The sequence below is a fragment of the Mustela nigripes genome, chromosome 5, assembly GCF_022355385.1.
Source record: "Mustela nigripes isolate SB6536 chromosome 5, MUSNIG.SB6536, whole genome shotgun sequence".
Lineage (NCBI taxonomy): Eukaryota > Metazoa > Chordata > Mammalia > Carnivora > Mustelidae > Mustela > Mustela nigripes.
Genome location: NC_081561.1, coordinates 60,211,664 through 60,283,752, shown reverse-complemented (window position 1 = coordinate 60,283,752; position 72,089 = coordinate 60,211,664). Strand labels below are relative to the sequence as shown.

Below are 72,089 nucleotides of genomic sequence, written 5' to 3'. Positions count from 1 at the left end.
GGGGGTGAGAGCCCCTCAGATCCTTGGGGATAGCTACCCACCCAGTTCCATGTGAGGCATGACCTTGGGCATCCCCGGACTGGTAGAGGCATGTGCACCTGCACACACAAACACACACCCTTCTGACTACCCAGCTGGAGGTCAGAAGGGGTGGACACCCTGGGAGTGAGGTGGGTGACAAGGGGGAAAGAAGAAAGAGGTCAGAGACAGCTGGGCAATGGGGCAGGGGCATCAGGACCCCTGGCAAGAACCCAGATCCATAGCATGGAGAAGGGAGACAGGCCAGGTTGATGGTCAGGGGGCCCCAAAAGGCCAAGGGGGGTGGCCAGAGCACTGGTATAGGACAGGGTCTTGGATCTAGGGTTGGGGGTCTGGCTTCATCACCATCCTGGGCTACTGGAAGTAGAAGAGATACCCCCCAAGTCCAGATGGGGTTACAGCACAAAAAGCCTCAGCTTACTCTTCTGCCAATTGGGCTGTAGAGATGGGATGTCCCTAGGGTCGCACAGGCTTGTAGAAAAGTCTGTTGGCCTTGGATCCTCATCCCTGACCCACGGTGTTGGGAAAATGCTTTTTTTTTTTTTTTAAAATATTTTATTTATTTATTTGACAGACAGAGATCACAAGTAGGCAGAGAGGCAATCAGAGAGAGAGAGGGGAAAGCAGGCTCCCCACTGAGCAGAGAGCCCAATGCAGGGATCGATCCCAGGACCCTGGGACCATGACCTGAGCCGAAGGCAGAGGCTTTAACCTACTGAGCCACCCAGGTGCCGCGGGAAAATGCTTTCTATTCCCTTGAGGTCCTTCTGAGCAGAGGATAGCCTGGGGGGTTGGGGGGCTGAGGACATGGGTTTGCAGAGCACTGGATCACTGGTCTGGGGACCAAGGTCAGTACCCTCCTTGTTGCAGCCTCAGGGTCCCTATTTGGAAGAGGTTCCAGAGTCAGTGCTCTGGTCAGGGTGGGGATGCCTTCCGAAGGAACCAAGCACCAGAACAAGAGAGGGAAATGGGAAGAAGATAGGCTTCTGAGTTTTCTCACATCACTCCCAGAGCCCCCAGGTCCTGCTCCTGGGAAAGACACAGAGACACACAGAGAAGACAGAGACAGAGAATGAACACAGAGAGAGAACCAGGAGAAATCACAGACTTTCTTCCATCAGGTTGGAAACAACACCCTGTCATTTTGCTCCATTCCATTCCTTAGAGTGTAGTCACACGGGCCATCCACACTGGAGGGGAGAGAATTCCACAGGGATGTGTGACCAGGATTCAGGAATGCCAGGAACCACTGGGGGGACTGCCCAGCACATGGGCGCAGATGAGGCCCTAGGATCTGGGCCTAAACCTAATGGGAGACCCTGGAAGTCTGTGTCACGAGAGGACAAGGTCGGAATCAGTTCACTGCGACCTTCCCACAGGGGCTGGGAGACAGGCAGGAGGAAGGTGGCTTTGCCTGGACCCCAGAGCAGACCCAGGTCTCTCTGTGCTGTGTTTTATGCCCTGCTCAGCCCCCAACTCATCCTCGCATTGCCATGTGCATGTCCCAGCCTCTTGTGATAGCAGGAACGTATGTAGAGGTCCTACCCCTGATGGTGTCCCTAGAAGTAGAAGCCAGAAGACTCCACAGTGCAGATGGGAAGCCTGGGAGGTCCTGAGATGCACAGGGTCTGTCCAGATTCACAGCCCTGCACATGAGCAAGAACCCGGTCTGAACCCAGCTCTGTGTCCTCAAAGCAGAAACACTGGCTGCACCCAGGCTTCACGGGTGTCGTGACTGGGCTAGTGTGGCTGTCACTGTATGGATGGGGCATGGAGTAGAGGGTGAGCATTGAACACCTGGGAGAGGGAGGCTCTCAGGATCATTCCAGGATCTCCAACAAATTGAACTGGGCAGGGGGCTGTTTCTGGAATGTGGGTGCCTTGGTTACCTGGGTCCAGCTCTGAAGAGCCAGAGCGGGCCCCAACTTCACCCACAGCTCCAGAGGGGGAGATGGTGCCTGGAAAGACTTCAGCAGGAGACCAGGAGCCAGCAGGTGACCAGGCACCTGCCCACAGAGAAGCTGATGCTGTCCCAGAAGAGCTGGTGCCTGCCCCAGCCCCTGCTCCCACCCCTGCTGTGTCCCTGCCAGAGCCACTCCCCCTTCCCCTGCCCCAGTCTGTGCTCCTGCTCTAGCATCTGTCCTGGCTCTTGTCCCTGCCCCTGTCTCAACCCTTGCCCCTACAACTGCTCCTGCGGGGCTCCCAGAGCCCATCCAGAGCCCAAAGCCCTGCTCCTTGTACAATTATCCCTTGTTCTATCCCCTGACCCTGACAACCCGCAGCAATGTTTCACCCCCAACCTCTCTGGTACATATTAACTGCTATTTTATCTTTCCATGGTCTGCATGCTGTTTATTATTTGTTTTATATGAAATTACTTGTTTTCACTTGAACACGTCACGAGCGTTAAGCACGTTGCCAACACTGTGCCACAACACCATAGAACACCACTGCAAGGTATCTCCTTCCCCCAAAGGAGACCCTGAACCCAAAACCCTCCCTGTGCATTTCTCCTCCAGCCCAGCCCCTATGCTGCTTTCTCCCTCTGTTCCTTTACCTGATCTGGATGTTTCTATATGTGGAATCATCAATAGGTGCCTTACTGTCTGCCACCTATCTTCAAAGGGGACTCACTGCAAATGGATTAGAGATGCAATCAATCTCCGTTGATTCAACGGAGATGCCAGGTGACCCCAGAGGGAGCACACAGGACTTGCACAAAACATGGGGCTCATGGAGCCCAGTGTGGGATGTGGGCACCCACCGAAGGGGCATGGGGAATCCTGGCCAGGGTGGCCCTGCGGGGGGCTAGGGGAGACCACAGAAGGTTTGCAGAAAAGGCAGAGGACCAGGAAGATGACAGACAGAGCTTCCCAAGGAGAGTCATGGAAAATTCAGAGGATCACAGAGACCCTTGGGAAAACCAGGGGCCCTGGAGATGTTAGCTGAAATGCTGTCATTTAGTCAGAAGAGTTGTGTCACAAATCCCATCAATACTTGCTGATTTACTCTTTGTCGCTTCTAGGAATCAGGGTGTATGGGCCATTAGCACTCACATTGCATGAAGTCTAGGCTATACTTACTTTTCATCACTTTTCAGGACTAGATTTTTCTAGAAGTGCTAAGCATGGGTCTCTCCATTCTTTTCTTTGTGCAACCAGCCTCTGTTTTCAGGAGCAAATTCCTGGTGCTCATCACCACTGCTAGCCCTGAGGACTGCCCCCTGTCACCTCCCACGGTGGACATGACCACATGGGTTGGGGGGTGCTCACTGATGAAGCCCCAGCGCTCAGTACAGATCAGGGACCCCAGATCTTCTGCTGAATGACGGAGGGCATGAGGGAGGGAGGGAGGAGAGGGAGGGTAAGGAGGGAAAAGATGGTAGGAAGGAAAGGAGGAAGGGAGGGGAAGGAGGGGGGAGGGAGGGGGGAGGCAGGGAGGGAGTGAGGGAGAAAAGGAGGGGAGAGAAGGAGGATGGCAGGGTAGGAGTGAGGGAGGACGAGCAGAGGGAGGGGGGATGGGAGGGAAGGCTGCAGGAGGGGATGGGGGAGAAGGGGGGAGGGAGGATGAGTAGAATGGAGGGAGGGGAGGGGAGGGAGGAGGGAGAGTGACGGAGTGGGGGAGGGAGGGGAGGGGTGGAGGGGAAGGAGCGAGGGAGTAATGAATGAGAGAATAAATGAGGTAAGGAAGGAGGGAGTGAAGGAAGAGAAGTCTGGTCCATATATCAGGAGTCATTATTTGGGGTGAGGTCTGAGGGCATCACAGTCTGGGCCCTGGATGGTGGCTCAGGGCACATCCTTCTGTCCTCCCCGTGCTGACCTTCCTCCTCCTTGGCCCTGCTGCCACCCTGGATCTCCTCCTCCACCTCAAACAATTTTGTATGTTCCCAGGAGCAGGGCGGCAGGAGGGGGGGGTCTCAGGAGGGGTTTCCTGGATCCTGTGCCCTGGACGACCCTGGGACAGTCCCCTGAGACAGTCGCTACAGGACATTCTATCATGAGGACTGGGAGGGCAGATCCCATTCATCTCCTTGAGCATTACCATTCTTCCATCCATTGCTGTGCTGACTATTCCTGACAATACATCTGTGAAAAATCATGCCGGAGTTTCTGGGGCTGAGGCCGAGGCCGAGGCCGAGCCCTGCTAGGTGAGGGGTGCGCCTGCAGCCGGGGATGGGCGCTGCTCACTGTTCTCCCAGATAGGGGTGCCCGTCACCCTTCTCTCCAGGGGACCTGCATTGGACCTCCATGTCCTCACGTTTCTCCCCCGCCCCAGGGCTGCTGGTTCCCAGACCAGACACCTGCCAGTCTGAGGGTGACCAGTGCTGTCCCCATAGGGTTTCCTTTGCCAGAGTCCTTCCCTGGGAGCTCCCACATCTCTGACATATATTCCCCGCATGCCTATCCTTCCCCCTGGACTTGTGTGTGTTTGGTCTGTCCCTGTGAGACTGCGTGACTTGGAGCCTGGTTTAGAGCAGAGTCAGGTGAAACTTTTCTCTGGCCTTGGGTTGTGAGTGATTTGCTTACCCTCCTGTGGTGTGTCTGCCAGCTTTCTGCATTTCCTGGTTTCTGTGTGGGCCACAGGAGGAACCAGTCACATCCTGTCTGGGATCAGACTCTGGTGTCCCAGCAGGAACAGGGGCTCAGCCCTGAGATTGTGCCCATAATTCGTTAAGGGGTCTCTATGATTACACCTCATCTCTAATCCACTGGGCATTTCAATATTCTTCACCACTGCCAAAGGCTCCCAAAGTCCGCTTTGCCCTGGAACCATGCCTATCCTGGGCAGCAAGCTTCAGGGTGCAAGGCCAGGTGGGTTGGACATCTGGGGATGCAAAGGTCACTGGATAAGCGCGACCCCCCCCCCCCCCCCCCCCCCCGCGCCTGCTGGCCTGGAATGCAGACTCCCTTTCAGAGTCCAGCTAAGTGCAGGGCTGAGCCAGAGGACCTGGAGGCAGCAGTGGAGGCTGACTCAGGGCAGGGAGGAGCAGTGCACCCCTTCCCCTTCTCTCTTCCTTCTGCTTTGTCTTCCTGGTAGGACCCTGGGACAGAGGTCCAGCTTGTCCCTGGCTATAGCCCTAGCCAGAGTCAGAGGTGTGGGAAGGAGGAGAGAGAGGAGGGGCCCACCACCAGGATGTCCGAGTGTGAGGGCGTTGTTACTGTAATGAGGGACCCCATGGGCATTCAGGGATTTCAGCCCTTTTTAGACATGAGCTGTGACCCCAGGACTCGTCCCCTGCCCCATCCTTCACCTTCCATGAGGCCCCGCATCTCCCCCAGCCCAGTCCTTGTCTGCAGCCGGTCCTCCCTCCAGCCCCAGGGAATCCAGCTGCTCTGGGGGCTGCAAACTCATTACAAGCTGGAACCGAGTCAGCCCTATGGGGCCTGGTTCCAGGCCCTGGAGCCCCACAGTGAGGGGAGGTTATACAGGGCAGTAGAGGGGAGAGGGCAGAGTGGACTCCCCCTGGGTGCCATGGCTCCCTGGTCAGCACAGGCCCTGTTGTGTGCTGGCCCCTCGGGCACCCAGACTCCAGCTCCCAGGCAGGCTCTGGGAGGGAGACCAGAGTGTGTCTCCTGCTAACTCAGACCTGTCACTCTGACCTGTAGCTACAGCCTGTCCCACCAGCAGCACTCCCTTTCCTAGTCATCTAGGAACACCCTCAGGGCCAAGAAGAACAGTCCATCATCAAGCTCAGGGGCCAGGGTGTGGCTGGGCAGAGAGGGAAGGGCTCACTCTGGGCTCAGGGTGTCCCTGGCTGGGCTCACAGGGGCTCGGGAGGGCTGGCCTTCCAGCCCCTCTGCTGACCAGCCCTGTGACTGGAGCCATTTGCCTCCCCTCTCTGGGCCTTGTTTTTTTGCCTCTGTGCAATGTGGTGATGCTGAATGATCGCTCCCATGGCAGGAGCATGTGGGGTTCTGGTGATTGATCTAAGCTGGGCACAGAGCCTGGACTGCAGAGTGCATTGGGGGATGGTGAATGGTGTCACCAGTGAGCAGCCCTTTCCCCAAGAGCAATCTAGTCCTTTCTTGCAGCTGCCAGGCTCCTGGGAGGCCACGCTCCTGACACCAGTTCCCTGTGTGTGGCTCTTCCTCAACAGTGGGACAGGATGGGGACCCCAGGACATGGGGCCAGCTCCTACCTCTGAGGGCACAAGAGCAAGGAAGACTTTCCCTGAGATCACCCAACACCACATAAGAGGGGAGGTGGCTGCCCCCAAACAGGACATTAAAATTCTGCTTCTGTTAAAACCTGAGCATAGGGGTTTGGTTCTTTCACTTCCTGGGCCAATGAGACACACACACTCTCCATGATTCGTCCTTGAATGAAGAGCTCTTGCAGGATTTGCCCTTCACTGGCTGCTGAAAAAGTCCTGTCCTCTCAAAGACAAATAATTTCAGGTCATGATCCTAGGCCAGGATGGGAGACAGGCCCTCACGACTTCTGACTCTGGGGCTGAGAAGGGTCTTTCTCAGGCACAGCAATGCCCAATGTACATGGGAACTTCAGATAGGACACATGCCTGGCCCAGGTCCTGCCCCAGGATGGTGGCTGCTTTCCCCAGGTCCACAGGAAGAGGGACATCCTCTGCTTCTCTGGATGGGAGTCCTCTGACCCACTAGCAGGCCCTGGAAGGGTCCTAGTCTGCCTCTGCAAATGCGCCAGCACTGAGTGGGCCAATCACTGTCCACACACGAACACAGACAATGTGCTAAAGTAGTGCTGGAGGTGATCCTGTGCAAATGGCCTGTGGCCAGCGGGGCTGGTGGCTTTAGTGCCCTCCAGCGGGCCCCCTTTCCCTGAAAGGGAATCCTTCTGGAGTCTCTGTCCTCAGAGCTCCCTTCCTGCTGGTTTCAGGACTAAGGGAGGGACTGTGGTGTGGCTTAGAAGGCTCCACTCCAGTCTCCCTCCTTCTGCACACATCACTGCTCCCCAAGAAATGGGCTGCTGCTCCCACATGCCCCATGCAAGGCTGGTTTAAGGCACTCATTCCCTCCATGGCCCAACTGCTCTAGCTCTGTCACATACATGGTGGCCATGGCTGCCCGGCTGGGCCAGGAGTCCCAGGAGAGCTCTCCTTTCCCAGGATCAGGGTTCATATTCCTGGCCAGAGAAATAAGTCCCATCTGTCCTCTGCTAGAGAAGGTAAATTCCTGGCCGGGTGGCCCTCAGGTGCCTGAGGATTGAAGAGAAGGGTGACGGGCTACCTCTGTTTGAGAGAGCAGTGAGCAGCACCCACCCCGGGCTGCAGGTGCACCCATCACCTAGCAGTGCTCATACTCAGACTCACTCCAGGAAACTGGCATGATTTTTCATAGATGTATTTTCAGAGGTGTTCAGAACTGCAGTGGTGAGGGGGCAGGGAATGCACCAATACTAATGCCCAAGGAGATGGATGGTGGCTCAGTTGATTAAGCTGCTGACTCTTGATTTTGGCTCAGGATGTGATCTCATGGTGTGGGATCGAGCCCCATGTAGGGTTTATGTTCAGTGCAGTGTGGGCTCACGATTCTCTGTTCCCCCTCCTGCCTTTCCCACCACTCTCGTGCCACTCTCTCTCTCTAAAATAAATTAATAAGTTCTTTATAAAAACGGAATCACACAGAATGTACTTTTAAAAAATTGTAAAAAAATCTTGGAGACATCTGGATGGTTCAGTCAGTTAAGCCACTGCCTTTGTCTCAGGTCATGATCCCGTGGTCCTGGGATGAAGTCCTGCATCGGGCTTCCTGTTCAGCAGGAGGTCTGCTTCTCTCTTTGCCTCTGCCTGTGTTTGCGCTCTCTCTCTCTCTCTCTCTGACAAATAAATAAATAAATAAAATCTTTTTTAAAAATTGTAAAAAAATCGTAACATTGATTTTGCCATGTTAAACACTTTCAGTATAATCTGGTAGTGTTAAGTATATTTACACTGCTATGAAACATATCTTGAGAATATTTCATCATGCACATTTGAAATTCTGTACCCATTTTTATGTGTTATTCATGTAGAAAGCATATTTATTTATTTATTTATTTGCATGTTTTATTATGTACAGTCAGTCATCATACAGTACATTAGCTTTTGATGTAGTGTTCAGTGATTCATTAGTTGTAACACCCAGTGCTCATCACAATATGTGGTCTCCTTAATAACCCGTCAGCCTGTTACCTCATTCCCCTCCCTTCTATAGCCCTCAGTTTGGTTCCCAGAGCCCAGAGTCTCTCATAGTTTGTCTCCCTTTCTGATTTCTTCCCATTTAGTATTCCCTCCCTTCCCTTATGGTCCTCCACACTATTCCTTGTGTTCCACATATGAGTGAAACTATATGACAATTGTCTTTCTCTGCCTGACTTACTCCATTCAGCATAATCCCCTCCAGTTCCATCCATATTGAGGCAAATGGTAGGTTGTCATCCTTTCTGAGGGCTAAGGAATATTTCATTGTATATATGAAATATTCTTCTTTATCCACTCATGTTTTGAAGGTCATCTCAGCTCCTTCCACAGTTTGGCTATTGTGGACATTGCTGCTATGAACATTGGGATGCAGGTACACCTTCTTTTCACTATGTCTGTATCTTTGGGGTAAATGCCCAGTAGTGAAATTGCTGGGTGGTAGGGTAGTTCTATTTTTAACATCTTGAGGAACCTCCATACTGTTTTTCAGAGTGGCTGCACCATCTTGCTTTCCCAATAGTGTAGGAGGGTTCCCCTTTCTCCACATCCTCGTCAACATCTGTCATTTCCTGACTAGTTAACTTTGGCCATTCCAACTGGTGTAAGGTGGTATCTCATTGTGGTTTTGATTTGTATTTCCTGAAGGTTAGTGATGTTGAACATTTTATCATGAGTCTGTTAGCCATTTGCATGTATTTGGAGAAATGTCTGTTCATGTATTCTGCCCATTTTTTGATTGGGTTATTTGTTTTTTGGGTGTTGAGTTAGGGAAGTTCTTTATAGATCTTGGATACCAGCCCTTTATATGACATGTCATTTCCAAACATTTCCCATTCCATGGATTGCCTCTTTGTTTTGTTGACTGTTTCTCTTGATGTGCAGAAGTGTTTTATCTTGTTGAAGTCCCAATAGTTCATTTTTGCTTTTGTTTCCCTTGCCCTTGGTGATGTGTCTAGGAAGAAGTTGCTGTGGCTGATGTCAAAGAGGTGACTGCCTATATTCTCCTTGAGGATTTTGATGGATTCCTGTCTCACATTGAGGTCTTTCATCCATTTTGAGTTTATCTTTGTGTGTGATATAAGAGAATGGTTGACTTTCATTCTTCTGCATGTGGCTGTCCAATTTTCCCAGCAACATTAATTGGAGAAACTGTCTTTTTTCCATTGGATATTCTTTCCTGCTTTGTCAAAGATGAGCTGACCATGGAATTGAAGGTCCATTTTTGGGTTCTGTATTCTGTTTCATTGATCTATGTGTCTGTTTTTGTGCAAATACCATGCTGTCACAGTTTCATAATCTAGCTTGAAATCAGGCATTGCAATGCCCTCAACTTTGGTTTTCTTTTTCAACATTTCCCTGGCTGTGTGGGGTCTTTTATGGTTCTATACAAGTTTTAGGATTGTTTGTTCCAGCTAAATAAAAAATGCCAATGGTATTTTAAGAGGGATGGGGTTGAAAGTGTAGATTGCTCTGGGAAGCATAGACATTTTATCCATGTTTATTTTTCCAATCTGTAAGGATGGACTTGTTTTTAATCTTTTTGTGTCTTTCTCTATTTCTTTCATAAATTTTCTGTAGTTTCTAGAGTATAGATCCTTTGCCTCTTTGGTTAGGATTATTCGAAAGTATCTTACAGTTTTTGGTGCTATTGTAAATGGGATTGATTCCCTAATTTCTCTTTCTACAGTTACATTGTTAGTGAATAGAAAAACAACAGATTTCTGTGCATTGATTTTGTATCCTGTCACAATACTGAATTGCTGTATGAGTTCTAGTAATTGGGAGTGGAGTCTTTTGGGTTTTCCACATAAAGTCTCATGTCATCTGTGAAGAGAGAGTTGGACTTGTTTGCCAATTTGAATGCCTTTTATTTCTTTTTGTAGTCTGATTGCTGAGGCTAGGACTCCTAGTATTAAGTTGAACAATAGTGATGAGAGAGGGCATCCCTGTTGTGTTCCTGATCTTAAGGGAAAAGCTCTCAGCTTTTCCCCATTGAGAATGGTATTTGCTGTAGGTTTTTTGTAGATGGTTTTTATTAAACTGAGGAATATCCCCTGTATTCCTATACTCCAAAGAGTTTTAATCAGGATTTTATCTGTATTTTGCTGTATTTGTCAAATGCTTTTCCTGCATCAGTTGAGAGGATATTATGGTTTTTGTCTTTTCTTTTATTAATGTTCTCTATTGTGTTGGTTGATTTGTGAATTTTGAACCACCCTTGCATCCCAGGAATAAATTCCAGCTGGTCATGATGGATAATCCTTTTAATGTACTGTTGGATCCTATTGGCTAGAATCTTGTTGAGTATTTTGGCACCCATTTTCATCAGGAATATTCGTCTGTCATTCTCCTTTTTGATGGGGTCTTTGCCTGTTTTTGGATTAAGGTAATATTGGTCTCATAGATTGACTTTGGAAGTTTTCCTTCTGTTTCTATCTTTTGAAACAGCTCAGAAGAACAGGTATTATTTCTTCTTTGAATGACAGCCATGTTGGATAGGGTATCCTTGGCTGCATGTTCTTCTCATTTAGTATCCTGAATATGTCTTGCCAGCCCTTTGTGGCTTACCAGGTCTCTGTGGCCAGGTCTGACATTATTCTGGTGTTCCTGCCTCTGTACATAAGAAATCTCTTCCCCCTGGCTGCTTTCTGGATTGCATTCTTGGTTCTAAGATTTGCAAGTTTTCCATTTTGAATTCTAATGTATATCTATAGACTATTTTATATTTTCTATGTACACCCTCATATTATCTGTGCATAGTCACACTTATCCCCCCAATTCTTATTCTTTTTGTTTCTCTTGCCTTATAACACTTGGTAGATTCTCCAAGGCAATGCTGACTAGAGTAGCATTGTTTGAATATTTTAATATACCTTTCTCAATATCTGATAGAAAAATCAGAGGAAACATTGGTAACAAATGTGACCTAACTGACATATATGGAGCATTACACATTAAGTACAGAATACATTATTATCAAGTGGTCCGAGGATATTTATCCAAGTAGATGAAATGCTGGGCCATGAAGCAAGTCTACACATTTTAAAGCCTGAAATTAACTAGATTATATTCTAGTTAATAGAATATCTAGTTAATATTCTGTGGTCCCTTAGACCACATGGGAATTGAGCCATAGTCATAGTGAAAAGAAGACCAGAAAGTCCCTCAATGTTTAAAAATTAAATGTAGGGACGCCTGGGTGGCTCAGTTGGTTGGACGACTGCCTTTGGCTCAGGTCATGATCCCAGAGTCGCAAGATCGAGTCCCGCATCAGGCTCCCAGCTCCACAGGGAGTCTGCTTCTCTCTCTGACCTTCTCCTCACTCATGCTCTCTCTCTCAAATAAATAAATAAAATCTTTAAAAAAATTAAATATAACTTTGCTACATATTCCAAGGGTCAGAGAGGGAATCACAAGGGAAATTCTCAACCTTTCCTACATCAGAGCTTGCAGGCAATGGCATTCTATCTGTAAAGAGTTCTATCTGTAAAGAGCAGTGTCATTATCTAGACAGGAGTTGAACCTTAAGTCAGAGTTCTGCCTGTCCCAGTCTCAACCGGTAGCCTTGACCTGTGGTTCGCCACCCCTCCCCCAGCTTCCCTTTTTGGTAGCCCTGAGCTAAGAGGGACAATATGGTCATGTGGACATGGGAAGCTCCACATCCTCAGTGATGACAGTGCTATTGTATCATCCTCACCAGTCCAACAGCATGTTTTCTGAGTGAAAGATGACAGAATAACAGGTTCTTGACCTTCCTTAAGGCTTGAAAATCATCTTGGGAGTCATCTATTAGAAATATGGATTCAACATGTGTTCTTTCTTCTGGAAAAGAAATAGACCCCAAAAGTAATCATGACTTCCTGAGCCCCTGCTCTTAAGAGCCATCACACTGGCTCTTTGTGGAATTCTCTCTCTTAAACACTGAAACTACAATGTAGATATTATTAGTCACATTTTCTAGATGGTTAGACAGGGCCTCAGAGATTATTTGAGTCACAGAGGATTTGAGTGTCAGAAGCCTAAGTGGGATCCCCAAACTGACTCCAGATCCCTTGTTATTCCATACATGGTACTATTTCCCTTATCTCTGATCTTCTCAATCTGGAAATATCTCAAGTCTCGGGAATTTCTTGTATGGTCAACTGGAATGAATTCAGCTGACCTTTTTACCTCTGCCCATCATGATCACTAAGAGTGGAGGACCTCTGGGATATGCAAAGATCCCTAGGAATAGACACATCATAATATTTTTCTGGTATTAAAGTTACTGAAAGAACTATCTTTTAAAAATAGATTCAGGCTCTGGTATGTTCAGAGTGTGCTGTAAGACAGGTATGAAAGTAAAAATATTCATCTCAGCCTCTTCTACAAAGTGAGACAATGCTTATAAATATTGCTAAACTATTCCCTTGCCCGCGATTACTTACTTCCCAAACATTGTAGTGTTTATATGGTATGACTATGACTTACATTAGTCAAAATCCACAAGGAAAGAACTAAGACAGTGTATCCAAGCTTTAGGGGTACTTCATGTTTACATTACTTTTGTGACAATGAGCTACTCTGTTTTATTCTGTAGTCCAAGGGAATGGTGGCAGACATCTCTAAGATATCAGAAGGTTCTAAAATTCTGACTTTAAATTATCTGTGTGCTTCTGAGATTTGGGCAGGAGAAAGGGAGGAGCCCAGCTTCTGTGAACACCTCTGTTGCCTGTGTTGAGCATGGAACAGGTAACCTTCTGTAGGCATCATTTTGATTTCTTGGTAGTATTGTTAAAGGTGTTTTTGTCTCAAGTTCTTCCCTTTAGTAGCCTTCTTCCCTTTTAAAAAAATTTTTTTAAAGATTTTATTTATTTACTTGACAGACAGAGATCATAAGTAGTCAGAGAGGCAGGCAGAGAGAGAGAAAGAGAGAGAGAGAAGCAGGCTCCCTGCTGTGCAGAGGTCCTGATGCAGGGCTGGATCCCAGGATCCTGGGATCATGACCTGAGCCGAAAGCAGAGGCTTTAACCCATTGAGCCACCCAGGTGCCCCAATAATTGAAATTTTTTACATTTTACCATCCATGGACTTGTATCCTGGGCTCCCAGGGAAGCTATCCTTTAATATTTTACCAAGCTCAAAATGACTGGGCAAAACATCAGCTCATGTGCCCTATTACTGTCCCAAGCACATGCTGTACATCTGCTTCAAGAAGAAAAGGATAACCAGAGGTGCCTGAGTGGCTCAGTGGGTTAAAGCCTCTGCCTTCAGCTCAGGTCATGGTCTCAGGGTCCTGGGATCAAGTCCCTCATCGGGTTCTCTGCTCAGCAGAGAGCCTGCTTCCTCCTCTCTTTCTCTGCCTGCCTCTCTGTCTACTTGTGATCTCTGTCAAATAAACAAATAAAATCTTAAAAAAAAGAAAAGGATAACCAAAAAATGCCATTTCAAACATAAAGATAAGAAAAACAAAAAAACCTCTCCTGCTCCCATAAGATTAAAGTCATACTGACTTGTACATACTGAAAAACATAAGAAAAAGTCTGCAACTTTCTGGAATATTTTTCCTCATGATAATGTGTAACTCTATGTAAAACAAAACAGAACAAATATACCTGCCCCAAATGTTCCTCCCCAGAGCACTCCCTTTCTTGTGAAGATTGTGTCACCCAGGCAGCTGTCTTGACTTGGGTTTGAAGAAAACTCTTCCTTTCTCTCTAAAATGTTAAAAATGGTTTGTTCCTTTAGTGTCAACAATAATAATGTGTTTTCTTTTTAAGTGAAAAATCAATGTTCCTGGTTCACAACTCCGACAGCACAGAAGGGCTGTTGTTCTGGTTCATCTTGGAGCTTCCCTGCAGAACCAAGCATATGTGTATATATTCCAGCACAGATGGGCTTATCCTAGAAGGATGCTTGGAAGGTCTGAGAAGCACTATCCGCTCCGTGGGTGAGACCAGAAGGTGATGCTCCTCCTGCTTAGAGCATTACTTTTGGGGTCTTAAATTGCCCTGGAAATGTGGGAAACCATTGCATTTCCCAAAGACTAAGCCTGGGAAGCTCTGAGAGCAGCTGAATTTGCTGGGAGCTAGGAACAGCTCTGCAGGGAGGGCTGGTGCAGGAAGGGAAGGGGAAGGGTTCTGAGGGTTGTCTGCAGCCATAGGGGTCCCCTGGAAGGAGCCAGATGTCTGGGGAGGTTGGGCTCTGCCCACAAGCCCTCCATGCCTGCCCCCAAGCCAGGTATTAGGGCAAGGAACTACCTGCAAAAGCAGGGAGGTGTGAGTGTAAGGGCAGGTCGCCTGGTACAGGCAGGCAGGGCATCCAATGGGCTCAGGGCACCACCCTCCCCGACCATGTTGGGGTGGAGCTACATCCTCCGTGGGCAGACTTAGAGCTGCCCCCTGATGCAGAGGTGGGGCCGGTGAAGGGGCACTCCGAGAGACCCTGGGTGGAGGTCCTTGGTAGGTGACTGTGCTCTGCACACCGAGGTGGGGGTCTCAGGTGTAGGGTGCGGGCCCAGGTGGGAGGCTGGGGTCCTGGAAGGGCACATGGAATGCACTAATCCTGGGAGTTCAGAAGAGTTCTCTTTTCCTCTTGAACAAGTCTCTGCCCGATGTTTGTCAACTAACCAAATCCCCCAGACCCTTGAGCTCTGGGGCACCCGCTCACCTGAGCTTTTCTGGAATGGGTTGCAGACATTTCAGGGTTTCCCATATTCCTTGGGAAGAGTGAATGTAAGGACAGCACACAATCCCTAATTCAATGGGGATACCCCCTTGTCCCCTGGCACAGATAGTGCAGGTAATGGATATTGAGCAGCACCCCAAGTTCAGCAGGGTGTCCCCTGTTCCCCCAGGCACAGGTGTGGTGCTAACAAGCCTCAGAGCAGTCTGTCAACTTTATTTAGCATTGTGCCAGGGATGGTGCTTCTGGGCAGTGAGGATCGTGTGGGATGGTACTCCAGCTTCCTGCTCCCCTGAGCACAGATGTGGCAGAAAGAAGCTCCAGTGCTGTCCCCCAGCTTCAGCATTGTGCCCTGTGTTACCCAGCTCCTCGGGATGGTGGTAATGGGTTGTCAGGATCCTGCAGGAGGGTCCTCCAGGTGGGGCCTGGAAGCTGGTGTAAACAAGACCCCACTTAAGTCGCATGAGGAACATATGAGTTAAGGTATTCATTTGGGAGAGTAATTTTGGGGCACCTGGGAAGCTCAGTCAGTTAAGTGTCTGCCCTCCATTCAGGTCACGATCCCAGAGTCCTGGGATGAAGCCCTGCATCGGGCTCCCTGCTTGGTGGGAAGCTTCTTCCTCTCCCACTCCCCCTGCTTGTGTTCCCTCCCTCCATCTCTCTCTCTCTCTGTTAAATAAATAAATAAAGGAAGGAAGAGTAACTTTGGTTTTCCAAAAAGGACAATGGCAACCGTCAACTTTAGTATGAAGCTAATTGCTACTTAAGAAACAAGCATGCGTCTCCCCTTCTCCCAGGAGCTGGAGCAGGTGTGCTGGCCTTAGGTGGGAGGTGCCTTCTTATCCCCAGCTGACAATACTTCTCCACTCTGGCTCCACGAGACCCGAAGTTTTGAAATCAGCATCTGAGTCAGTCATGCAGCTTGTCACAGAATGTCAGTGTTTGGAGAAAGCAGCAGGTACATTGGGTGCAATGTCACATCCATGTCAGGATGAGAGATAAAACTTCTCTTTAACCCCAAACCTCCTGGGCTTTTCTTTTGTCTCTAGTGGAGCCACAAAGTCAAAATGAAGCAGCTGTCAGCAATCTAGAGTGGGTATGTTTCCCTGGAGGTAGAACACGGCAGAGGATCCCATTTTCTGTTCCTTTCTGGCTTATGAAGGTATTTGGAACATCTCTTTCTTAGGCAATCACTTTGATTAAAAAGAGAAGGTGAGATTTACTCAGTGTATGTTTTTAACATAGAATGTGTTCCTTATTTCTAACAGTGTTTATTCCACTGGGTCTAGGCTGTGGTGGAATGGCTAGCATCTACAGTTAGGTGCCTTTTTGATCAAATAGAGACTTGGATGATGTTTTGTCCCTTGTCAAAGGTGATGTCTCATAATTGATTAGTATTTTCATGCAAAGAGTTAAAATGAGGGCAGATGGAAAATTCAAAATGATTCCAAGGAGCCTTTGATGATTTTTTAAAAAAGATTTTATTTATTTATTTGACAGACAGAGATCATAAGTGGAAAGAGAGGCAGGCAGAGAGAGAAGGAAGCAGGCTCCCTGCCGAGCAGAGAGCCTGATGTGGGACTCGATCCCATGACTCTGGGATCATGATCTGAGCCAAAGACAGAGGCTTTAACCCACTGAGTCACCCAGGCACCCCGCTTTGATGATTTAAAAGTGAAGCTTGACCTTCTAGTTTCACTAAATGGATCATCTAGATAGTTGGACATTGCCACATTTTCTCTGTGGTTACATTGGTGGTGGAGTCAGAAGGAGAGTCTTTGGAAATTCTCCTGGATAGAGGCACGCTGGTGGCTTCAAGGGGCTTGGTGTTTGGAACCCTGGGGTGAATTTCTGGAACTGCTTGCCTGACTCTGGGTGAGTCAGGTTATCCCACAGGTTTTCCATTTCTTTCTTAGAAAATTGCTGGTAGGTAATGTTGTGCTTAAAGCGGAACCCTCCTGCACTGTTGGCAGACATGCAGGCTGCTGCAGCCACTCTGGAACAGAGTGTAGCAGTTCCTCCAAAAGCCAAGAATTGAACAACCCTAGGATCCAGCAATTGCACTCCTAGGTGTTTACCCAAAGGACACAAAAGTGCACATTGAATGGGGCACAAACACCGTGATGTTTATAGCAGCATTATTAACCATAGCAAAACTATGGAGGGAGTCCCAGTGTCCATTCACTGAAGAATGGAGAAAGAAGATGTGGGAGATAGATACACAGTGGGATAGGACACAGCTTCACAAAGAATGAAATCTTACCATCTACAAGGATGTGGATGGATCTAGAGTGGATTAAGCTCAGCAAAATCTGTAAGGAAAGACAAATATCCACTGACTTCACTCCTGTGGAACTTCAGAAAGAACGCAGAGGAACATAGTGAGGGGAGAAAGATAGGCCAATGAGGAAACAGACTCAACCTTAGAGCACAAACTGAGGGTTGCTGGAGGGCAGGGGTGTGGGGGAAGAGTTCAATAGGTGATGGCTATTGGGGAGGGCACTTGCTGTGATGAGCTCCAGTTGCTCTACGCAAGTGAGGAATCACTAAATCCTACCCCTGAAGCAAAGGAATTACCACCGCATGGAAGTGAATTGGAATTGAAGTCAATAAAAAAAAAAGAATACCATGTTCTGCTTCATGAAGAGTGAGGTAAAAATGGAATGATTTGGGATGCCTGGGTGCCTCAGTGGGTTAAAGCCTCTGCCTTCAGCTCAGTTCATGATCCCAGGGTCCTGGAATTGAGCCCCACATAGGGCTCTCTGCTCCACAGGGAGCCTGCTTCCTCCTCTCTCTCTGCCTTCCTCTCTGTCTACTTGTGATCTCTGTCTGCCAAATAAATAAAATCTTTAAAAAAAGAATGGAGTGATCTTCGCTTTCCTATTCTGTAGGTGATCATTTTCAATCACGCTGTGGTAGGATATGCTAGTTTCTTACTGCATAAGGAGTCTTCAGAAAGCTGCAATGAAAGATTCAGATCTCAGAGCATGTACATGTTCCATTGATATGTTCCTTACAGTTTTCCCAGGTACAAAGGCAAGTGCTGAGAAATATGACAAGAGGAAAGGAGGTGTTAACCATTCAGGAGTAGCCTTCCCCTTTCTCATGAAAGCCTTGGGCCAGGGTAATTTTGGAGGAGGGGGGATCCTGGAGCTTTGCCGCAGACAGGGGAGTTCCAGGTCTGGAGAGAGCTGACATGGGTCCTGGAGGAGAGCAGAGTGCATTCTGCAGGAAGGTGTGGGCAGGGCTGGCTCCAGGGGTGGGTGTGTATCCCCCGTGTGACAGTTGTGACAGATCAGGACTGTGAGCAGGTTCCTGGCTGAGGACAGGGGAGGCCCAGGTGGAGAGTTGGCAGGGCACCTTCTTGTGTGCCACCAGCCTCAGTCAACACACACAAGCTCTTTGTCTGTCCCTGTCCCTCCAGTTGAGACCTCTCCGTGTTGCCAGATGTTGGTTTGGGCTTCTTTCTCTGAGTGTGTGAAGTTTCAAAACCTGGATGATGAAATGACAGGTCATCAGAATATCTGTTCTCTTCTATTTCCTGCTCTTCTTTCAATCACTGAAGTGGATCAGACCTGCTAGTGGAAGGGGCAATCTGTAGTTTTCTTTCCCATTAAACAATGGGAAAACAGTCTTCTGAAATTGTCAAAGAATTCTTTTCCTTGTCAAAGAATCCAAGTTTTTCTGTTCTGTGAACCACCTTCTGATATTCAAAATTATTTTTGAGGGGCACCTGGGTGGCTCAGTTGTTCGGCATCTGTCTTTGGCTCAGGTCATGATCTCCACCTTCTGGGATGGAGCTATGTATTGGGCTTGCTGCTCTGCAGGGGGCCTGCTTCTCCCTCTCCCACTCCCCCTGCTTGTGTTTCCTCTCTTGCTGTCTCTCCATCTGTCAAACAAATAAATAAATAAATGAATCTTAAAAAAAATATTTTCTAAAGTAAAGCACAGCTTCAGAGCTGTAACAGGGTGCAGTGCCCTCTGAGAGAGGGACAAATGGAGGAGGATTGTAGGTTGTTTAGGAGCCTGGGGAATGGCTCATTGTGCTCCCAATGGAACACAAGCCCCTTTTAGGCTTCCTTGGCAGTGGTGATGGGGTGGCCCATCCTGGGCTCTGAAACCTGACCTAGTGAGTCTCTTGCAACTTGAACTGGGGAATTTATAAAGAAAATGGAATGAACCCTGGCAGGTTCTGGCATCCTTTGCACTTGGACAACTCCATGGAGCAAAGGAGCTCATCACCCGTGAGGAAGTCAGGATCCCTGAGGGTGTGGGCTTTGCTTCCTGGGAAGAGGTCGTGTCTTCCTCCTTATCTGAACCTGAGCCAAGTTGTCTGGTTATGGAGACTCAGACCTTTATGTGACCACATCATTATTCTCGTTATTTAAAGGAAGCAATCTCATTTCTTTACACCAACAACAAAGACAGAAGAAAGAGAAATTAAGGAGTCAGCCCTATTTACAATTGCACCCAAAACCATAAGATATCTAGGAATAAACCCAATCAAAGAGGCAAAGAATCTATACTCAGAAAACTATAAATAACTCATGAAAGAAATTGAGGAAGACACAAAGAAATGGAAAAATGTTCAAGCTCATGGATTGGAAGAATAAATATTGTGAAAATGTCTATGCTACCTAAAGCAATCTACACATTTAATGCAATCCCCTTCAAAATCCCATATATTTCTTTTAAAAAAAAGTAGAACAAATAATCCCAAAATTTATAGGGAACCAGAAAAGACCTCGAATGGTCAGAGGAATAATGAAAAAGAAAGCCAAAGTTGGTGGCATCACAATTCCAGACTTCAAACTATTACAAAGCTGTCATCCTCAAGACAGTATGGTACTGGCACAAAAATAGACACATAGATCAATGGGACAGAATAGAGGGCCCAGAAATAGACCCTCAACTCTATGGTCAACTAATCTTTGACAAAGCAGGAAAAAATGTCCAGTGGAAAAATGACAGACTCTTCAACAAATGGTGTTGGGAAAATTGGACAGCCACATGCAGAAAAATGAAACTGGACCATTTCCTTACACCACACATGAAAATAGACTCAAAATGGATGAATGATCTCAATGTGAGAAAGGAATCTTTCAAAATCCCTGAGGAGAACACAGGCAGAAACCTCTTTGACCTCAGCCGCAGCAACTTCTTCCTAGAAACATCACCAAAAGCAAGGGAAGCAAGGGCAAAAATGAACTATTGGGACTTTGTCAAGATCCAAAGCTTTTGTACAGCAAAGGAAACAGTCAACAAAACCAAAAGTTGACTGACAGAGTGGGAGAAGATATTTGCAAATGACATATCAGATAAAGGGCTAGTATCCAAAATGTATAAAGAGTTTATCAAACTCAACACCCAAAGAACAAATAACCCAATCAAGAAATGGGCAGAGGACATGAACAGACATTTCTGCAAAGAAGACATCCAGATGGCCAACAGACACATGAAAAAGTGCTCCACATCACTCAGCATCAGGGAAATACAAATCAAAACCACAATGAGATACCATCTCACACCAGTCAGAATGGCTAAAATTAACAAGTCAGGAAATGACAGATGGTGACGAGGATGCAGAGAAAGGGGAACCCTCCTACACTGTTGGTGGGAATGCAAGCTGGTGCAACCACTCTGGAAAACAGCATGGAGGTTCATCAAAAAGTTAAAAATAGAGTTACCCTATGACCCAACAATTGCACTACTGGGTATTTACCCTAAAGATACAAACGTAGTGATCCAAAGGAGCACGTGCATCTGAATGTTTATAGCAGCAGTGTCTACAATAGCCAAACTATGGAAAGAACCTAGATGTTCATCAACAGATAAATGGATAAAGAAGAAGTGGTATATATATACAATGGAATACTATGCAGCCATCAAAAGAAATGAAATCCTGCCATTTGCGATGACGTGGATGGAACTAGAAGGTATTATGCTTAGTGAAATAAGTCAATCAGAGAAAGACAACTATCATATGATCTCCCTGATATGAGAAAGTGGAGAGGCAACATGGGGGTTTTGGGGGGTAAGAAAAGAATAAGTGAAACAGATGGGATAATGAGGGAGACAAACCATAAGAGACTCAATCTCACAAAATAAACTGAGGGTTGCAGGGGAAGGTGGGTAGGGAGAAGGTGGTGGGGTTATGGACATTGGGGGGGGGGGGATGTGCTATGGTGAGTGCTGTGAAGTGTGTAAACCTGGTGATTCACAGACCTGTACCTCTGGGGCTAATAATATATGTTTATAAATTTTTTTTAAATTATTAAAAAATAAATAAAGGACATAATCTAGACATTGACTTCAAGATCCGTTTATCAAAAGGAATAACACAAGGTCCAATATATATATGAGCATGGAACTTGTGGTGCCACTCATTAGTATGGGCAGTGTCGGGCTGCTGGCATGAGAAAGAACACGGAATTCTATTTGGATGGAAGTGTGCTGTGCACAGGCAGTGTTTTATTCTATCCTTTTTCTTACTTCTCTGGAGGGAAAATAGAGTGGTGACAGGAGCTTAGTTTCTGATTTGAAGGAATGGGAGACAAGATATTTGAAAGAGCAGTGTTCATGCTGACGTGGTGCTTCATGCCCAGGGAGTGAGGGTTTGAAGCTTGGACTTGGAAGCATTGGTGTTCAGGGAGGGTGTTGTCCGAGTTTCCTATACACAGAGCCACTTGGGTGGTCTGCCTAAATGGACCCATTCCTGGCTTTTGAAGGGCAGCTTAATGGTGCCTTGAAACCCTAGGGCACTGGATGATCTGGAAGGGACACCTGAGTGGGCCAGTGTAGACAAAGCCAGGGAATTCCAGAGCTAACGATGAACACCTTTCTGAGGCAGGAGTTGGCTTCTTTGTGAGCAGCATTGAGCTGGGGAGGAAAGCAGTCTCTGGGTCTTAGGAGTCACTGTGTCAGCAGGTGTGAGCCTGACAGTGGAGTTAAATCAGATAGCTGGGAGACTCTGAGACCATGGTGGTGGCCTTCACTCTTGATGCATAGGCCAGCTTGCTCCAGGGACAAGGCTCTGCTCCCCAGCCAGCCCTCCTGCTGCAGATGTGGTAGGAAACTTGCTTCCTGTTGGGTTCTCCAGCCCTCGTCTCAGCAGGGGGCTTGGTGGGAAGCAGCTGCAGGCAGCATTATGGACTCTTGTCCAGTGTGCCCCTTGCTTCCTTGGACGAGGCACCACAGGTGTCCTCTGCCTGGTGTCTGTGAACTCAGCCAGAAGAAGCACTTCTTCCAGAGCCATACCCCTGAGAAATCCTCTGCTCCTCTGTGCTGTGTGGAAGAGGCCAGTTTTCATTTGGAACTGAAATCTCAGCTCCTGCCATGAGGTTCCAAGGTCACATGGCACACCAGTCTCCTTGAAGCTCTAGTTCCACATGGAGCCTGATGTGCAAGACTGAGAGCGAACCTGGGCGGCCTGCTGTTGCTGCTGCTGCTGCTGCTGCTGCTGCTGCTGCTGCTGCTGGTTCCTTCCTGAAAAGTGTGCAGCAAAGCCTGGTTTGTGATGTTGTTCCAGGAAAGAGGGACAGGTGCACCATTCTGCCCCAGCACAGGAGATGCCAGATGTCAACCACGGGTGGCTGGTGCAGGGAGGAGAGATGTCTGTTTCCCAGGACCTTGGCCAGAGGGAGATTTGGACCCTGGGATGCTTCTGTGCTCAGCTTTCTCAGGTGAGCACATCAGGCAAGGGGAGGACATGTGTGTGCTCACCTGAGATCGAGCAAGGTGTCTGGTTTCAGGTTTCATGTGCAAGTGGATTCCTCTTATGGCTCATTTTCCTGATGGTCTTCAGGTTGCTATAGGGGGACCCATTGTCCTGGACATCCTGGCTGTGCAAGAGCTCTGGTCACCTTTTCCCCTGAGGCTCCAGACTAGGAGATTGGAGGAGTCAGTGTGAAACCATCCAAGTAGGCCTCTGTTTCTCCCTTGCTGGGATGGCCTGGTGACTGTGATAAATGCTCTGGAAATAGAAAGCAAGAGACAGGGCTGGGGAGCTGAAGGGGGGTTGGTGGTGGTACTTGCTATTCACATGGGGCCAGGTGGGTCTTCACTAGGAGGGTGATGCTTGAGTCAAGTTCTCTCTTTTTTTTTTTTTAATTAAATTTAATTTTTTTCAGTGTTCCAAGATTCATTATTTATGCACCACACCCAGTCCTCCATGCACTTGATGAGGTCCCAAAAGTTCATTTTCGCTTTTGTTTCCTTTGCCTTTGGAGACATGTCTTGAAAGAAGTTCCTGTGACCGATGTTGAAGAGGTTACTGCCTATGTTCTCCTCTAGGATTTTGATAGATTCCTGCCTCACGTTGAGGTCTTTTATCCATTTCAAGTTTATCTTTGTGTATGGTGTAAGAGAATGGTCAAGTTTCATTCTTTTATACATAGCTGTTCAATTTCCCCAGCACCATTTATTGAAGAGACTGTCTTTTTTCCACTGGATATTTTTTCCTGTTTTGTTGAAGATTATTTGACCATAGAGTTGCGGGTCCATATCTGGGCTCTCTACTCTGTTCCACTGGCCTATGTGTCTGATTTTTGCCAGTGCCATGCTGTCTTGGTGATCATAGCTTTGTAGAAAAGCTTGAAATCAGGCAACATGATGCCCACAGTTTTGTTTTTCTTTTTCAACATTTCCTTAGCAATTTGGGGTCTCTTCTGGTTCTATACAAATTTTAAGATTGTTTGTTCCAGCACTTTGAAAAATGCCGGCAGAGTTTTGATCAGGATGGCATTGAAAGTATAGATTGCTTTGGGCAGTATGAACATTTTAACAGTGTTTACTCTTCTGATCCATGAGCATGAAATGCTTTTCCATCTTTTCATGTCTTCTTCAATTTCTTTCACGAGTGTTCTGTAGTTCCTCAAGTACAGATCCTTTACCTCTTTAGTTAGGTTTATTCCCAGGTATCTTATGGTTCTTGGTGCTATAGTAAATGGACTCAATTATCTAATTTCCCTTTCTGTATTTTCAGTGTTAGTGTATAAGAAGCAACTGTACATTTCTGTACATCGATTTTGTATCCTGCCACATTACTGAACTGCTGTATGAACTCTAGTAGTTTGGGGGTAGAGTCTTCTGGTTTTCCATATAAAGTATCATGTCATCTGCGAAGAGAGTTTGACTTCTTCATTGCCAGTTTGATTACCTTTTATTTCTCTTTGTTGTCTGATTGCTGTTGCTAGGACTTTTAATACTATGTTGCACAAGAGTGGGGAGAGTGGGCATCCTTGTCATCTTCTGATCTCAAAGGGAAGGCTGTCAGCTTTTCCCCACTGAGGATGACATTCCCTGTGGGTTTTTCATAGACAGGTTTTATTAAGTTGAGAATGTTCCCTCTATTCCTATACTTTGAAGCATTTTAATCAGGAACAGATGCTGGATTTTGTCAAATGCTTTTTCTGCATCAATTGAGAGAACCATGTGGTTCTTCTCTCTTCTCTTATTGATTTGTTCTATCACATTGATTGATTTGTGAATGTTGAACCACCCTTGCAACCCAGGGATAAATCCCACCTGGTCATGATGGATAATCTTTTTAATGTACTGTTGAATCCTATTAGCTAGGATCTTGCTGAGAATATTGGCATCCATATTCATCAAGGATATTGGTTTGAAATTTTCCTTTTTGATGGGGTCTTTGCCTGGTTTGGTGATCAGGATAATGCTAGTTTCATAGAAAGAGTCCGGAAGTTTTCCTTCTGTTTCTATTTTTTGAAACCGCTTCAGGAGAATAGGTATTATTTCTTCTTTGAGTGTTTGGTAGATTCCCCAGGGAATCTGTCAGGTCCTGGGCTCTTGTTTTTTGGGAGATTTTTGATCACAGCTTCAATCTCATTACTAGATATTGGCCTCTTCAGGTTGTCAATTTCTTCCTATTTCAGTCTTGGAACTTTATAGGTTTCCAGGAATACATCCATTTCTTCTAGGTTGCTTAACTTATTGGCACATAACTGTTGATGATCATTTCTGATGATCATTTCTATTTCCTTGGTGTTAGTCTTTTCTTCTGGATTCATTGTCAGTGGTTTATTGATTTTTTTTAAAGATTTTATTTATTTATTTGACAGACAGATAGGCAGAGAGGCAGGCAGAGAGAGAGAGAGGAGGAAGCAGACTCCCTGCTGAGCAGAGAGCCTCATGTGGGGCTCCATCCCAGGACCCTGGGATGATGACCTGAGCCGAAGGCAGAGGTTTAACCCACTGAGCCACCCAGGCACCCCAGTTTATCAATCCTAATGACAGAATTAGCACCTAAGCTGTGAATCTGCCCATACCTTTACATAATACGTGGTTATAATTTTCAGAGAGGACATCTCTGCTAGGTCCTACCTTAGATGTTGACATACTAGATTGTTGATATTAGGCATGCATTTGTCCTCTGCATCACTGAAAAGACTGGAGTTTAAAATATCTAGAATGTTTTTTTTTTAATTTTTTAATTTTAAAGATTTTTATTTATTTGAGAGGGACAGACAGCATGAGATGGGGCAGGGGACACTGGGATCATGACCCGAGCTGAAGGCAGATGCTTAACTAACTGAGCCACCCAGGTACCCCTTTAGAATGTTTTCTAATGATAATTCTATTGAGATTTTAAGTCCTTGTGCAAGGGTAACAGTAATATTTTCTTTTTAAAGCATTTTTATATATAAATTAAGAATTCATATGCCATATAGAGTTTATTGGTTTCCATTTATTCTTCCTTAAAACCTTATTATTAGTTAGCCCCTTTCTTAAAAAAGAAAAAAATTGTTTAATGTGGCTGTCTGTAGCTACCTTCATATTTCACTTTTCTTTTATTCCAAACTTCCAAAGTAAGTGGTTTATACCAGCTTCCTCCTTTTCTGCATTATCTTTCCTTTCTCACTTTTTACCAGAAATCAGGAAGCTGGAAGGAAGTGGACACCGAGCATTAGGCTGCATCTTGCTCTTGGCACTCTTCCCTGGTCAGGACACTTAATCTTTAAATCTAGGTTGCCAGGTGTCCAGTACTGAACCCACATAGTCTGGTATTGTAGTTTCTTGTTTGGCAGAATGAAACTTATAAACAAAAATGTCCCTTGTTTTTTGTATTTTTTTGGGGGGTGGGGTGGGGTTCCTTAAAGGGTTGTTTATGGCTCAGGATTCTCTGAGACCAGACCTTGGTGTTACTAAACATTGGTAGAAAAAAAAAAAGGTCCCAGGAATTTGCTCCTGGAGGTGCTAAGGATAGAAACCTGTCTGTGTGGGTGCCAGCCCTGCCCAAGAGAGCTTGCTCTTCTAGGGCTTAGGGTCCTGGAGATGGATGCCCAGTGCTCACACTCCAGATATAGCTGGGGTCTCTACTGCCACAACAGAAGACTCTCCATCTAAAACCAGTTGCAAAGTGGCTGTGCCATTGTGCATTCCTACCAGTAAGGAATGGGAGTTTCCATCGCTCCATATTTTTAGCATTTGGTGGTGTCAGTTTCCTGGATTTTAGCCATTTTGATACGTGTGTAGTGGTGTCTTGTTTTACCTTGCAGTAGTATATGATGTGAAGCATCTTTTCACATACTTATTTACCATCTGTATTCTTTTTTGATAAGGTGTCTGTTTAGATCTTTGTTCATATTTTAATTGAGTTTGTTTTCTTTTTGTTTCAATGGTTCTTTATGTATATTTTGAATACAAGTTCTTTATTGGATATGTGCGTTGTAGATATTTTATCCCAAGCTAGCTTGTCTTCTCATTATTTTAAGAGTGTTCTTTACAGACCAGTTTTTAATTTTAGAGAGGGAGGAGGAGGGACAGAGGAAGACAGAATTTTAATCAGGCTCTATACCCAGTGCAGAGTCCCACATGGGACTCATTCTCACAACCCCAAGATTATGACCTTATGACCTGAGCTGAAATCAAGAGTTAGGTTCTTAACCAACTGAGCCACCCAGGTGCCCCACAAACTGGTTTTCAATTTTAATGAAGTTCACCTTACCAGTTTTTTCTTTCATGGATCATGCCTTTGATGTTGTCTCCAAAAACTTACTGCTAAACCAAGGTCATAGACATTTTCTCTGATGTTCTTAGAATTTTATAGTTTTTCATTTTGCATTTAAGTCTATGATAGATTTTGAGTATAATTTTTGTGAAGGTGGAAGGTCAGTGACAGGATCACATAATTTCCCTTTTCTTCCTTAGCTTGTTGATGTGATGAATTGCCTTGATTGACTTTTGAATGTTGAACCAGTCTTGCATACACAGAACAAGTTCCACTGGTCATGGTGTATAATTCTTTTCATACATTACTGGAAATGGTTTGTTAATACCTTGTTGAGGATTTTTGCATCTCTCTTTATGAGGAATACTAGTTCATAGTTTTTCTTTCTTGCTGTACCTTTTTAAAAAGATTTTATTTATTCATTTGAGAGAGTGGGAACATGATCTGGGGGGCAGGGAGGAAGAGAGACAAGCAGACTCCCCACTGAGTGTGAAGCCCGGTGTGGGACTCCATCCCAGGACCCTGAGATTGTGACTTGAACCAAAGTCAGATGCTTAATCAACTGAGCTAACCAGGCACCCCTTTCTTGCTATTATCTTTATCTGTTTTGGTATTAGGTTAATGGTGGCCTCATAGAATAAATTAGAAAGTGTTCCCTTTGCTACTATTTCCTGGAACAGATTGTAGAGAACTGGTATCATTTCTCCAAATATGTAAATATTTTGTAGAATACACCAGGGAAACCATCTGGGCCTGTTGATTTCTGTGTTTGGATGATTGTTAATTGTTGATTTGATTCCTTTATCAGACATAGGCCTATTCAGATTATCTATTTCTTGTGTGTGTTTTGATAGATTGTGTCTTTCAAGAACTTCATTTGTTTTATCTAAGTTATCAAATTTGTGGCATAAAGTTTATATTCTTTTAATGTCTAGGAGGTCAGAAGTGATGCTACTCTTTAATTTCTGATATTAGTACAGGTTTGGTTCTAGATATTGTGGGTTTGGTTCTAGACCACCACAATAAAGTCAGTCAAATAAATTTTTTGGTTTTGCAATGCATATGAAAGTAATGCTTATACTGTACTTTGGTCTGTTAAGTGTACAGTAGCATAATGTCTTTTAAAAAGTACGTACATTAGTTTAAAAGTATTTCTTTTAAAAAATGCTAACCATCATGTGAACTTTCAGTGAGTTGTAATCTTTTTGCTGGTGGGGGGTTTTGCTTGATGTTGATGGCTGCTGACTGATCAGGGGGGTGGCTACGAAGGTTGGGGTGGTTGTGGCAAGTTCTTAAAATAAGGCAACAGTGAAACTTGCCACATCAATGAATTCTTTCACAAGTTATTTTTCTGTGGCATGTAGTGCTCTTTGATAGCATTTTACCTACAGTAGAACCTCTTTCAAAATTGAAGCCAATCCTTCAAACCCTGCTCCTCCTTGGTCAACTTAGTTTATGCAATATTCTAAATCCTTTGTTGTCATTTCAACAGTCTTCACAGCATCTTCCCCAGGAGTGAATTCCATCTCAAGAAACCACTCTTTGCTCATTCACAAGAGCAGATCTTCATCCATTCAGATTTTATCACAAGACTACAGCAATTCATTCCCACCTTCACATTCCACTCCTGAATCCACTTCTCTTGGTGTCTCCACTGCATCTCAGTGACTTCTTCCAAGCTCCTGTTAATGGTATTTTGACCTTTTCCCATGAATCACAAATATTCTTGGTGGTATTTAAGAGGGTGAATCCTTTCCAGAAGGTTTTCAATTTACATTGCCTAGATCTATTGAAGGAATCACTGTTTATGGCAGTAATAACCTTATGAAATATATTTCTTAAATTGTAAGACTTGAAAGTTGAAATGACTCCTTGATCTATGGGCTGCAGAACAGATGTTGAGCTAGGAGGCAGGAAAACAGCATTAATCTCAAGGTACCTATCAGAGCTCCTGCAAAACCAGATGCCTTGTCAATGAACAGTAATATTTTGAAAGGAACCTTTTTCTCTGAGCAGTAGATCTCAACAGTAGGCTTAAAATACTCAGTAAACCATAGTGTAAATAGATGTGCTGTCATCCAGGCTTTGCCATTGCATTTTCAGAACACAAGCAGAGTTGACTTAGCATAATTCTTAAGGGCCTTAGGATTTGGGGAATGGTAAATGAGCATTGGCTTCAACATAGTTACCAGCTACATTAGCCCCTGACAAGAAAGTCAGACTGTCCTTTGAAGTTTTGAAGCCAGGGACTGACATCTCCTCTTTAGCTATGAAGATCCCAAAAGTCCTAAATGGCATCTTTCTTTTAATATTAGGCTATTTCATCTACACTGAAAATCTATTGTTTAGCATAGATAGGACAGGAGCCATCCCCTTTGCACTCGCAGGAGGCACAGAATGATCTGCCAGATCTTCTGGATAACTTGCTCAGCTTCTGTATCAGCACTTGTATTTCTACATCACTGTGTACTTTTATGTTATAGAAAGAGCATCTTTGCTTAAACTTCATGAGCCAACCCATGCTAGCTTCTAACTTTTCTTCTGCAGCTTCCTCACCTCTCAGCCTTCATGGGCTTGGGGAGAGTTAGGGCCTTGCCGTGGATTGGGTTTTTGCTTAGGGGAATGTTGTGACTAGTTTGATTTTCTATCTAGATCACTAAATCTGTCTCCATATCAGCAGTCAGATTGTTTTGCTTTCTTATAATTTGCTCACTGGAGTGGAACTTTCATTTTATTTTTAATTTTATTTTTTCAGTGGCACTTTTAATTTCCTTCAAAAACCTTCCCTTTGCATTCACCACTCAGCTAACTGTTGTGGTGCAAGAGGTTGCCTTACTTTCAGCCTATCTTGGCTTTTGACATGCCTTTCTTACTAAACTTAATCACATCTAGTTGTGTTTTTTTTTTTTTTAAGATTTTATTTATTTGACAGACAGAGATCACAAGTAGGCAGAGAGGCAGGCAGAGAGAGAGGAAGAAGCAGGCTCCCTGCCAAGCAGAGAACCCCATGTGGGGCTCAATCCCAGGACCCCATGACCTGAGCGGAAGGCAGAGGCTTAACCCACTGAGCCACGCAGGCACCCCGCCCCTAGTTTTTTATTTAAAGTAAGAGATGCATGAATCTTCTTTTCACTTGAACACTTTAAGGCCACTATAGGGTTATTAATTAGCCGAATGTCAATATTGTCTATCTCAGGGTATAGGGAAGCCTAAGGAGAGGAAATGAGGCAGGGGAGCTCTTGGTTCGTGGACTAGTGAGAGCACATTTAATAAGTTTGCAGTCTTACATGGGTGAGGTTCATGGTGCCCCAGAACAATTATAATAGTAACCAAAGATCATTGGTCACAGATCACCATAACAAATATAATACTAATATTTTATAAAGTTTTTATAAAACTTTATAAAAGCTTTAAAACTTTATAAAAGTTTAAACACTTTTATAAAGTTTGAATACTTTTGAGAGTCACCAAAATATGGGTCACAAAGTGAGCAAATGATGTTGGAATATGTATGGCACCAATAGACTTACTTTACATGGGGTTGTCACAGACCTTCCAATTTATAAAAAATGCAGTATCTGGAACGTGTGATAGGGCAGAGCATAATAAAACAAGTTATTCTTATTATTGTGTCTTCTCTCTTTTTCTCTAGGTCAGCCCAGCAGGAGGTTTACCAGAAGTATTTTAAAGAGCTAGCTTTTGATTTCACTGACTGTTCTTTATTGTTTTCCTGTTTTCATTTGTTTGTGCTCTAATTTTTATTAGTTCTCTTCTTCTGCTTGCTTTAAGTTGTTCTTTCTCTGGTTTCCTAAATTGGAAGCTCAGATTATTGACTTTACATCTTTCTTTCCTAATATACACATTGAATGCTATAAATTCCCCTCTAAATACTGTTTTTGCTGTATTGCACAAATTTTGGTGTGTTATATTTTCATTCAAATAATTTTACATTTCTCTTGATTTTCTCTTTAACCCGTGTGTTACTTACAAGTATGTTGTTTCATCTCCAAATATGTTGGGATTTTTTCCAGCTAGCTTCCTATTACTGATTTTTAGTTTGATCCCATCATGGTCTGGGGGGCATTCTTTGTACGATTTCCATTCTTCTAAATTTGCTGAGGTATGTTTTATGACCCAGAATGTGGTATGTCCTAGCGAATGTTTTGTGTGAGCTTAAAGAGAATGCATGTGTGATGAGCACTGGGTATGATATGCAACTAATGAACTAATGAACACTACATCAAAAACTAAGGATGTACTATATGTTAGCTAACTGACTGTTAAAAAGAAAAGAATGTGGGGTGCCTGGGTGGCTCAGTGGGTTAAAGCTTCTGCCTTCGGCTCAAGTCATGATCCTAGGGTCCTGGGATCGAGCCCCACATCAGGCTCTCTGCCCAGCAGGGAGCCTGCTTCCTTTCCTCTATCTCTGCCTGTCTCTCTGCCTACTTGTGATCTCTGTCTGTCAAATAAATAAATAAAAATCTTTAATAAAAAAAAAAAAGAATGTACATTCTTCTGTTAGGTGAAGTATTCTGTAGTTTAGAACCAGTTCATTGATAGTGCTCTTCAGTTCTGTTATCCACATGTTATTCTGCTGGCTGGATCTGTCAGTTACTGAGAGAGAGTACCGAAGTCTCTAGCCAGTATGGTGGGCTTATCTCTTTCCTCAGGCGTTTCAGCTCTCTCTGAGGGGCGCATACACATGAAGTATTGCTATGGCTTCTGGGAGAATTGATTCCTTCATCCCAATGTTACGCCTCTCTTTATCCTGGATCATTTTTTGTCTTGAAGTCTGCTCTTAACGAAATTACTATAGCTATTCTAGCTTTCTTTTGGGGTGTTAGCTTGGCATATCTTCTCCATTCCTTTACTGTTAACATTATATGTGTCTTTATATTTTAAAAGTGGCTTTTTTGTAAACAGAATATACTTGAATCTTGTTGTCTCCTATGCTGATCTTTTAATTGATACATTTAAACCATTTATATTTAAAATGATTAGTGACACGATTGGATTAATATCACCATACTTGTAATTGCTTTTAATTCTTCGCACTTGTTCATTTTCTTTTTAAAAAATCTTCTCCATCTTCTGCCCTTTCTGGTTTTAATTGAGCATTTTCTGTTCCATTGTCTTTCCTCTCTTGTCATATTGATTATACTTTAAAAAAATATATTTTCTCGTGGTTGCCCTCAGGTTTGGCAGTATATATTTACAATTAGTCTGGGTCGATTTTCAGATTGCACCATACACTTCACGGCGGGGGGGAGGGGATTGGGGGCACACAGATTCCTTGTGGCAAAACATTACCATTCCTCCATCCTGTCCTCTGTAGTACTGTTGTCATTAATTGGGACTTGATCCACAAGCTGGAACCACTCTGTATGTTGTTGCTATTATTACTTTGAGTAAAGAGTTATCTATTAAGAATAAGAAACAGGTCTCGCGGGCCGTAGGAGGAAGATGGCGGTGGAGTCGCGCGTTACCCAGGAGGAAATTAAGGAGCCGGAGAAACCGATCGATCGGGAGAAAACGTGCCCGCTGCTGCTGCGTGTTTTCACCACCAATAACGGCCGCCACCACCGAATGGACGAGTTTTCCCGCGGAAATGTACCGTCCAGCGAGCTGCAGATCTACACCGGGATGGATGCAACTTTGAAAGAACTGACTAGTTTAGTAAAAGAAGTCTACCCAGAAGCTAGAAAGAAGGGCACACACTTCAATTTTGCAATTGTTTTTACAGATCCTAAAAGGCCTGGCTATCGAGTAAAGGAGATTGGCAGCACCATGTCTGGGAGGAAGGGGACTGATGACTCGATGACCCTGCAGTCGCAGAAGTTCCAAATAGGAGACTATCTGGACATAGCAATCACACCTCCAAATCGGGCACCACCACCTTCGGGGCGCATGAGACCATATTAAATTTTATTTACTATTTCTTGAATTATTTTTCATTCAGTTATGTAAAATAAATTCTTTTTCCTCCCCTCAAAAAAAAAAAAAAAAAAGAATAAGAAACACAAAGTTTAATTACCTTCATTTATTCCTTCTTTAATGCTCTTCATTGATGTCAACCTTAAAAGTAAAATAGCCAGCAACATTAGTTTATTTGGGAATTGTAATTTGGGGTGTGCAACTATGACAAACCATAGGCAAATGCAGAAAACAAAGGAGGAGAGCTTGCTTTTACAGAGGAAAGGAGGAAGTTAGGGGCTGTGGGAATGAAAGCCCACTGAAGGAGGGAGAGAGTTCAGGGTTATGGGGACTTTTCATGGCTGAGCTGTTGCTGGGCAGGAGGACATTTTTCCTCCTCCTGGAGTGGTAAGCTGTTTCTTGTTGGGAAATACAAACATACTGCTTTTTTCCTGCTGAGGTCTGTAGATGGTACAAGTGCTAGTGCATAGTAACTCCCCCTTCAGGGCTTTCTGACTCCCTTTGAAATGAGTCTTCTTTTGTTCATTTTCATTTCTTTATGGAGATCCAAGTTTCTGGCCTATATAATTTTATCTGTAAGAACCTCAAACTTCAGTTTTCCTCTGATGTCCTTGTTTTTATTTCCCTCTACCCCCTCTTGTCTTTCAAAAATCCTTCCAAATGAAGTCAGATGTCAACCTTGTTGATGGGTGATATAAATAGTAAAGTAATTGAGGAAGGGGATAATTCTATAATTTTATATTTAATCTCCATTTTTTTGTTCTGTGGGGTATTCTTAATTTTTAGTGGGTCACGGTACCTGGGATATGACCTTCAGAAGAGTTTCTTAGCCTTCATCCCCCTGACCCCCACCCCCCCTTATTTGAGACATGAAGGCTAGAGAGCTGGATTTAGCTAATTGTCCTTCTTCAGGTCAGATGAGGCTTTAGTAAAACAGTTTTCTCTTGAAGGCTGGCCTTCCTTGTACAGGAAAAAACAAGAGCAGAACAACATTGGGCAGATTTCAAAATGGTTATTTTCCCCCTCTCCTGCCAGAAGCCCCAGGGGAATTTTCTCCTGTCTTCATAGTAAGAACTTGGTGGGGGCTTCTAGCAGTAATAGTCATGAAAGTGTGAGACTCCCCTGTAAGACTGAGCACCCTGGAATTTTTAACTGAAGCTTCTCCAGGATGAGCCTCCAGCAACCATCAGTTACAGGTGAAACTATAGTACTAGCCCCAGCATTGGTTTCTGCTGCCAGTAAACTATGATTCTCCATATTGCCTATCTCTGGTTTGGGGGGCATATCTTTACCTATGAACCTAATTTTCTAATGAATCTAAGAAGCACTTTGTTTTTCAATTTCTTTGGCTTGTTTCTTGATGTGGGTAAGAGAGTGATGATTTCCAAGCTTTTTACATGTTGGACCAGAAACTAGAAGTACTCTCAGTGGTTCATTTCTAACCACCAGTGGTTACTCAGATGTGTCTGTTCTCTAATGGGTCATTCTTGGTACAGTTTAGCTATGGATTGTCAGTACTTAAAACTGAAGTGCCAAGTATTTTAATAAAGGGAAAGGCTATGAGGTGGAGGAAAGTAGAGTATACTGTGTGTGTTCTTTTTTTGATAATAGGAGATGGACAGTTTCTCTTTTGGGGACCCTAGGAATGGAGGAATAAACATAAGAGGAGCACTGAGCGGAGCTTAGGAGAGGTAGGCGAGCTTTGTCTTTTTTTGTTAAGTTTTAATTTGAGTTAATTTAAGGTTTAATTAAGTTTAAAGTTTAAGATGTTTAAATCCGAAACATTTTAAGTATATTAAAGTATTTGAAAGAAATACATAGATTTGTGTATATATATAAGGAACAAATATGGAAACAAATGTAGTAACTAGTTCTAAGTTGATGCCTTGTATGTGGAGTTTATTTCTAGAAAACAAGTACTCACCCAAAAAGAAAGCCATATGGGTCTATTATTGGGTATCATGCAGATTGAACTGATTTGGTACTCATGTCTGGATGCACACACCTTAACCAGCCACTATTTCTCTTCAGAGCACAGGAAAACACTATACTCACCAACCTGTGAAGTAGATATCCTAGTTATCATCATACAGCTGAGAATATTGATGCTCCTTGAGGTTACCTGGAGAGAGGAGGTGAAGGAACTTACCAGAGGCTTGTCTGGCACCATTGCATCTTCCTGCAGATGCTCTGACCTTTGCCCAATCTTTGTGCCCCTTGAGTTCTCTGTGGGTGATTACTGTCCAGAGCACCCACTTTATGAAAATGCTTCCAATCTTTTTGCTTTCACAGCACCCTGTTCTTTTCCAGTCTCCTTGACCAGCCTTTCATTTTCACAAGTTCTTCTTCCTAAACATCTTATGTTTGTCACTGAGAGATCAGCAGTAGCTCCTGGCCTTTTATTACAAAAGAACAATGTCCTTTGGGCCACCTGTTCTAGGCCAATATATAAAAGTTCATTTGTTCTGTGTCTAAAGGGACTCCACTTCTCTCCAAGAAGGGAAGAATGTTTAGATTTGTAGCTACAACCCTTTGTTTGGCTCACAGAACTCAACATACTTCTTCAACCAGCACGGGATTGACCGTCAGAGGAAGATGAAATAATTTTATTCTTCAAAAATAAATAAATAAAGGGGCACCTGGGTGGCTCGGTGGGTTAAGCCTTTGCCTTTAGCTCAGGTCATGATCTCAGGGTCCTGGGATCGAGACCCGCATCGGGCTCTCTGTGCAGCAGGGAGCCTGCTTCCCCCTCTCTCTTTCTACCTGCCTCTCTGCCTACTTGTGATCTCTCTCTCTGTCAAATAAATAAATAAAGTCTTCAAAAATAAATAAATAAATAAATAAATAAATAAATAAATAAATAAATTTAATACTGGCTGAAGAATTGGTAGGAAATAAACCTGTATCAGAAACCCTAAAAGGGGATGTATTGTCAGGAACACAAGATCTTATCTCGGAAATGCGAGGTCTTTGTGATTAGATCCAGGTAGATTCTTGGCTAGAATGCTAAGTTATTTTGTGTCCTGTGAGTATCAAATCTGGGTATAAAGGGTTCATCTGCCTCTCATTTGTTACACTGATTTTGATTGCCCAGTGAAGGGTTTGTCTGATTTCTCCACTGTAAAGTTAATATTTTTTTTTCTACTACTGTTACTAATAAGCTATCTGGGGGAGAAAACTTTCAGACTATGCAAATATCTTATTCCTCATTAACATTTGTTCCTTTGATTTAGCATCTGTTGATGAATTTTGCCTGGGGCCAGTGTTTACTTGTTGCTGAGTGATGATTTTCTAACTCTAACACTCCCTCTGTGTTTACCAGTTGGCACTTGGCATTTTACTTTTAGCAGGAACCCTGCTTTCTTGCCTTTTTATTTTTTGTTGTGGACCCGTGGATTCCAAGATTTTTTTCAATGATTTATAACTTATTACTGTCCTTAATTACTTTGGTGCTCAAATGCTTTTTTGCTTTTTCCCTCCATGAATGTTGTTTACGGGTATAGTACTAACATTGACCAGAGGAGAGCACCTCTGACTGCATCTAGGGGCTGTGGGTGGGCAACTACTGAGGGCTATTCTTAGATGCCGGAAAGGCCTTTCAAGTTTAGTCACATGTTCATGGTTACTAATCTGCCTCTGTACTAATTCAGTGCTAGTGACTCTAATCTGTAGGATACACGCTTGTGTATTTAACATATCCTATCTGCATATAGTTTGCTTTTGCCTCCATTATATTTTCTCATCACATTTGATATTTTGAGAATAGTCAGAAAAAAATATCTCCTTTTTCTAACTACATTTTTGGTCAGGTTTACTTTAATTCATAGAGTATAACTTTAGGCCCACAGTTGGTTGGCTTCCACCTTGTCATTTTTTGTCTGATTCCACTTGAAGTAACATGGAGGCAGGAGCGTGTGACTCAGTCAATGCTCTGTGCTTTCTGGAAATACAATATTCTGATTATCCGTGATTGAATATAAATGAAAATATGTATGCCTACATGTTCAGCACCTGTTCTGTGCTATTCATGTCCATTAATAATCTCTATTCGGTTTCTCTAAATTTATACCATGAATTGATGAAGAATTATCTAGTAGAAAATATATTAATAGTCCAATGACTAATCTATACGTCAAATGAAAACTTTCTATGTGTTCTTACCAGTAATACTCTAATTTTATTCAACTTTTTAAAAGGCCATTCTGCTTATTGACTAAATTCGTATCTTTATATAGCATTGTCCAAAATTTTGGACATGTTTGTTCATAGCTCCTAAAATTGGAGTGATATCACTATCAGCTATTTGTATGAATTTTAGGGAAGAACTGTTGGTAGACATTGACTTTTAGCAATGTCAAGTTCATGGTTTTGAAATATGTATATATTTAAATTCCTTTAATATTGCCATTTAAGAATGTAATTTACTCAGACTGAGTCATACTACTGTACTTACTACTGTACTTACTGTAGTTACATTCTTCCCAGAATGTCTTCTCAGAACCTAAAAGGGAAAAAGGAAATGGTTGATCCAGTACATACAGTGATATGATTTCTGAGACCAGCACATTGGTTCCCGTTTGGGTGGGTATTTAGTTCTGCTCCACCCTCTTGAAAAAAATTTTTTTCTTCTCAAATGTAGTTTATGAAAAATTAGATTACAGGGCTAGAAGTAAATAAATGTGTGTGATGCCACATTTTAGACATATTGCTATATTTAAGAATAAACTTCTGTAGATTGTAGGCTGTTTTCATTTTCCATTTCAAGGTACACTTTTGGCAGCTCCCTAATCACAGTAAAGATGTTTTCTAATCCTTCTTTTGACAGAGGACTGCTGCTGCTATTAAGTCAGCATTTAAATTCCATGAACTGTGAGAGACAGGAATCACAAGGATAAGGCCAGGTGTTCTGTTCCTGCCCAAAGAGTGAATGAGCTGTTTCGTGCCTGAAGGGAGAAAACTCTGGGTGGGGAGGAGCCTCAGGAACTAAGCACCAGGTTCAGTAGTGCCCGCTTTTACTAGAGAGCCCCGCTAGCACTTGCTTTTGTTTTGGCAACATGCTTCCCAGAGATCCACATGATAAAAGGTTGTAGTGATAAAGTTCATGATGGTCTTGGTGGGGGCGGGGTGGTGGTGGGATATGACTGCCTTGAATGTAGCCTGAATCACTCTGATTTGAGCACAATTATTTTGAGACTTTTTTTTTTTTTTAAGTAGATCTGACTTGCCAAGAGTGGAGTCCTTAATTTTCAAGTAATTGAAGTGGGGTTTTTTTTGTTGCTGTTGTTTTTCATCTCCAGCCAGGAGTTATTTATGGGTTTAAAATGGATGTGAAAGTAACTCAGACTATTTCAGTGTCTGAAATCACTAAAAGATAAAATGATATATTAATATAATCATATTCTTGATCATGTGAAGGTTACCTTTATGAAGAACTCTGATTTGTTTCACGTTGCTTTAGGAAAACTTAATTATGGGAGAAATGAAGTCAGTGTCATTAAGGATGGAGGGTGGGTATCTTGATAACTTGGTGTGGTGTGGGTAAGTGCTGGGGATGTGTCTGCCCTCGCTCTCAGGTTTGTCCAGCAGGCTATTCTGTTAGAGGTTCCTAGAATAACAGGCTGCTTAGGGACTTACAAGTTATGCACCTATAACCTTCTGAGGAGAGTCTCTGTCCCCACCATGCCATGGTTATTTTAAGCAGCATTGTTCACAGTAGGCATCACGCTGAGGAGTTGGGTTTATTTGGGATACCATGGGGGCTAGGGGAATGACCTGGTACTTTTGATTTTCAAGGATCCCTGGCACCTCGGAGGAAGAGGGTTTGGAAGAGAACAATCTGGGAGTCAAGAGAAATGATAAGAGCTTGAGGGGCAAGACCTAAGAGGTCCAAGTGGTGAGTTTGACTGTATTGTTGGGGACAGACTAGGGAGACTCATCCCCCACCCCTCATGGGACAGATGATTGGGTCCACAGAGACGTCACAAGTCATTCCCACATACATTCTCTCCTAGGCAGGGAAGGACTGGCACATATGTTGCCCAAGGAACCAGGATGAGTAAGGGACATGATTTCACAAAGAAATGAGTCTTTGTCATTGAGTGTGACATATGGGTAAAGTGTCAATCAACCCCATGGAACTGTCTGTGAGCTGGCAGCCAAGAGCTGGGATTAGAGACTATGGGATGAATTCACTTTTAGACATGTTGAATGTGAGGTACCTAATGAGATATCCAGGTGGACATTTTCAGGACAGGGATGAATTTCTTAGTCTTCAGATGGGGTAGGGAGATTAGACTGGCCATTTGAGAGTCATGTGTCTTTTTTGAAAAACATTTTTATTTATTTATTTGGGGCGCCTGGGTGGCTCAGTGGGTTAAAGCCTCTGCCTTCGGCTCAGGTCATGATCCCATGGTCCTGGGATCAAGCCCCTCATCGGGCTCTCTGCTCAGCGGGGAGCCTGCTTCCCTTCCCCTCTCTCTATCTGCCTCTCTGCCCACTTGTGATCTCTGTCTGTCAAATAAATAAATATAATTTTAAAAAAGATTTTTATTTATTTGATAGCAAGAGGAGGAGCACAAGCAGGGGGAGTGGGAGAAGGAGAAGCAGGCTTCCCAATGAGCAGGGAGCCAGATACGGGGCTCAATCCCAGGATTCTGGGATCATGACCTGAAGGCAGATGCTTAACAACTGAGCCACCCAGTCACCCCGAGAGTCACATGTCCTATTTCTAAAACAGGGCACCGTAGTATTGTAAAGTTTTTTCCGGCGAGATAAACACAACACCAGGCAAAGTGGGTGCAAGGCAAGATTTATTAAAAACGCTCTCGGGCGAAGTTTCAGGGCTCAGGAGAAGGGGAGCCAGGAAAGTTGCGCCGGGAGGAGGTGGGCACCCTCGGGCGAGGTTCCGCCACTCTGGAAAGCAGAGTGGCGGAAGTCGCACCCAAGGCAGGGAGGAGGGGGCTTTTAAGGGGTCTCGGAGGAAGCTCAGGGGTCTTTTGGAAGTTTCCCTTATTTGGATATCCCGCCTGCTCATCGGGATCCCATTTTGGTCCACGGGAGCCCGGGGCGGGGGTCTCAGATTCCTGCTTGGGCCTTTGTTCTCCTGTCCGAGCTCAGGTCTTGTGGAGGGAACTTTCGCCATCTTTAGTAGCCCTTCCTGCCGGCCCAACAAGTATCATTTGTGTAAAGTTGATAGCTGAAGTTGATGAAGTTCTAGAACCTAGGTGAGGTTTGGTGGGCTGAGGTCCGGAGCCGATGACCAAGAAAGAATTCTTGAGACATCTTTGGTGCAAAATGGTGGTTTATTAAAGCACGGGGACAGGACCCGTGGGCAGGAAGAGCTGCTGCCCCGGGTTGTGAGGGATGGCAGGTTATGTACCCTGCTGTTGGGGGAAGGTGAGGGGAAGGGAGGTGTCAGTGGAGTTTTCATATGCTAAAGAGGGCCTACAAGGTGCCAGGATGTTCCAGGCCTGCCGGAGGCCTTGCCCTTGCTGCTGGATCAATGTTGTCTTTAGACCAGCCATTAACATTTAAGATAGTTGGGAGACTTTTTGGTGGGGTGTCACAATCCTGCTATCAATCGTCTTTGTTAGTGAGATTTAGGACATTTGTAAGCCAAGGGAGACTCCTGTCTAGCAGGATTGTGAGCTCTGCAAGTTAACTATTTGCTTATTGTTCATGGCAGTCAGGGCTGCCTGAGGGATGCTACACTTATGGAGGGGAGCGGGTGAAGAGGGGGTGCAAGGTGCCAGCTTTTGCTTTGTCCTCAGCCAGCCTCCTGCTCCCTCATCAAAGTCATAGTCTAGTTGGTGTTCTTTTTCTTTCTTTGTATCTACAATGGTCTTAATTTTAATTCTCCTTCAGCTGCAGCCTTTCAGTTTACCCAAGGAATTCCTACCAGGCTGTGGGAGGATCTACCCAACATATTTTGTTATTGTTTATTATAGTCTGGTGGTTGTTTGAAATGATTGTTTTTTTTCCAGTTCTTAGGTCTCAGACCCCTTCGGTTCCTGCAGATAAGTGAACAGGGACAGGCTCTTGTTCACCTTTATCAGAGTTTAGTAGCAGAGATGCATCACACTGCCTCAAACTGTAAGAGATGTACTTTGCATATCAGGTGGTTGTCTTGCTGCTTTTGGAGTTAAGCTCAGAACATTCTCCATGTGACTGTACTTGTTTCAAAGAATTGGTGTAGTCCCTGGAGATATGAGGCAGAGTACTGCCCTTGCTGCATTTTCCTATGGTATTAATATTTTCCAAAATGATACAAGAACTAATATGAGATAAAATAACCTTTATCTTTTATTACTTGACAGATAATCAGATTACTCCGGGGATTCGATAAAAATAAGTCATTTATTCTTATAGTTACTATAATGACCATGGTAATCTTGCATAAGAGAATTTAAAAATTGGATAAACAAGATTCAGCTTAGGGAAAGACAAAGTTGGCATTCTTTGGATGAGCAGTGTTGTAGAGTAAGTTTGCTGGTGCCTGGGTCCCTCTGGCACCAACCCTGCCACGGACACACTGTCGGTATTTCCAACATGCCACAGGGCCTGATGCTTCAAGGTACCAGAGGGTGGCAGTAGATTGTGCTTCATTCCATTATTTTAATTTATTTAATATCTTTACAAAATCCACACAGTGACTTTTCCCCTTAATATCTGGTTTTATTCCAGGCCGTGTTCTCATAAAGATTTCAAGTGCCTACAAGAAACTCAATGAGAGTCTTGATGAAAATGTATATAAACTATTTTTATACTTATAAAATAAAATATATTTTATTTCTAAACTTTATGTTGGTTAATGTCTCTAATCTGGTATGGCTTTTTAATTCCTTTTGTTAACATTTTTAAAAAATCCCATAAAGAGATTATACATGAGCTGGAGAAGAACTTGATGTGAAATGGAACTTGATGTAAAATATATAAACGTGAGTACATTGTTTTCTCCACCTCCATGGTTGGACATGGGTATGGGGCATGGGGGCCTGGCATTCGGGGAGGCTGCACTTGCCTGATTTCTGAGCTGGAAGAGAACTTTCTTTCCCCATTTATCCAGCAGCAAAGAACGTGGATAGAGCTTAGTGTTGAGTATATACACAGATGCATGAAACTGACAAGGTCTCTTGAAGCTGGGTGCCCTGTTTGCTTTAACACCTGAGATCTTTATTAAAAAGCAGAGAGGAGTATATTGCAAGGAATCCTCCTGCTCCTCAGAAACACTGTTTTCAAAGGACACATATATGGGGACAACATCCACACCTGTATGAGTGCAGCTGCGCTGTTGCTTTCACAAACCACTTCAGGATGTAAGACATGGGTGGGAGAACACCATCTAGGGCTCACTGGAGATCCCAGGTCCATTTATCAGAGACTGCTCCTGTCTGGTGTCCCTTGCCTGTCATCCAGTATTGAGGACTCCAGCAGTTTTCTCCTTCTGCCTGACCCTCCAGCCCTGTCACAGATCTCTTTCCATCTCCCTTATCTGCTAGGGAATACCTGCTTTCCTTGCCATTCAAAGTCCCCTCCTCACCAAGACCCCCCACGTGGCAGTAAGCGGTGTAGTTACCCTGAAATCACCCCATTGCCCCTGTGTGCATGTGCTCTCTCTACACTGGAGGAAGGCGGCAGGACCATCGACAACAGCTTAGGGGGATGTAATGACAAGCATTTTCCATATATTGTCAGATTTTTATCCCTACAGAAACTCCATAATGTAGCTACTCTTATTGTTACTGTACGGATTAAAGGGAAAACGTGAAATTTAGAGAAATTAAGTAGTTGCTGAGATCACATAGGAAGTGAAGGATTTCATCAGAATTCTAACTCAGGTCTGTGAAGCTCCAAAAACACTGCTACACAGCAACTAAAATAATCTGAAGTGCTTGTACTTGCTCATTCTGTTTTTAAAAACTGGAAGTCATAAAACAGGAGCATGTGACTTAGTATTGTTTGTTTATTTTTATTTTATTATTATTTTTTAGTATTGTTTATTTATTCACCAAAGAACTTAACACTCAGTGTTCTAAGAAAACTGAGAAAATGAGGAATAAAAGACAAGACATTCTTATCTTCTAAGAGCTGCCCAGGGGCCAGTAGCCCCTTGTATGAACAGGGGACTTTAGGTCAGACAGCTACACATTGAAGGGAGGGACCAGTATGAGGTGAGGGTGCGCAGGGTGACACCGAGGGGAAATGTTAGTCAGTGTAACTGCCCAACAGCTGGGATGGTGCTGCACTCAAATCTGCGTAATGTTTAACTTACAGGCAACTCTCAAAAGACACCAAACAGAAATCTCAAGCTGAGTTGAAGATCAGAAGGAAAAGTCAAGGAGGATGACATGCACTCAAATAAGAACACACAGAAATCGAGGTGAACTTTTTAGTACTATTTTGTTGTTGACAATTTGTACAATTTACAGGGCTGCTTACTTGGCTCAGTTAGCCTATACTATACTACACTACGCTATACTATACTATACTACACTACACTATACTACACTACACCTATGCTACACTAACTACACTACACTACACTATACTAAACTACACTATACATCCACTCAGTGCTGTGCTGCTATTGAAGTTAAAAATGAGCATTTTTGACTTGGTATGAGCTCAAAGCTACAGAGTTTTCCAGAGTTAAGAATAATTAGTAGCCTCCTAAAAACATTGGCATTTTCTCCTGATTTGGGGGCAGTAGGGGTGGGGGGTGTTGGCAAGAGATGTTGCATGATTAGCATTACTCTCCCCATGTTACAGATGAAGAAAATGGGGTTTGGGCCAGGTCACGTGGTTGTTACTTAGAACTAGGGTTTACATATGAACTTTCCGGTTTCAAATCCCTTGATTTTCCAATAGAACACAATCTTATCCCTGAAACGTGAAGTAATATTTGGTGCAGATTGCCCTGTGCAGAATGTAAGGCCTTTGGCAACATCCTTGCACACATGAGTCAGGGATCTTAATGAGAATGATGATACCTGCTCAGATCAGATTTCCACTTTGTTACTGTATCTCATGTTTATCTGCATTTAGTGTTTACTCCATTTCAAAAGAAACCAAGTATAAATATGGCACAAGAGGAATGTCTGGCTGTTCAGCTATTTGATTACTCATGACATACTTGTATAATTATTACTTATCTTCCTAGTATGTAGAAACTGCTACATCTCACCAGAGCGAAATCCAGAGATTTACTGCAGATGGTTGCAAAGAATCTCTACTTGAGGAGAAAAGGCACTTCTGCTTTCTGGTCGACAAACACCGTAGTTTTGCAAATCACTTAATTATTATCATTTATAGGTGGGTTTGTGATAGCAAGTTTTTTTGCATTATTAATAATTTAATTTCATACTCAAATGCCCTTGGAATGCCTCACCTTCCACATGTGTCTCAATGTAAAGTGGGGGGCCTAGTTTGCCGATGAGAAGAGATGCCCATTTGGATATGTAAACTTTCAGAAATGTGGATGAAATGGTCAAATATTGCTTATAAGATAAATTTAGTAGTATATCCATATTTAACATCTTTCATAAAATAACACTTAATGATCGAGAAGTAGCACTTTTTTTCTTATCTCACCTATGAGTCAGCTGTTCTCAGACTCTCTGATGCGTCCTCAGCTCAGTGCCTTCACGAGAGCCATGGGATGAGAGTCCCAGTGGGCCCCAGGCCCACCCCAATTGGGGAGTTCAAGTGTTCACCTTGGGAGTCCATGCACAGAGGTGTCCCTGGAAGTTCCTGCGTCTGGGACATGCCAGCCCTCACTGATGATTGAGAGAAGCAGCGTGGTAGGGATGGGTTCTCTCCAAGATTTCAGTTGTGTATTTACTGATAGGACTTGGGCCAAATTTGCACGAAGAATGAAGGTCTTTGGTGGTGGCAGTCACTGGTTCTCCCCTCTTCTAGGGCCTCCCTTGGCTCACTCTGATCCCCTTACCTTCAGATTTGATATTAGCTGTGCAATGCTCAGCCCTGCATAGTGTTGTGTTATGGTTACTGTTTTTAATTGTAATGATTCAATTTTGTTAAGTTTATTCCCAGTGAAGGAGGCATTGGTGTCTTAGAGAATAATTAGCAGAACTCCGGTGCCATTCATCACAACATAAGGCACTTCAGAAAAAAGTAGCCACCAAAGTATTCAAGGTAATGAAATCAAGCATTGCAGTTTGCCGCTCCTTGAGCCTCAGCTTTATTACTTTTCACAAACATGGAAATTTGGATCCTATGGATAGTTTATACACGTGGGTCCACTCTAACCTCTGAAATGAAAGCAAAGATGCTAAAGGGCAGTTGACAACCTACAGGATAGATCTGAAACTGCATAGGGAGTAAGAGAAGGTGCTGTCATTGGGCCAGAAACACTGAAGGAGTCTCAAAGAGAGAAAGGCAAGATCAGTGTGTGGAGAATCAAGAGAGAAGAAAAACTCAGCCTCAAGCATGTGCAGGGCAAGACTACAGCAGAGGGCAGAGCAATGACCTCAGAGCCAGAAGGTATAAGAGGAGGTGGAGAATGGTACGTGGCATTCCTGTATGTGGTCAGTTGCATCCTCTAAGCTCGTTGGTTTCTTCCCCCTGTCCCACTTGCATTGACCAGTAGGCAACAGGGACTTTTGTCCAGTGGCCGAAACTGTGTGTTTCCACAGAAGAAGCCAGACACACTCCTGGCTGTATCTTCCCTGTCCCCACCTCACTGTGAGTAGTCTGTGATAATGAGAATAGGTGAAATACAGACTAGGATAAATAGGCAGAAGACTAGGGAATGCTGTGCAATACAGAGATGGACAGATAACCAGGAATCCCTGAACAAGTGAGGAAAACCGGTATTATGAAAAGACACACTGAAAGAAAAAAAAATGGGAATAACCAATATTGGAGGCAATAGAGGCAGTAGGGCTGAGAAGAAATCTTTAGAAAGAAAATGAAGATACTACGTCCCCAGGAGAAAATCAACTAAAAATTTTGGAAATTAAAAATGAATTATTATTCACAATTGAAATGTATGGAATTTGCTTAAGCAAATTCCAGGCACAAGGGAAGAAGGATGTAGCATATATGAAACAATACTGGTGATGAGTTCTTAATTGTTGAAGCTGGGTGTTGGGTACAGGGAGATTTACTGTGCTGTTTCTCCTGTATACATGCTTGAAATTTTCCCCTCCCCTTCTCCCCTTCCACAAAGAACATAAACAACAAAAACCCCCACACCAACGGACGGGCTCATTAACAGAATGGAACTGCTTGGAAAATTAATCCAAAGACCTCTCCCAAAACACAGAACGAAAATGGAGAGAGGATGAAAACATAATGTTAAATTGGAAATACCCAACTGCCTTCTCAAAATCATCACCAGATATCTAATGGGAATCCCAGATTCAACTTGTCTAAAACCAGATGACTGATTTTCTCACTCTAAATGGGCTTCTCTAGTTTCCCCATCCGGGGAGATGGCATCTCCATCCTTTCAGTAGTGTGGGCATAAATGTGAACTTCTCTCCCTCCCCCTACCCCGTCCCCCACAGCCAACCCCTGGGCATGCCCTGTTGTTTCCAGCTTCAAAGTATATCCAAGTCTAGCCACTTCTCAATCCTCCACTGCCCTGTGGTCCCTGAACTGTAGTTGACTCTGCCTAGTCTTTAACACAGCAGCCAGAGTGAGCCTGGACAAATGAAAAAAACCCAAAACCTTGATAGATTTGTGGTCAAGTTGCAGAAGGGGATAGAGAGAAAATTTTAAAAACTTACAGAGGGGGTGGGGAATAGATAACTTACAAAGAGAAGAGAACTCCACTGGCACCAGATTTCTTTTTACTAAAAGAAGATGTTAAAAATCAATGGAGCAATGCACTCAAAATTCCTTGGAAAATTGATTTTAAATGTAGAATCCTAGAGTACCTGGGTGGCTCAGTTGGTTAAGTAATGGCCATCGGCTCAGATCATGATCCCAGGATCCAGGGTCCTGCTTTGCAGGGAGTCTGCTTCTCCTGCCCCTCCTCCCACTCGTTCTCTCAATCTCTCAAATAAATACGATCTTCTTTAAAAAACAAATAAATGTAGAATCCTGTAGGTAAGTATTACCTAGGAGGGAGCCTAAAATCCACAGAGACAGAAAGTAAATTAGTGGTTGCCAGGAGGTGGTAGGAAATGGCGAGTAACTGCCTTTTAAAAAAATAAAGACCAAAAAAAAAAAAAAAAGAGAATGTGCTATCATGAAATAATAAGTATGGGACATTGCTATCCAACCAACAGAACTTTGGGAAGAAGGTGGAATTTAAAGCATGTTGAAATAGCCCTGGGAATCTCTAATTCCATCACTGTAATACACTAATATTAAACTAATGAGGAATTTTTTACAGGTTGGGAAAGATGATGACACTTTCTAAATATTCATCAAAGGTGCCCCCAGCTCCTTCAGCCAGTGTGTATACTAGTCTTTTGATCAATATGTTTAATAACCTAGCAACACATGGATAGAATTCAGAAAGGATGTAGAACTCAACAGGTAAGATATTTGATTTCTTTAAAAATACCTTTTTAGAGGTATCTGGGTGGCACAGGCTGTTGGGTATCTGACTTTTGGTTCTGGGTCATGATCATTGTCTTGGATCATGATCGCGGGGTCCTGGGAATCAGCCCCAGTCAATTTCTGGGCTCAGTGGGAAGTTGGCTTTATATTCTCTTTCCCTCTGCCCCGCTCCCTGTTTGTACCCCTCAAATAAATAAAGGCTATAAATTAGCTTGGGTAAAAATTAAAAAGCACCTTTTTAATTCTTTAAATATTTTGTCTGTTACCCTGAGGTAGAAGTAAATAAACATCTGTGGTAACACACATTTAACCCTGTGTTGTTGAACAAATTTTTTTTAACATTTCATTTATTTATTTGAGAAAGCACAAGCAGGGAGAATGGGCAGAGGGAGAGGGACCCTGATGTAGGGCTCAATCACAGGACCCTAGGATCATGACCTGAGCTAAAACCAGAAGCTTAACCAACTGAGCCACCTAGGCATCCTGTCTTATTGAAACTTATATTTCAAAGTAAATAAACATCTGGTTTATTATAAAACCATAAGACATTTTATAAGTGACACATTTCTTTGACAAATTTTAATTCCATGTCCTGATTGATGTTTATAGGAAGGAAATGTACTATGGAAAGGAGTTCACCTCAGCACTGGAAAATTGGGCCTGTCATGCCCCTAGGCCCTAACCTCAATGCTAGGTTGGACTTTGAGCCTTCTGTCCCCAGAGGCCTCACAGCCAAGTTCTACATATTGGGGATATCTGAAAAATACCAAGGAACATGCCTGCCCTCCTCGTCCCCTGCCAAGGGAAACCATACCATTTGGAACTCTGGAAATAATTCAGGGCAGGAAAGAGATATCTGCATGCCCAAATGAGGCCACGCCCATGTTCAGTGGCCCCCTGCAGTCTATCCAGAGTCTGACAGTCACCCTGACACAGGCCCTCCACTCTGCTGCCTATAGAGTTCACCTCAGCACTGGATATTTGGGGCTGCCATGCCCCTAGGCCCTAACCCCAACCCTAGGTTGGACTTTAGGGCTTCTGTCCCCAGAGGCCTACACATTGGGGATATCTTAAAAATACCAGGTCTTGCCAGGCACCCAGAAAGATACTGTGGCATATGGACCCATGGAAAGGATTCCGAGCAGGAGAAGTCTGCGTGCCCACATGAGGCCACCCCTACATTCAGTGGCTCCCTGTTCTCGATCCAGAAGCCGGCAACTCACCTTGATCCAAACCCTCAACTCAGTCCCTGGGCAGTTGTTCGCCTCAGCACTGGCTTATCAGGTCTGCTATATCTCTAGGCCCTCACCCTAACCCTTGGTTGGATTTGAAGCTTCTGTCCCCAGAGGCCTGGCCACCAAGTGCTACCCATTAGGCATACCTGAAAAATGCCACTGGACTCTATCTGTCACCCAGAAGGAAACCCAACCATTTGTTTCTCCAGAAAAGATTCAGAGCAGGACAAATCTGCATGCCCATGTGAATCCACCCCACATTCAGGGGCCCCTGGACACAACAGGGAGCCTGACACTCCTCTGATCCACACCCTCAACTCAGTCCCTCTGAAAGTTCCCTTCAAGGCCTACAAACCTCTGCCATGCCTCTAGGCCCTAACCCTGAAAATAGGTCTAGCTTTGGGTCTTCTGTCCCCAGAGGCCTGGCTCCCAAGCCCTAGGGACTGTGGACACCTGAGCAATACAAGGGGACCCATCCTGCCACCCAGAGGGAACTCGTGTCATTTGGAACTCCGGAAAGGACTCAGAGCAAGACAAATCTGCCTGCCTCATGAGGGCACACCCAATGTCCATGGCCCCCTGGACACAAACTAAGAGACTGACACTCCCCTGACCCAGGCCCTCAACTCAGAACCTGGGGAAGCTTGCCTCACTGCCTGCAGATCAGGCCTGCCATGCTCTAGTCCTTTACTGTAGCCCAAGGTTGGACTTTGAGGCTTCTGTGTCCCGAGGCCTGGCTCCCAAGCCCTACGTTGGGGAACATGAGCAAAGACAAAGAACTCTGCCTGTTTCCCAGAAGGAAACCATGCCATTTCAAACACCAGAAAGGATTCAGAGCAGGAGAAATCTACATGCTCACCTGAACCCACCCACCTTCAGAGGCCCCCAGCTGATGAGGGAACAGAAGGCAAGCTGAGGACAAACCAGAAGCTGGCACCCTACAACCCTGCCCCCATGGGATATTGTGACATTCCTTGGGTCTTCCTGGCTGCCCTAAAGGAAAAACAAATAGTTAAATTGTAGAGATCAAAATCCTGCAAGACCTGAATTTCCCTCAGTTCACAAATGTCCTAGTGATTTATAAGGAAGAGGCTTCCTTATCAATAGCCTAACTTGCAAAGACCCATAACTCAGTTCTTAAAGCCCTAACATCCTCTTCCCCACCCTAAAATTGAGGGGGGGGCTGAGGCAGAGGGAAATGTAAACAAAGTTAAATTTCTTCTCTTCTTTGATAAGGACATGTGATAGCATGTCATTGATAGCATGTCCTGACATTTCTCCAGGAAGCTGCCAACTATTTTACTGTTCATGCCTTACTAAAAGCAAAAACACCGTAACCTGACAATGGCAGGACCTCTGGTATCTTGTAGGTACTCTTTAGCATAGGAAAGTGCTTTTGAAACCTCCCTTTTCCTTACCATCCCCCCCATAGTATATAATCAGCCAGCCCTTACAATCCCAGTGCAGCAGCTCTTTCTGCCCACAGGTCCTGTCCCATACTTGAATCAAATCACCTCTCTGCACCAGAGATGTCTTAAGAATTTTTTCTCAGTTGTCAGCTCTGGACCTCACTTCTATTCTAAACCTCATCACAGCTACATACGCCAGAGCCTGACACCCTCAACTAAGCCCCCAGGAAGTTGGCCTCAGTGCGAGCAGATCAGGCGTTCCATACCCGTAGGCCCTAAACCTAACCCTAGCTTGGGCTTTGAGGCATCTGTCTCCAGAGGCCTGGCAACTAAACATTGCACTTTGGGGATACCTAAGCAATGCCACAGGAATCTGCCTGCCACCCATAAGAAAACCATGCCATTTGGAACTCTGGAAAGGATTCAGAGCCGGAAATATATACATGCCCACATGAGGCAACCCCATTTTCAGTGGTCCTCTGGACACTAAGGCAGAGGCTGAGAGTCACCCTGACCCAGGCCCTCAACTCTGTGGCATAAGGAGTTTGCCTCAGCACTGGAAAATCTGGCCTGCCATACCCCTATGTAGGCCCTAACCCCAACCCTATGTTGGACTTATAGGCTTTTGTTCCCAGAGGCCTTGCAGCCAAGCTCTAAACATTGGGGATATCTGAAAAATAATGAAGAGCGGGCCTGGCATCCAGAAAGATATCATGGCATTTGGAATTGCAGAAAGGATTCAAGGCAAGAGAAATCTGCATGCCCACTTTAGGTAACTCCCACTTTCTGTGGTCCCCTGGACACTAACCCGGAACCTGACAGTCACCCTGACCCAAGCCCTCAACTCCACCACCTTAGGAGTTCACCTCAAGACTGGAAAATCAGGCCTGCCATGCCCCTAGGCCCTAACCCCAACCCTAGGTTAAACTTTCAGGTTTCTGTCCCCAGAGGCCTGGTAGCTGAGCTCTACACATTGGGATATCTGAAAAATAACAGGTCTCACCAGGCACCCAGAAAGATACTGTGGCATTTGGACCCACAGAAATAATTCAGAGCTGGAGAAATCTGTGTGCCTACATGAGACCACCCCCATGTTCCTTGGCCACCTACACTCGATCCAGAAGCCAGCCACTCACCCTGACCCCAGCCCTCAACTCAGCACCTGGGAAGTTGTTTGCATCAGCTCTGGGTGATTGGGTCTGCCATGCCCCCAGGGCCTCACCCTGACCCTCAGTTGGAATTTGAGGCTTCTGTCCCCAGAGGCCTGGCCACCAAGTACTATACATTGCGATACCTAAAAACTGCCACAGGACTCCATCTGCCACCCAGAAGGAAACCCTACCATTTGGATCTCCAGAAAGGATTCAGAGCAGGACAAATCTGCATTCCCATGTGAATCCACCCCACATTCAGGGGTCCCTGGACACAACAGAGAGCCTGACACTCCTCTGGCCCAAGCCCTCAACTCACTTCCTTGGAAAGCTCATGTTAAGGCCTACAAACCTCTGCCATGCCTCTCAGCCCTAAACCTGAAAATGGGTTTAGCCTTGAGTCTTCTGTCCCCAGAGGCCTGACTCTCAATCCTTAGGATATGCCGACACCTGAGCTATACAAGAGGACTCCTCCTGCCACCTAGAAGGAACCTGTGCTATTTGGAACTCCAGAAAGGATTCAGAGCAAGAGAAATCTGCATGCCTACTTCAGGCCACACCCATATTTAGTGGACCTCTGGACACAAGCCCAGAGCCAGCAGTCACTCTGACCCAGGCACTCAACTCAGCCCTTGGAACACTCCCAAAAGTACCTTTAGATCTGTCATTCAATGCCTCTAGGCCCTAACCCAAACCCTTGTTTGGGTTCTGAGTGGTCCATCCCCAGTGGCCGTGCTCCAAAGAGCAGGAGTTTGGGATACCTGGGCAGCAGCAGAGGACTCAGCTGGACTCTTTGAAGGAAATCTTGCCCTTTGGAACTCTGGAAAAGATTCAATGCTGGAGAAATCTGCATGGCCATCTGAGGATCCCCTCCCCCATGTTCAGCGGCCTCCTGGGCACAAAGCTGGAGCCTGACACTCACCCTGACATTTTGTGTCAACTCATCCCCCAGTAGAAATCTAACAGCATGGGTAGTTCACGCCTGACATGCCCCTAGACCCTCACCTTAACCCTAGGGTGGGTTTTCAGGGTTCTGTCCCCAGAGTCCTGACATGAATGCCCTACATGTTGGGGACACCTGAACAATACCAGAGGACTCCGCCTACCACCCAGAAGGAACCCCTAACAATTGGAAATCTGACAAGGATTCAGAGTAGGAAAAATCTGTATATCCACCTGAGGCCACACCCACATTTAGTTCACCCTTGAACACAAATCTGGATCCTAACACTCATCGTGACCCACACCTTCAACTCAACCCCCCATCCCCCTGCCCCAGGAAACTCACCGATGCACCCTCAGTTTGGTCCAGTTAGGTCCAAGGCCCTAACACTTAAACTAGGTTGTGTTCTGAGAGGTCCATCCCCAAGGGTCTGCCTGTAATGCCCCAGGGAGTGAGGACAACTGAGCAATATCTGAGGACTAAGCCTACAACACAAGAAAACCCTGCCATTTGGAACCCCAGAAAGGATTCAGGGCAGGAGAAATCTGAAAGCAAAGCTGGGCCTATCCCAGCAATCCCCCCACTTTCATCAACCCCCTGAACATGAACTCTGAACCTGACCCTCACTTTATCCCTAAACTAACCCTAATCCTAAATCCTAAACCATAGCCTTATACTCCTAACCTCTAACGCCTAACCCTCACCCTAACCAGAAGAGACCTGGAGAATAGTGAAAGATATTTCAGACAGTCGGGTGGGTAGACACAGTTTAAGTGGGCATATGGTCATTTTATAAGGTGGAATCTGTAATGATCTCCTCATTTCAGGTTATATGGTGGTTCCATGGGACAGTGTTCCTGTTTGGGGTGAAATGCACTGAAGTAGCCCCTGTGAAGTGGCAAACATGGTAAAGAAATGACAGCTGTGGAGTCTGAGTGTGGAGATATAGTGTATTTGTGCTGTTGTATCAAGTTACTGCAGATGTGCAATCACCGCAGAGTAAATGACTCTTCCAAACATCCACATTAGCATGTCACAGAAGCAGAGAGGACATCAGACTTTGGGATGGAGGCCAAGCCTTCCCAGATCCAGTTCACCCACTGTGGAGAGGCCACTCGCCCTTGGAGGAGGCCACATGTTAGCAAGAGACTTGTGGGAGGATTAATCGGGCTCCCCCACGGTCTCAGGTGCAGTAGAAGCAGTGGGATTCAGAATTCCAATTATCCACAATGTTCCACCACAACCTGGTTAGAACTGTGGAAAAAGCATGAAGGGAAGCCTAAGTAAAGTAGACTGGGGAAGCTGGAAGGGGGCACCTGCCAGTCAGTGTCCATTACAGACCCCACAATAAAATCCCCACAGTAGACACTCATCCATTCCAGGCCCCATAGGAGAAGCTGGAGGGTTCATCTCCTACAAGAAATCCACCATCCCCACAGCTCAGCTGGTAAGAATCCTCCATCACCCCAAACCCCTGCCTTTCTCCAGTGGACTTTCCCTCCAAGCAACCCTCCCAACTTCTTCCTTCTCCATGAAATAATGTTCCTCTCCTTTGTTTCTTGCACTTGCATGTGATGTGACCATAGTTTGCTCATCCCAGATTGTGATTCTCTGCTATTCCCAAATAAACCCATTTTGCTGGTAAAATAACTGGCAGTTTAAGGCAAAAAGAACGAATAAATTCAAGAAACTTGCAAGAAACAAAATCAATATACACAAATCATTTGCATTGCTACGTGCTCCAAAGGAACCATCAGAAAGAGACTACAAAGAACAATCTCATTTACTACTGCATCCAAAAGAACAAGATACCTAGGAGTCCTCTGAACAAAGAGGGTGACAGACCTGTCCTGACAGCCATGGGACACTGATGACAGACATGGAAGGAGACACACAGAGATATGAAGACACTCTGTGCTCAGGGAAGAACCAACACTGGGAAAATACCTGCTCTCCCCCCAAGCCATCTACAGAGTCTGCACCGGTGCTTCCAGACTTCTAGACTCTGGACCAGCCCTGAAGTGGGTGTGGACACGGGAAGAATCCTGCAGGGCACAGGCGGGAGGAGCATGAGCACCAAGACAGGCAGGTGCTCCCTGACTGCAGACTGTCTGAGGAGCCCCAGGAACCAAATCCGTGTGCACACAAACACAGATGCAGGGACCTGGGGAGCACCTCTGAGCCCAGAATGGGGAGAGCCCAAGGCCCTGCACAGAGCACCGTGGGAGGCCACATCACCACACAAAAAACCACAGAAGCACCAGTGTCTACACAATGTGCCCTTCCTCAATGGGGTCCTGAGACCACGCACCCCCTCGCCAGTCCCCGCTCAGGTGGTTTCTCCTCACCTTGTCCTCCAGCGGCTGTCTGGTGGGGGCTAGACTGCTGTCAGTGTGAATGCAGCCCCACATCCACCACAGCAGGTCCTGTCAGTGTGGATGTGGATCCACATCCTCCCCAGCTTGTACTCTCAGCTTGGGAGTGGCCCCATGTCCTCCAGAAGTCTCTACAGTGGTCCTGAAGAGGCCAGTCTCCTGTCCCAGCTGAGGCTATGCAGGCCAGGCTAAGGAGGGAGCTGGGGTCTTGCACCCTCCGAAGGCAGTGGAGGCAGTGCAGGATTAGGGGAGCTCACCCTTCAGTAGAAGCACTTGCTCCCTCCCAGGTTACAGCTGAAGCAATTTAATTCTGGAAATTCAAGCTGTATGGAGCTCAATATCCCCCAGCTTCTCCAAAAACAGCTAAGGAACAATGAATTGGAAACAATATGGAATGACAACAGTCTCTAACCCAAAAAGTGGCACTGAACATGACCCTGGCCCTAATGTAGACCCACACTCTAACCTCAGCTTGCTCTCAAGCCTGGTGCTGACCCCAATCCAAGACCCTTACCCCAGCCCCCAACCCGAACAGTGTTCACAAGAATCAAAAGGTAGAATCTGCAAATATCCATCAATGGGGAATACATAAACAAAGTGTGATGAAGGGTTTGAATTTGGGTTCAGGTGCATGTTTCAGTCAGAGTTCTAGATCAGGTTTGGGTTTAGGATCAGGGTGAGGATTTAGAGTGACGGGCAAGGGAACAGTTAGACTTAGGGCATTAGGTTTATGATTTAGGGTTTAAGACTCAGGGCTTATGGGATAAAGTTCAAGGTCAAATTTGGGGTTTGGGTTCATGCTGGGATTTGGGTTCAGGGTTCAAGACTCAAAGTTCTGACTTAGGGTTTGGCTTAGTGGTTCAGGACTTGGATCCAAGACTCAGATTCAGAGTCCAGACTTCGGGTTCAACTTCAGGTTTGGGATTCAGGGTTCCAGTTTGGGTTTCAAGGTCAGGTTAGGTTTTAGCATTAAAGTTAGGGGTTAAGGTTAGGTGTAGGGATAACACATTTTCTTCAGTTGCCATCATGGACACAAAATTCTATCTGAAGTTTCTTAACCTGAAATGTATTTCATCTGGGTGTCAGGAGCTGGTTTGGAATTTAGGATCCCCGTAACTCCCTACTGACAGCATTTTGGTCCTAGAGTCTCCCAGTCACCCAGAAATGTCTTTTTTCTTGGCCCAAACATACCCTTGGCAGAGAAGGGTGAGCTGGTACCAAAGTTGGGATGATTTCACAATGGTAGGCGTGTGAAGCCAAATACTGTGGAAATGTTCATGGAAAATGAAACAGGAGACAAATAATTGGTTGACTCATGATTCTTCCACAGTAACAAAGACCAAGTTTCCAATAGAATCTGATAATGTTCCCTAGGAAGGCCTATGGTACTCATTACCACTACCCAAAGAGGGGCCCCTCTCCTGGTTTAAACTAAGAATCACAGCAGGATACTTCCTACTTTGTGTCAAAAATAGAATTTTATTATCTGGCTGTTCCAGTGTACAATTTGTGGAAGCACTGACAACATTTTCCTTTCCCAAATCCTCATCAACACACATGTAAAATGCAGGCAACGTTGTAATGCACTGCTCATTGGAATACCAAGTACAAGGAGGGCTATGAGAAGCAATAAAAAGATATGAAATATGAAACTCAGAAAAACCACCTTTTATGAGCACTTAATGAGGATCCCTAACCATAAGATCTAACATCTCAACCTACAGAATTCACCCATAAAAATTATCAATACCAATAGCCTGCTGGCAATTGTAACTGCCTCCCCATTGACCTCTAGGCTTGTAATACACACTCAAACTGCTAGAGACACACTTCTCAGCAGAACAGGACTTGCCCACTCCCGGTGGACCAACCCTTACGGGGAAGCCAAAAAATCCCACTCCTTGGAAATCCCAGCCTTTAGGACAAAGTCACAGAAACCACACCCAGCACTCAATAAAGGACAGACATCTCTTGAAGCAGATGCTGCAGCTCACCACCACTCCCACAAAGTAACCCTACAATGGACTCCAGATCTGTCTTCTTCCCAGAATTACATGGGGCACCACATTCTTCCAATACTCCATCCTTAGAACAAAACTGTCAGTCCTGTGGGCAGGCTCACAGTGAGCCCTGTCAAAGCCAGACACCTTCTTGAGGGCACTCAGCCTCTCATGCCTATCCTAGCAGATGGAGGGTGCTGCACTCCCCGACCTCCATACCAACTACAGAATACTTGAAACAAGTCTTGCCATACTCCATGCAAAAGGCATATTCTTCATCTGCAAAATGATGGATAGTGAAACACCACGGATTTCCCGAACCTTCTTGAACCTAGATAATATGGAGATACAGCTTGGCCAGAGCTATTATCACCAACCCCCTACACACAGACACACCCTTGCCTTGTGCACTCCAGATCAGTTTCCATCCGCTTTGCTCATTCTCAGCCGTTGTCTCTGTAGAGTAGTACAGTAGTACCGAGGGGCTGGGACTGAGGTGCTAGGTGCTAAGCCAACACCTTGGACCCACCTACTATCAGAAATTAATATTTGTTTTATTAACAGATGCATCCCAGAAGATCTTGCCACCACTGCCATTAGAAAAGTCATTACAACAGAGGTCCTAACAACCTGTGCCAATCTCCACGGCTCCACTTCCTGGCTCCAGGGATTGGCTCATCCATGGGCATAGGACCTGGTCCCAGCCAATGAGGTGGGAGGAACCTCAGGTCTCAGCCTGCACAGCCAAGCACAGTGTGGACCCCCAGACCAGGGACTTTTCCATCATGACTGCAGAAGTGGTATAGGCCAGTCCCATGCCAGTGCCATAGAGGGCCCAGAAAGCCAGGCCATAACATTTCTGAGTGCTGAATCAGACTTGTCCTGAAGCCCACACATGCTAAATCCTCTGCTAATTCAGGAGAACCCTAAATGTGCTCATGGTCTTGGCCTGAACAAGATGACCATCTGTGTGGTATATCACCCACATGATATACCCACCAGCAATGGGGACTTACTCAGCCAAACAATACCTACATAGAATTCAACCACAGACAAACATATTGTGGGAAGCTCGAGGCCTACAGAGAAAGGGCGGGGGGGGGGGGGTTCCTGAGGGCTTAATTGTTCACCAATCTAACTATCTTTTTTTTTTTTTTTTTTCAAGTGAACTGGCCAGGGTCACGCAGGATAGATCCCGGTGTACTCCCACTCTGCCACTGGAAAAGAAGAGCCCTCACCTGCATCCTCCATCATGTTGCAGATCTGGAGTGTAGGAAACTATTACCCATGGGCCAAATGGGACCTCCCACTGTATTCTGTCAATCAGTTGTGGCTGGAACATGAGTTATGGATGGTCTGTGGCTGCTTTCATGCCAAAATGCAGGAGTGGAGTCATTGTCAGAGAGACCACATGGACTGAAATACCTAACAGAAAATCTTCACAGAAGACTTTACAGAAAGGTCTGTGCCCATCCCTGGTCTCTAAGATCCTAGGATCACATCACTTCTTTGAGTAGAATGTAGCACCTTCTGGACAAGATCTAATTTCTTCACCCCCAGAGGCAAGGACTTCCATCCTTTTAGCCAGAACTCCATCTCCATCCTCCTTTATGGACACCTTGAATGGCATGTCTATAGGTCTGCAGCCCAATGGGAATTCACGGTAGTTTCCATGGTAGTGATGCTCAGGAATGGAGGTGTATGTGTGAACTTGTGAGTGTGAGTGTGTGATTCCTCTTTGGTAGCCACAGTGTACAAGGAGAATAAATACAGCAGTGTGCTTTCTGTCCCACAGGAATGGCCATGCAGTGTGGTGCCATAGTGATCTCAGAAGGAAGCCACCTTCATAGAACAAACTTCATCTGGGAGGACTCCCAAATCCCTTGTCCTGCACTCAGAGTGACAGAGAGCCCCCCCTCCTCCCCCCGCCCATCAGGGTTTTGAAGGATGCCTGCTATTTCAGGAGAAAAGATCCCAAATCATTCCTCCACCTGTCATCCAGCCAGGCACCTGTGAGAGAGATCTACTCGAAGTCTGACGTGCTGCATCACACCCTGCCTCAACTCAGCCCCTGGGGAGTCTGTCTCAGTGCTGGCAGATCTGGTCTGTCATGCCCAGGACTCTACCTTACACCCAGGAGGAAACCATGTTGCTTGGAGCAGCATAAAACCATCACAGTGGGAGAAACTTGAATGACACCTGAGGCCACCCTCACATTCAGCAGCCCCCTTCCCCACAAACCCGAAGTCTGATGCACCACCTGACCCTCCCTTCTCAACTCAGCCGCCTAGAGAGCCTGGCCCATGCCAACAGATTGGGCTTGCCATGCCCTAGGAACCTTACACTAACCCTAGGTTGGGTTTAGATGCTTCTGTCCTCAGAAGCCTGGCTCCCAGGCCCTCTAGGTAGGGGACTCCTGAGCCACACCCGAGGACTCCGCCTTCCACCCAGGAGGAAACTGGGCCATTTGGAGCTGCTCAGAACTCTCAGAATGGGAGAAACCTGCATGCCACCCTGAGGCCAAAGCCATTAACAGCGGCCACTCTGGCCACAAACCCAAAGTCCTACTCTCTGCTTGACCCACCCCCTCAACTCTGCCTCCTAGAGAGTCCACCTCAGTGTAGTAGATAAAGCCTGCCATGCCCCAGGCCCTAACCTAAACCCTAGATTGGGTTTTAAGGATTCCATCCCCAGAGGCATGGCTCCCAAGCTCTCCAGAAGGAGGATCCCTGAGCCTCTCCCCAGGGCTCCGACTGCCACCCAGGAGGAAATTTTGCCCATGTGAGCTGCACAGAACCCAAGAGCAGGAGAAACCTGGATACCCCCCTGAGGCCAAGCCTAACATTGGTAACACCCCTGGTTACAAACCCAGAGCCAGACACAACACCTGACCACCTCCCTCACATCAGCCCTCAGGGTAGCCCGCCTCAGCACCCAGATATCAGGCCTGCCATGCCCTTAGGCCCTAACCCTAAGTTGGGATTTCTGGCTTCCATCCCCAGAGGCCTGGTTCCCAAGCCCTCCAGGTTGGGGAACCCTGAGTCACTCACCAGGACTCTGCCTGCCACCCAGGTGGAAACTGTGCCATTTAGAGCTACACAGAACCCTCACAGTGCAAGAAAACTTCATGCCCCCCTGAGGCCATCCCCATCACTAGCAGCCTCCCTGGGCACAAACCCGAAGTCCTACTCCCTACCAGACACACCCACAACTCAGGCCCCCAAAGAGCCCACCTCAGTGCAAGCAGATGGAGTCTGCCATGCCCCTAGGCCCTAACCTTAGCCCTAGGTTGGGTTTTCAGACTTCCATCCCCAGAGGCATGGCCCCCAAAGCCTCCAGATTGGGGACACCTGAGCCACTCCCCAGGACTCTGCCTGCACCCAGGAGGAAATTGGGCCATTTGGAGCTGCACACAACCCTAAGAGAAGCAGAAAACAGCATGCCCCACTGAGGCCATCCCCAGGATCAGCGACACACTGGTTACAAATCTGTAACCACCACCCTCACCTCAGCCCTCCAGGTAGCACACCTCAGCACCTGAATATCAAGCCTGCCATGTCCCTAGGCCCTAACCTTAACCCTAATTTGGGATTTCAGGCTTCCGTCCCCGCAGGCCTGGCCCCCATGCCCTCCAGGTTGTGGAACCTTGAGCTATACCCCTCAGGGTATACAGGACTCCACCTGCCACCCTGGTGGAAATTGTGCCCTTTGGAGCTGCACAGAACCCTCACAGTGCGAGAAACCTTCATGATCCCCGTGAGGACAACCCCATCAGTAGTGGCCACCATGGCCACAAAGCTAAAGTCCTACTCCCCGCCTGACACACACCGTCAACTCAGCCCCCCAGGGAGCCTGCCTCAGCCTTAGCAAATGGGGCCTGCCATGCCCAGAGGCCCTAACTCTAGGTTGGGTTTTCAGGTTTCCATCCCCAGAGGCATGCCCCCCAAGCCCTCCAGGATGGGGAAACCTGAGCTACTCCCAGGACTCTGCCTGCCACCTTGGAGGAAACTCTGCTGTTTTGAGCTGTGCAGAACCCTCAGAGCAGGAGAAATCTGCATGCCCCCGAGACCAACCACATCAAGAGCAGCCGCCCTGATAGTCCTACTTCCTGTTAACCCACACCCTCAAATCAGCCCCCCAAGGAGCCCACTTAGTGCTAGCAGATGGGGCCTGCCATGCCCAGAGGCCCTAACCCGAAACCTAGGATGGGGTTTCAGGCTTCCATTCCCAGTGGCATGGCCCCCAAGCCCTCCAGTTCGGGGACCCCTGAGAAACACAATAGGACTCTGCCTCCCACCCAGAAGGAAACTGTGCCATTTGGAGCTGTGCTGAACCCTCAGAGTGGGAGAAACCTGCACACTCCATTGAGTCCAACATTGGCAACCAACCTGGCTACAAACCCGGAGCCAGACACACTACCTGACCACCACCCTCAGCTCAGTCCTCTGTGTAGCCTGCCTCAGTGCACCCAGATCAGTCCTGCCATACCCCCTAGGCCCTAACCCTAACTCTAAGTTGGGATTTCAGACTTCCATCCCCAGAGGCCTGGCCCCAAAGCCCTCCAGTCTGGGGAACTTTAATCCATACCCAAGGACTCCACGGGTCACCGAGGTGGAAATTTTGCCATTTGGAGCTGCACAGAAACCTCACAGTGGGAGTAACCTACATGACCCCCTGTGGCCAACCTGGCTACAAACCCGAAGTCCTACTCCCCACCTGACCCACTCCCTCAACTCAGCCCCCCAGGGAGCCCGCCTCAGCACTAGCAGATGTAGCATGCCATGCCCCTTGGCCCAATCATAACCCTAGGTTTGGGTTTTCAGGCTTCTGTCCCCAGAGGCATGGCTCCCAAACCCTCTAGGTTGCGGATCCCTGAGCCACTCCCCCAGGACTCCGCCTGTAATTCAGGATAAATTTGTGCCATTTGGAGCTGTGCAGAAAACTCAGAGTGGTGAAACCTGCATACCCCACTGAGGGTATCCCAAACATCGACGACCCTCTTGGTTACAAACCTGGGGCCGGATGTACCACCTGACCACTGCCCTCATCTCAGCCCTCCAGATAACCTGCCTCAGTGCCTGCAGATCAGGCCTGCCATGCCCCTAGGCTCTAACCCTAAACCTAGCTTGGGTTTTCAGTTTTCCTTCCCCAGTGGCATGGCCCCCAATCCCTCCAGGTTGGGGAACACTGAGCTACTTCCCAGGACTCTGCCTGCCACTCTGGAGGAAATTCTGCTATTTGGAGCTGTATAGAACCCTCAGAGCGGGAGAAACCTGCATGCCCCCCTGAGGCCAACCCCATCAATAGTGGTCACCTTGGCCACAAACCCAAGTCCTATTGGTCCTATTGGTCCTTGCCTGACCAATGCCCTCAACTCATCCCCCTTGGGAGCCCACCTCAGCGCTAGCAGGTGGAGCCTGCCATGCCCCTAGGCCCTAACCCAAACCCTAGGTTGGGTATTAAGGCTTCTGTCCCCAGAGGCCTAGCCCCCAAGCCCATGAGACTGGGGACACCTGAGCCACTCCCCAGGACTCAGGAGGAAATTGTGTCATTTGGACCTGCACAGAACCCTCAGAGCGGGAAAAACCTGCATACCCCACTGAGGCCACCCCCAACATTGGTGACCTCTCTGGATACAAAACTGGAGCTGGACGCACCACCTGACCACCGCCCTCACCTCAGCCCTCCGGTAGCCCACCTTAGCACCCGCAGACTGGTCCTGCCATGCGCTGAGGCCCTACCCTAACCCTAAGTTGGCTTTTCAGGCTTCCGTCCTGAGAGGCCTGGCCCCAAGCCCTCCAGTTTGGGGAACCCTGAACCATACCCATGGACTCCTCCTGCTACCCAGGTGTAAATTGTGCCATTTGGATCTGTGCAGAACCCGCACAGTGGGAGAAACTTGCATGGTCCCTGAACTACACCCCAGGACTCCACCAGCCACCCTGCAAAAAATTCTGCTGTTTGAAGCTGCACAAACCCCTAGAGCAGTGAAACCTGCATGCACCCCTGAGGCCAAGCCCATCAATAGCTGCCACCCTGGCCACAAACCCGAAGTCCTACTCCCCACCTGACCCATGCCCTCAGCTCAGCCCCCAGGGAGCCAGCCTCAGCGCTTGCAGATGGGGACTACCATGCTCAGAGGCCCTAACCCTAACCCCTAACCCTATATTGGATTTTCAGGCTTCCGTCCCCAGAGGCATGGCACCAAAATCTGCTATGTTGGCAACTCCTGAGCCACTCCCCAACTCCTCCTGCCACTGAGAGGGAAATTGTGCTTTTTGGACCTGTACAGAACCCTTAGAGCTGGAAAAAAACTGCATACTGCACTGAGGCCACCCCTAATATTGGCAACCCCCCTGGTTTCAAACCTGGAGCTGGACGCACCACCTGACCACCGCCCTCACTTCAGCACTCCAGATAGCATGCCTCAGCACCCACAGGTCAGGCCTGACATGCCCATAGGTCCTAAACTTAACCCTAAGTTGGAATTTCAGGCTTCTGTCCCCAGAGGCCTGGCCCCCAAGCCCTCCAGGTTGGGGATTCCCTGAGCCACACCCAAGGCTCCGCCAGCCACCCAGGAGGAAACTGTACCATTTGAAGCTGCACAGAACCCTCAGAGTGGGAGTAACCTGCCTGCCCCCCTGAGGCCAACCCCACAAACAGCAGCCAACCTGGCCATAAACCCAAAGTCCTAACCCTGCCTGACCCATGCCCTCAACGCAGCCCCTCAGGGATCCCACCTCAACGCTAGTGGATGGAGCCTGCCATACTCCTAGGCCCTAACCCTAACCCTAAGTTGGGTTTTCAGGCTTCCATCCCCAGAGGCATGGCCCCCAAGGCGTCCATACTGGGGACCCCTGATTCATTCCCCGGGACTCTACCTGCCACCCAAGATGAAATTGTGCCATTTGGAGCTGCACAGAACCCTCAGAGTGAGAGAAACCTATATACCCTACTGCGGCCACCCCTAGCATAGGCGACCCCCCCCCCCCCCCATTACCAACCCAGATCTAGACGTACCACCTCTCTACCTCCCTCACCTCAGCCCCCCTGGTAGCCTGCCTCAGCACCCACAGATTGGAACTGCAATGCCTGTAGGCCCTAACCCTAACCCTAGAATGGGTTTTAAGTCTTCCGTCCCAGAGGCATGACCCCTAGGCACGACCCCTAAGCCCTCCATACTGGGGACCACTGAGCCATACCCCAGGACTCCACCTGCCACCCAGGAGGAAACTGTGCCCTTTGTAGCTGTGCAGAAACCTCAGAGCAGGAATAAGCTGCATGCCGCCTTAAGGCCTGAACAACCATGGGCGGCCCCAATTATTTCATGGATGATATGCAGAATTTAAGAAATAAGACAGAGGGTCCTAGGGGAAGAGAGGAGAAAAGGAAGCAAAATGAAACCAGAGAAGGGGACAAAGCAGAAGAGACACTTAAACCCAGGAAACAAACATGTTTTCTGAAGGGTACAGGGTTGGGGGACTGTAGTGGCTGGTGATGGGCATGGAAAGGGTATGTTCTGTTGTGAACACTGTGTGTTGTGTAAAACGAAAGGATCACAAACCTGTACCCTAGAAACAAATAACATATTACATGATCTTTTTTTTAAAAAGTGAAAGAAAAACATTTAGAATACAAATGTAAAGTAAGTAAAAATAAATAAATAATCTCCCTGAAAAAAAGAGCAAGCAAGCAAGCAACTAAGTGACCTGGAGTTACCACACTCCAATTTCAAGCTAGTTTACAAACCTACTGTCAAAAAAACGGTGTGGTACTGGCATCCAAAACAGACACACAGGTCAACTGAACACAATAGAAAATTCAGAAACTGGGCGCCTGGGTGGCTCAGTGGGTTAAGCCGCTGCCTTCGGCTCAGGTCATGATCTCAAGGTCCTGGGATCGAGTCCCACATCGGGCTCTCTGCTCAGCGGGGAGCCTGCTTCCTCCTTTCTCTCTCTGCCTGCCTCTCTGCCTACTTGTAATCTCTCTCTGTCAAATAAATAAATAAAATCTTAAAAAAAAAAAAAAAGAAAATTCAGAAACTGATAATCATAGTACCTTTGGCAAGGTTTATTTATTCATATATTAAATGAATACAGAGCTAAGGCCAGCCCCGCGGGGACTGCAGGGGGACCTGGGGCTGGAGCTGCGGCAGGGGGCACGGGACCCATGGTGGTGCGGGCCGGGGAGCTTGCCCAGCGGCGCGGGGCCGCTCCGGTGTCGGCTAGCGGCGTGGCGCCCCCGGAGGGGGCCATGTCTAACGGGGTTTATGTACTGCAGAGTGCGGTCAACGGAGACGTGAAGCCGGTGGTGTCCAGCACGCCTCTGGTGGATTTCCTGATGCAGCTGGAAGATTATATGCCTACGATCCCAGACGCAGTGACTGGTTACTACCTGAACCATGCTGAATTTGAGGCTTCGGACCCACGCATAATTCGGCTCATCTCGCTAGTTGCCCAGAAATTCATCTCAGATATTGCCAACGATGCCCTACAGCACTGCAAAATGAAGGGCACAACTTCTGGCAGCTCCCGAAGCAAGAGCAAGGACCACAAGTACACTCTAACCATGGAGGACTTGACCCCTGCCCTCAGCGAGTATGGCATCAATGTGAAGAAGCTGCACTACTTCACCTGAGCCACCCAACCTAAATGTACTTGTCTGTCCCCTTGTCCCCACACCAGCCTGTTTTCATAATAAACTTTATTGTGACAGGCAAAAACAAAAACAAAAACAAACAAACAAAAAAAACGATGGAAGAATTTAAACTTAGCTCTGAAGAATTATTAACATTGAATGGGAATTAATAATATTTATGTCCTGTTCCAACCGTTGCTTCCAATAAATGCATTTCTTTAAACATGCTGTTTCAGGTAAATATATATTATAAGGATGATTTAGAATCCACACTTTTAAGAGAAAGTAATTTCACTTGAATAAACCTACCACGGAGTTATGGACATTGGGGAGGTATGTGCTATGGTGAGTGCTGTGAAGTGTGTAAACCTGGCGATTCACAGACCGGTACCAATGAGGCTAATAATACATTATATGCTAATTTAAAAAATAAAAAATATTAAAATAAATAAACCTACCACGGAAAAGGAAATATAGATATACATCATCAGAACTGAGAACATCACAAAAGAAGACAAGCAGACACAATCTGGTGTCTGATGGAAGAATAGAATACTACTTCAGTAGTTCTGCCCAAATGTTCAACCTGTTGAAAGCAATAGATTCATCTACTCATCTACAAAAACGCAGATGACAGAGAAAAGTCCTACCAAAGTGTATGAAGACATCATCAATGAAGTCCACACTGCATGTATGCCTACAGGAAAAATATTTTCCCAACAAATAAACTGTAAAACGAGAAAGGAAGGGAGAAGGGAGGGGAGAAGGGAAGGGAAGGGAAAGAATAGAAAGAGAAAAGGAAAAGAAAAGAAAAGAAAGAAACCTCAGAAGCTAACCCACACATGTATGGTCTTAACTTATGACAGAGCAGAGAATATACAATGGGGAAAAGGACTTTCTCCTCAGTGAACGGTACTGGGGAAACTGGACACGAAATGCAGAACCATGTGACTGGATCCCTTTCTTACACCACACATCCAAAACATGAAAGGATAAATGACTTGAACATAAGAACTGAATCCATAAACCTCCAACTAGAAAACACAGACTGTAAGTTTCTTGATACTGGTTTGGGGGAAGAGACTTTTACATGAGACAACAAAAGCAAAAATAAATAAGTGGAAGGACATCAAACTGAAATTTCTGCATGACAAAAGAAACCATCAAACCCTTAAAGGCAACCTCCCCAATGAGAAAAAATATCTGCACATTGTATGTGTGAGAAGAGGCTCATATCCAAAATACACAAAACACTCCTACAAATCCACACAAAAACTGAATAAAAACTGGGGAGAAGATGTGAATAGATACTTTCCAAAGATGGCATCCAGGTGGCCAACATGCACAGAAAAAGTTGTTCAACATCACTAATTGTCATCAGGGAAACAGAAGTCAAAACCGCAATCAGCTATCACCTCACAACTGTGAGAACGATAATCATCCCAGAGACAGACACCAGGTGTGGTCAAGGGTGTGTGGACAAGGGGACCCTATGCACTGTTGGTGGGAACGGAAACTGGTGCAGCCACTGTGACACTTGCTATGGAGGTTCTGGGAAAAATGAATACAACACATGACCTGGTAATTTCTCTACTGAGTATTTCTTTGGTGAACACAATAACACTCCCACCAAAAGAGAGATGCCCTCCCGTGTTCATGGCAGCCTTATTCACAATAATCAGACATGGAAACATCGACATTGGGAGTATCACGCTAAGTCACTCAGACACAGAAAAACAAACGCCAGAGGCTCTCATGGACATTCCACATGGAAAAAAAAAATACTGAACACATAGATAATGAGAACAGATTGGTGGTTGCCAGATTCAGGGAAAGGGGGAAAGGGGTGAAGGTGGTCAAAGGTGCCATGTTTGAGTGATAAAATCTGCAGGTCATGGAATATTCTGTGCAGCATGGAGATGAAAGCTAACCCTACAGGATGGGGTACAGGGTCCCCTGCTATTCGGAAATACAGTGTTCCTAGGAAAGCTTTCCCAGCAAAAATGATGTAAACAGAAAAAGGAATGACCACTCATTTCTACTGAAAAATAAGTGAGCATGTTCAGACACCAAAAGTTCCCTCTCTTTGGCTCTTCTTAGGCCTCGGGACACACGCCCTAATGGATGCCCCAAATAAATGGAGATAAAGCACAGCAGATGCTCACAGATACAACTCAAAGTGCTGGTGGCTGGACACAGAGAGCAGTGCCCAGGAAGGAGCTGTTTGGGGTGCACGCCACCTCTGTAGTGGCTCCCCACAAAATAGATGGTGAACACGATCCCACTTTTTGACTTTTTTCATAGGAGGGAAATCCTCCTCAGGTTTCTTCTAGCTACTGGAGCTGGGTAATAACATAGATCTTTCCAAAATGCCAAGTGTCTTACCATGAACTTTGAGAAAAGCGGGGAAAACTGGTACTTGAAAGTTGCCAAGGGGGTAGATGTTCTCCCAGACACAAACATCAGCAGATCCACTGTGAAAGGCACCTTCCTCAGCAGGCAGAACACGGACTACCTCCCACCCCAGAAACCTCTCCTTTGCCTCTTATGGGACAACCAACAAGAGCTGGGAGTTAACTCAATTCCTCCTTTCTCTCACTCCCAATATCAAACCCATCAGCAAATCCTGTGAGCTCCATCTTTGATAGGAACCCTGAATAGCACTAACCCCTCCTTCCAAGCCTGCCTGTCTGGTACACACTAGAGCCCATCTCTTGCCTGAGTTCCTGGAAGAGTTTCATCATTGACCTCCCTTGCCCATCCTCAACTCTGTGTCCTCTGTTCTCAACACTGTAGCCAAAATGGCCCAGTGAAACAGGGTCCCATGATGGCCCTGTAATGGTTTCCTGTCACTGTACTATCACCTCCCTGAGGTCATGTCCTAACTGGTCTCCTGTGATCAGGCCTTCTTGCTGCTCCTAGACATACCTGGTATGCTCCTGCCCCAGGACCTTTACATATACTTTTCCTTCTATTTAGAAGACTCTTGATATGGTATCACTCACCTTCTTTTGAACTTGACTCAAGCATCACCTTCCTAGTGAAGACCCACCTGGCCCCATGTAAATAACAATCACCACTGCCACCCTCTCTTCAGCATCCCAGTCCTGTCTCCTGCTTTCTATTTCCAGAGCAATTATCACAGTCACCAGGTCATCTCAGCAAGAGAGAAACGGAGGTCTACTCAGATGGTTTCACCACTGACTCCCTGCAATTTCTTAGTCAAGAGCCCTAGGGGAAAAGGTGACCAGAGCTCTCGCACAGCCAGGAAGCCCGGGACAGTGTGTCCCCCTATAGCACCCTGAAGACCATCAGGAAAATGAGCCATAAGAGGAATCCACTTGCACATGAAACCTGAAACCAGACACCTTGCTCAATCTCAGGTGAGCACACACATGTCCTCCCCTTGCCTGATGTGCTCACCTGAGAAAGCTGAGCACAGAAGCATCCCAGGGTCCAAATCTCCCTCTGGCCAAGGTCCTGGTCCTGGGAAGTAGACATCTCTCATCCCTGCACCAGCCACGTGTGATTGACGCCTGGCATCCTCCTGTGCTGGAGCAGAATGGTGCACCTGTCCCTCTTTCCTGGGACGTCATCACAAACTAGGCTTTGCTGCACACTTTCCAGGAAGGAACCTGCAGCAGCAGCAGGCAGCAGGCTGCCCAGGTTTGCTCTAAGTCTTGCACATCAGCCCCCATGTGGAACTAGAGCTTCAAGGAGACTGGTGTGCTCTGTGGCTTTGGAACCTCATGGCAGGAGCTGAGATTTCAGTTCCAAATGAAAACCAGCCATTTCCACACAGCACAGAGGGGTGGAGGATTTCTCAGGGGTGTGGCTCCGGAAGAAGTGTTTCTGCTGGCTGAATTCACAGACACCAGGCAGAGGACACCTGCAGTGCCTCATCCAAGGAAACCAGGAGCACACTGGGCAAGCGTCCAGAATGCTGCCTGCAGCTGTTTCCCACCAAGCCCCCTGCTGAGACAAGGGCTGGAGAACCCAACAGGAAGCAAGTTTCCTATCACATCTGTGGCAGGAGGGCTGGCTGGGGAGCAGAGCCCTGACCCTGGAGCAAGCTGGCCTGTGCATCAAGAGCGAAGGCCACCACCAGCTCTCTGATCTGACTCCCCTGCTGACACGGTGAGTCCCAAGACCCAGAGACTGCTTTCCTCCCCAGCTCAATGCTGCTCAGAGAAGCCAACTCCAGTCTCAGAAACATGTTCCTCATTAGCTCAGGAATTCCCTGGGTTTGTCTACATTGGCCCACTCAGGTGTCCCTTCCAGATCATTCCTCCAGTGCCCTAGGGTTTCAAGCCACCTTCAAGCTGCTCTTCAAAAATCAGGAATGGGGGCGCCTGGGTGGCTCAGTGGGTTAAAGCCTCTGCCTTCGGCTCAGGTCATGATCTCAGGGTCCTGGGATCGAGCCCCGCATTGGGCTCTCTGCTCAGTGGGGAGTCTGCTTCCTCCTTTCTCTCTGCCTGCCTCTTCACCTACTTGTGATCTCTCTCTGTCAAATATTTTAGTATATGTGCTGCTGAAGCGAGCACTCTCTCTGTCAAATAAATAAATAAGTAAATAAATCTGTAAAAAAAAAATCAGGAATGGGTCTGATTAAGCAGACCAGCCGAGTGACTCTGTGTGCAGGAAACTCAGACCACATTCTCCCTGAACACCAACGCTTCCAAGTCCAAACTTCAAACCCTCACTCATTGGGCACGGAGCACCACGACAGCATGAACACTGCTCCTTCAAATCTCTTGTCTCCCATTCCTTCAAATCAGACACCAAACTCCAGTCACCACTCTATTTTCCCTTCAGAGAAGTAAGGAAAAGGATAGAATAAAACACTGCACGGGCAGAGCACACTTCTATCCAAATAAAATTCCCTGTTTCTTCTCATAGGGGCAGCCCGACATCACCCATACTAATGAGCGGCACTACTGGACCTTGTGTTTTTCCTTTTGATATTTGGATCTCAAAGTCAATGTCTAGATTGCTTTCTTAAAATAACAAGAATAATAATGACATGGTCACATAGAGGTCTGAGTCTCCATAATCAGACAATATGGCTCTGGTTCAGATAAGGAGGAAGACATAACCTCTTCCCAGGAAGCAAAGCACACACCCACAGGGATCCTGACTGCCTCACAGGTGATGAGCTCCTTTACTCCGTGGAGGTGTCCAAGTGCAAAGGATGCAGGCACCCTCCAGAGTTCATTCTGTTTTCTTCATAAATTCCCCAGTTCAAGTCACAAGTGAATCACTGTGTCAGGTTTCAGTGCCCAGGAAGCATCACCAAGTAAGCAGCCACTCCCCCTGGGATGGGTAGATTTTCTCTGGGAGCACAATGAGTCCCTCCCTGAGCTACTCAACAATATACACTCTGTCTCCATGTGTCCTCCTCACCAAGGTCACTGCATTCTGTTAGAGCCCTGTGGTGGTGTTTTACTTTAAAAAATATTTTCTAATATTGGAATGTGATTCACAGAAGAGAAAAACATGAACACCCACAAAAAATTCTTTTAATATTTCAGAAGGTGTGTTTCCCATTATTTAATTAAAACAGGAAATAAAAATGCACAGTTCGCCCCTCCCACTGGCATGTACGATTCACAGCGGTGACTTAAAGGAAAGCAGGAAATACAAGAGGAACAGATGTTCTGATGACCTATCATTTTATCATCTAGCTTGTGAAACTCCACACATTCAGAGAAAGAAGTCCAAACCAATGTCAAAGCCTGACAACGTGGAGAGGTCTGAACTGGAGGGACAGGGAGAGACGAAGAGCTCGTGTGTGTTAGCTGAGGCTGGTGGCACACAAGAAGGTGCCCTGCCAGCTCTCCACCCGGGCCTCCCCTGTCCTCAGCCAGGAACCTGCTCACAGCCCTGACCTGTCACAATTGTCACACGGGGGACACAGAGCTCCCACCCCCGGAGCCAGCCTTGCCCACACCCTCCTGCAGAATGCACTCTGCTCTTGTCCAGGATCCCTGGCAGCTCTACCCAGACTTGGAACTCCCCTGTCTGCTGCAACTCTCCAGGATTCCCCACTCTTGTCAAAATGACACTGCCCCAAGGCTTTCATAAATTTGTCGTATTTCACTCTATTTACCCTCCTGCCCGTGCAAACTGTCAGTCATGTATCAATGAAACATGAACGTGCTCTGAGATCTGAGTCTTTCATTGTAGACTTCTGAGGACTCATTGGGCAGTAAATACCATAGCCTATGACGGGGGTTATGAAACTATTCTTTACAGAATAATACAGCCCAGATAACATCATTTTTAGTTGCTCTTCATTAGCCCAAAATTTTCTGTGTAAAAAGCCTTTCCACAGACATTACTTTCCAACAACTTCCTGAGGAGAAACAAACTCTGTGGGATAAGCCGACTCACCCAGCATCAGGCAAGCAGTTCCAGAATTCACCCCAGGGTTCCTGGAGTCCACCAATCTCCTTGAAGCCACCAGCGTGCCTCTATCCAGGAGAATTCCCAAAGAGTCCCCTTCTGACTCCACCACAAAGAAACTACAGAGAAAATACAGCATGTCAAAATATCTAGATGATACATTGAGTCAAACTAGAAAGTCAAGCTTTACTTTTAAATGGTAAAAGCCTACTTTGAATAATTTTGAATTTTTCCTCTACCTTAACTGGAACTCTTTTGATGAAAACACTAATCAATTATGAAACATCAGTTTTGACAAATGACAGGACATCATGCAAGTCTCTATCTGGCTGCAAAAAGCCACCTACCTCTAGATGGTGGCCATTCAACCATCCTCCAAGCCCAAGGGAATAAATGCTGTTAGATGAAGGATCCAATTCTATGCTAAAAACACACAAAGAGTAAATCTCATATTCCTTCTCTAATACAAGTGACTTCCTAGGAAACAGAAGTGAGATTACATTTTGCAAGCAGTAAATGAACAGAGAAAATGGTATTTATTCCCTGCGATGTTCTACGTGCAGGGAAACTGAGTAACTCTTGCACCAAAGCCAGAATGTGGACAGCTACTTCAGTTTGACTTCATGGCTCAACTAGAGAA

At 45.9% G+C, this 72,089-nt stretch overlaps 2 protein-coding genes across 2 annotated transcripts; both read left to right on the top strand.

The window, feature by feature from the left end:
* The first annotated feature begins 32,276 nt into the window (after positions 1–32,276).
* LOC132017289 (histone deacetylase complex subunit SAP18-like) lies at positions 32,277–32,814 on the top strand. Its single transcript, XM_059399076.1, has one exon. It carries the CDS (start codon positions 32,292–32,294, stop codon positions 32,748–32,750), a length of 459 nt encoding a protein of 152 aa, XP_059255059.1. The 5' UTR covers positions 32,277–32,291; the 3' UTR covers positions 32,751–32,814.
* A 10,112-nt stretch (positions 32,815–42,926) lies between these two features.
* On the top strand, positions 42,927–65,132 carry LOC132018638 (transcription initiation factor TFIID subunit 10-like). The gene is made up of 2 exons (XM_059401557.1): positions 42,927–42,931; positions 64,507–65,132. The coding sequence occupies exons 1-2, from the start codon at positions 42,927–42,929 to the stop codon at positions 65,042–65,044; spliced, it is 543 nt and encodes a 180-aa protein (XP_059257540.1). The 3' UTR covers positions 65,045–65,132.
* Positions 65,133–72,089: the final 6,957 nt, after the last annotated feature.

Bases quoted from the DNA above. Each gene is read 5' to 3' on its own strand.
- LOC132017289 (XM_059399076.1), top strand. From the start codon at position 32,292: ATGGCGGTGGAGTCGCGCGTTACCCAGGAGGAAATTAAGGAGCCGGAG.